Source organism: Archocentrus centrarchus, unplaced genomic scaffold (genome assembly GCF_007364275.1).
Source record: "Archocentrus centrarchus isolate MPI-CPG fArcCen1 unplaced genomic scaffold, fArcCen1 scaffold_48_ctg1, whole genome shotgun sequence".
Classification (NCBI taxonomy): Eukaryota; Metazoa; Chordata; class Actinopteri; order Cichliformes; family Cichlidae; genus Archocentrus; species Archocentrus centrarchus.
This window is the reverse complement of record NW_022060272.1, coordinates 464698-536786: the sequence shown is the minus strand read 5'-3', so window position 1 is coordinate 536786 and position 72089 is coordinate 464698. Positions and strand designations below refer to the sequence as shown.

General features: G+C 42.2%; 2 protein-coding genes across 4 annotated transcripts; one reads left to right on the top strand and one right to left on the bottom strand.

The window, feature by feature from the left end:
* The first annotated feature begins 22930 nt into the window (after positions 1 to 22930).
* Positions 22931 to 58805, top strand: dis3l (DIS3 like exosome 3'-5' exoribonuclease). Of its 2 annotated transcripts, XM_030725184.1 has the most exons (18): positions 22931 to 23166; positions 25316 to 25466; positions 28168 to 28296; positions 30756 to 30891; positions 31900 to 32067; positions 34122 to 34200; positions 34370 to 34549; positions 35181 to 35350; positions 36477 to 36638; positions 40200 to 40447; positions 43353 to 43445; positions 43541 to 43829; positions 46472 to 46707; positions 47035 to 47189; positions 47423 to 47601; positions 47691 to 47836; positions 55672 to 55843; positions 56929 to 58805. In XM_030725184.1, the coding sequence occupies exons 1-18, from the start codon at positions 23037 to 23039 to the stop codon at positions 57244 to 57246; spliced, it is 3141 nt and encodes a 1046-aa protein (XP_030581044.1). In that variant the 5' UTR covers positions 22931 to 23036; the 3' UTR covers positions 57247 to 58805. The 2 variants fall into 2 exon arrangements, with proteins under 2 accessions (XP_030581044.1, XP_030581045.1); XM_030725185.1 differs by lacking the exons at positions 22931 to 23166; positions 25316 to 25466; positions 28168 to 28296; ... (1 more) ...; positions 31900 to 32067; positions 34122 to 34200 and having other exon boundaries at positions 34412 to 34549; positions 36485 to 36638; positions 56929 to 58778.
* tipin (timeless interacting protein) lies at positions 58675 to 68262 on the bottom strand. Of its 2 annotated transcripts, none has more exons than XM_030725186.1 (8): positions 68172 to 68262; positions 66943 to 67090; positions 66321 to 66411; positions 63800 to 63875; positions 61892 to 62014; positions 61728 to 61791; positions 61098 to 61307; positions 58675 to 59192 (listed from the first exon to the last, which is right to left on the bottom strand). In XM_030725186.1, the coding sequence occupies exons 1-8, from the start codon at positions 68256 to 68258 to the stop codon at positions 58933 to 58935; spliced, it is 1059 nt and encodes a 352-aa protein (XP_030581046.1). In that variant the 5' UTR covers positions 68259 to 68262; the 3' UTR covers positions 58675 to 58932. The 2 variants fall into 2 exon arrangements, with proteins under 2 accessions (XP_030581046.1, XP_030581047.1); XM_030725187.1 differs by having other exon boundaries at positions 66943 to 67108; positions 68172 to 68218.
* Between the last annotated feature and the right edge of the window lie 3827 nt (positions 68263 to 72089).

Sequence of the window (72089 nt, the reverse complement as noted above, 5' to 3'; positions counted from 1 at the left end):
TCCAAAATGTGGACATTGGCATCCTCAAAAGAGTGCCCTTTTTCCTTCAGATGCAGATGTACTGCTGAATCTTGTCCTGTCGAGGTGGCTCTTCTATGTTGTGCCATTCGTTTGTGAAGAGGCTGTTTGGTTTCACCAATGTAGAGGTCCGAGCATTCTTCACTGCACTGAACAGCATACACTACATCGCTGATCTTGTGTTTGGCGGGTTTGTCCTTGGGATGAACCAGTTTTTGTCTTAGGGTGTGACTTGGTTTGAAGTATACTGAGATGTCATGCTTGGAGAAAATTCTTCTGAGTTTCTCTGACAAGCCTGACACATATGGGATGACAATGTTGTTCCTCTTGTCCTTCCCATTCTCTGTAGTTTGTGTTTGGCCTTCATTCCTGTGCATCTTAGCTGGCCATCACAGCCCTAAGCAAGGATCAAAACATCACCATACTGCCAGCCGACAAGGGGAAGTGCACGGTTGTGCTGAATTCATTGGATTACCACAACAAAATTACTACACTCCTCAGTGACAACAATACTTATGAGGTCTTGAGACGTGATCCCACAAGCAACTACAAGAAAAAGTTGTTTGCTGCCTGCAACAACTTGAAAAGGAAAAAGCCATTGACCGCCCCACTTACTACCGCCTGTACCCTGGAGAAGCCACTCCATGCATTTATGGACTCCCAAAGATCCACAAAGAAGGAGTCCCACTTCGACCCATTATCAGCAGTATAAACTCGGTCACCTACAACATTTCCAAACACCTCGCCACCATCTTATCACCGCTTGTTGGCATCACACCCCACCACATTGAAAACTCTACAGATTTTACTAACAAGGTCCAGAATCTTGTACTGGATCCAGATGAAACCATGGTGTCCTTTGATGTGGTTTCACTTTTCACTTGCATACCTACAACTGAGGCAGTGGAGACCGTCAGAAGACGACTACAGGAAGACGATTCCTTACTGAACAGAACCAGCTTCACCCCAGATCAGATTTGTGCACTTTTAGATCTCTGCCTTACCACAACATATTTTAAATACAATGATGGATTCTACAGACAGAAGCATGGATGTGCCATGGGCTCCCCAGTGTCTCCCATTGTAGCCAACCTTTACATGGAGGAAGTGGAAAGTAAAGCTCTTGGTTCTTTCAAAGGGATGGCACCTAGCCACTGGTACAGATATGTAGATGACACCTGGGTCAAAATCAAAACCCAAGAAGTAGAAGCCTTCACTCGTCACATTAACTCAGTGGATAAATACATACGTTTTACCAGGGAGGACACCAGAGATAACAAGTTACCATTCCTGGACTGTGCGGTGCTTATCGAGGAAGATGGAAGCCTCAACATTGAAGTTTACCGGAAGCCCACACACACAGACCAGTATCTCCTCTTTGACTCCCACCACCCTCTGGAACACAAACTTGGGGTGATCAGGACCCTACAACACCGTGCGGAAAGTGTTCCCTCTAAGGCAGAAGGGAAGCATAAGGAACACACACACATTAAGAAAGCCCTCAAAACATGCGGTTACCCCAACTGGGCCTTCATCAAATCAGCTAAGATGCACAGGAATGAAGGCCAAACACAAACTACAGAGAATGGGAAGGACAAGAGGAACAACATTGTCATCCCATATGTGTCAGGCTTGTCAGAGAAACTCAGAAGAATTTTCTCCAAGCATGACATCTCAGTATACTTCAAACCAAGTCACACCCTAAGACAAAAACTGGTTCATCCCAAGGACAAACCCGCCAAACACAAGATCAGCGATGTAGTGTATGCTGTTCAGTGCAGTGAAGAGTGCTCGGACCTCTACATTGGTGAAACCAAACAGCCTCTTCACAAACGAATGGCACAACATAGAAGAGCCACCTCGACAGGACAAGATTCAGCAGTACATCTGCATCTGAAGGAAAAAGGGCACTCTTTTGAGGATGCCAATGTCCACATTTTGGACAGGGAAAACAGATGGTTTGAAAGAGGAGTGAAAGAAGCCATCTATGTCCACTGTGAACAACCATCATTGAACAGAGGAGGTGGATTACGTCACCAACTTTCCCCCGCTTACAGTGCTGTCCTGAGCTCCCTTCCCAGACGTCTCAACCCCCATTCACACCTTTGTTCCAGTGACCTCAATAGGCCACAGGAAACAATGGAGCGGAGTCCTAAATTGGTTTCAACTGAAACCACTGATTAAATATGACCCACGCCCCCTTCACACCTGGGCACATGTGTTCAAGCACATGATCAATAGAGGGTCATAACCACCTCCAGGGGACTACGCCCACAGGGGTTTAAATACCTGGGTCTCTCCACCATTTGGTTGAGAACTGAAGAAGCCTTTCGGATGAGAGGTGAAACGTCTTCAAGAAACAAAAAGAAGTCCAGTCGCCTTTTTCAAGCTCCAGAGACCGACATGGTGTAATATGTCACATTTTGTAGTTCATCTGAGGCGACATTTAGCTCATTTTAAGACCTGCTAAGTACTAATTTAGTTTTATTATATCCTGATACATAAAACCTTGACAGAGAGAACTGACTGAGAGTGTACTTTCTTTTTACCGTGCACTTGTGTAAAAATGGCTCCTGGTTGGTGCATCTGGTCAGACTGAAGGAGCCAGAAGGAAGAAGGAGGAAAGCTCAGATGTAAGGACACAAAAAGTCTGGGGGGAAAAAACAAACTAAAGAGTGAAGTTTTGAGGATCTGTTTGTGTTTTTACCGATGTTGTTGGAAGCTTCATAAGCAATCTTAAGAAAGCCAGCCTCAGTCATATAGTTAAGATGAACGTGCTTCATAAAAATCCCAAAAGATACCTGTGATCTGCTTAGAAGCGCAGAAAAGTGTCAGCATACATGGAAATAATCCAAAACACATTAAGGTCCAGGTGCCAAATGAAGATACTTCCCCAAATAAAAGAAAGAAAGGCAGCAGGTATCAGACAGGACTGCTCACTCAGTACACCCTGACTCTCATATCTGCAACTAAAAATACAAAATAAGACAGAAGAATAACTTTTCTTTACATGTGTAGATTAAACAGTGATATTAAATGGAAAAAAGTTGAGACTAAATCAGTGAAAGCCTCGATGTGCTGTATTCCAGATATTAACTTGAAATCTGATTTTTCTATAACACTGATTTTGATATTCAGTTAATAAAATGTAGTTTTGATTTCTCTTTAAAAGCAGAACATGATGCCAGAGCATCTTGTTCTGTTTGGTTAGCAGCTGCCACAGAGTGGTCAGTAACTAACCCCCACAGAGACTGTTGACTGGCAGAAAATGAGGAGGATTGCTTTACAATGAGCAAGTCTCGCTGTGCTCTGCTGGACTTAGTATAATCCACTATAATGCTTCCAGCTCCCTGGGGTCTGTGATGACGGAGGCTGTCAAAGCTGGTTAGCTTGAAGTCGACAACTTCTTCTGAATGCTCAATCCACAGAAAAAGTAACTACACACTAAGATGGAGTGGCTAATAGGCTAAAGAGTACTCTCCACATCTACAGTCAAAATAGTACACGCAGCAGCAGAATTAGAGCCTCCAGTCTCTCTGTACCAGTGGCTATACAGTGTCACAGGGTGAGCTCTGCTAATAATTTGGTTCCACTTGTCTCCCAGAGCAGTCGAGGTCATTACTTATTACCAGGAACATAATGATTCAAACTGTTTGTCTCCAGGCTCTCACGTTTTATAAAAGCAGCAGCAAAATCCACAAAAATATCAGACAAATTCCCAGCAGGTATCATTTCAGGTGTTTTAAAATGTGATGATTTCTGATTGTGACATGATTTCGGTTCAGATGTGCTATTTTCAGTCTCAGTAGTGACAAACACAGCATATTGTATGCATCGCCATAAATCCAGGCAGACTAAATATCAACCACCACCATTAACCACCACCAGACTACTGGACCATTATTTTGGATTGAAAGTAGAAAATATGTTCTGTAATTGCTACATGTGGCTGCCCATCCAAAACCTGTTTCAGCCCATCACGCAGCAGGTTATATCCATTACAATCCACATCACGCCAGCAGGACGACCGCAAGGAGAGAAAAAAGGATGAACGAGTGACAGGAAGCAAACTTGGTGACTGCAGAGAAGTTTCAACTGCAGGAAAACTGCTTTTTTTTTTTTTTTAAACTTCTGAAAGTTGAAGCATTTAAGAAGTGTTGTTGCTGTGTTGTTTATCTGTTCATATTAAAAACATTGATGAACATTTATCTTTAATTGTCACATATTTCTTTATTTTCTTCAGTTTTATTTTTTCTTTGGTCCTTTTTTTTTCATTTTCATGTAGCCCAGTATAATGTCTAAAAATGTATGAATCAAAAATAAATGAATAATTTAAAAAGCAAATGTGAAATACCCTGGGTAAGTCACCAGTCCATCACAGGGCTAAATGTGACAGAAATTTATATTTTTCCATTTCATTTTCTTCTAGCATTTTACTCTTTAAATTAACTATTTACTTTCCCATTTATTTATATTTCAGTGTTATTTATTGATCCCCTTTGGATTTTTCCATCATTTATTTCCTGAACTCATATGTTTCTCTATTTTATTGCTTTCCTGCTTCTCCATGCAAATGACAGAACTCTCTGTGTTTTGGGTGATCAACATGAGAGCGCTGCGCTGAACTATCATGTCTTATTTTTACCCCACGCAGTCAGGATATGAAGGAGAAATGTTTAAAAAGCAGCAGGTAGAGGCAGATCAACCAGGACAAATGGTTAAAGGTTAGAGGAGTCCATGAACACCAGAGTAGCTTCTCCAAGGAGAACTACTAGAGGCCACAGTATTTTTTAAATCTTTTTAATGTTTAGTTGATGTGTTGAGGTTGAAATAGCCTCCTTCAATGTCAACTACATTTAACAGTTGGCCACAAAATAGATTTGCAGTTCTAAGAATTTAACCAAGTAGACATGTCACAGTTTTATAGCCTTTATTGTGAAAACCTTTTTGTGTTGTGGACCAAATGACTAAAACACATTGTGCTGTGTTAACATGTCAGTTTCACAGTATACCAGCGGTGTGCAGTGACTTTTAGAGAAAGCCAGACAGAGATGCAAAACACACACACACACACACACACACACACACACACACACACACACACACACACACACACACACACACACACACACACACACACACACACACACACACACACACATTATTTAACAAGACAAACTGGACCAGATTAAAACATACTGTTTGGTGCTCCCTCTTATTCAGTTATATTGCTGAAAGCCTCGCACAGCTTGCTGTACTCTTTCTGCACTCCTAGCAATAAAACATGATGAAAACACCTCATTATACATAAAATTTTATTAGCTAACTGTACATAAATTATCAAAATTTAAAGTGAGTATTCTGCAGAAAAATGTTCCCCATATTACTGCTGCTGATGTTTGTTGAGATTTAAATACTTTATATTCAGTTTAATCTACAGTAATGTATCATATTTTATAAAATCAAGTGAGAACCACATATTTCTAAATAAACAGCTGTTACTGAGCTCAAACTTGATTTTAAAAAAGTATATTAAATATATTTAGAAAAGACAAAAATCATAGATTAATTAAAAGGCTTGAGCACACTCTGTGACACGCTTAACTGTCAATACCTAATATTAAAAATATTAGTGAAAAGATAGTAATGTGAACATGCTGGTGGAGTCTGGACCGGTTCAGCTTCTCTGTTTTATTAACCCAAACATGGCAGGAGTTACTCTCTCCATCACCAAGGCTTTCTTTGCTAATGAGCTAAAGGAGTTATTAAAAACTTTTTCACACTGCATTCTAACTCCTCTACATAGTACATGTTGCCTAAAGTAATTACCATATTTTTCGGACCATAAGGCGTACTTAAAATCCTTAAATTTTCTCAAAAATCGGTGGTGTGCCTTATAATCTGGTGCACCTTATGTATGAATTCTTGTTGCACTTACTGACCTTGAACCAATTTTATGTGGTACACTGCGCTCAAAAATCTGTCAAAATGTATTAGTGCGACTTTGGTAAGGGACGCTTCACAAATATAGACACTTTCCAGAGCGTACAAAGTGTACGACAGGGGGGAGGGGGGGTTAACACCCAGCGTACGCTTTTCAAATAGTTCAAATAGTTGGAAAATGTCGGTCAGTCTGTGTAATTTAAGCGCTACCGTCTGACCACCGATGGCCAAAGCATCCACACCACTGCACAGCGTGGTCTGCAGCAAACGGTCTGGCGGATCAGTTCAAAGGCCTCATTGAATTCTCTGTAATAGTCCATCATCGATTCACAAAATGAATGTACTGATGATATTAGACAGGAACAAACTGTGAGTGCAGCGCAGCAGGTAAGGAAAGCAGCCAAAGCCGCCGGAGAGAAATTCAACAAGAAGTGGAAGCATTGTTCCAAAAATGGAAACCGTACGCAGTAACCCGCAGAAAATGTTCCTGGTCTGTTTTCATCTATGCTGGCCTGGATATTTGTGCGTAATCTGGTGATCGGCAGCCGGCACTGTTGCCAACTTTTGTGCAACAAAACTTGCTTTAGGTTGTCTCAAAAATTGCTAAAAGTTGCTAATGGACGAATCGATGTCTGGGGATGTGTGTGCTGTCTCCCTCTGTGCCAAAGAGAGGTCCGGGCGACGCCACAGCGTACGAGCAGTACGAGCAGTATGAGTGCTGGATGTACACAAAGCACGGTGACAGTGGAGTTTTCAGGTTTCAGGTGTTGAGTCAAAAAGGGATTTTTTTTTTTTTTATGTTTTTTCTTTGCTTATACTGGTGCACAGGATTTATGAAAGGCTTATATATAAAATGAAGAAATGACTTCCCTCATTAATATATATACATATATATATATATATATATATTGTAGTGTCTGTTAAGACGTTGAAGAAGATGGTGAGAGATTGCCAGCAAAAGTTGCCCTTTTATTAACAATTAAATGGTTGCTGTGTGCCGCAACCACAAAAAAAAAAAACTGTAACAACGAGACTGACTCAGATAATGATGAGAGGGAACTCGGCATGCTTAATGCCAAAATCGCCCAACTGTTCAACTCAGACACTGAAGATGAGGAATTTGATGGATTTGTGGAAGATGAATGATTTAAAATGTGAGGGTATTTTTCTGTATTTGTTACAACTGAACAATAGTTATTGTGAATGAGTAGTTCAACTTACTTGACACTTTTGTTTCGCTCTACGTTTTATCACACGCCTTATAACCCGGTGCGCCTTATGTGTGAAAGTAGACCCGTTCGTTTATATTGCACCTATAATGCGGTGCGCCTTATGGTCCGCAAAATACGGTAATTAGAGGAAACTTTACAATAATTAATCCTAGTGGGCTTGTTAATGTGCTAATGCTAACTCTGTTTCCATACAACATGCAGATAGTAACTTATCTCAGAGCAGTGAAAGCAGAGCCAGCAGCAGCTTGTCTTGTATACTAGTGTCTCCCATCAAAGACCAAATGTTTATCTAACATGCATATTCAAAAACAACTAGAAAAAACTGCTGGCCTCTCAGCTTCACAAGCTCAGGTCACTGTCAATGGGACATGGATATGCCCATGAAATTAAGCAGTATGACAAATTTCCTGAGGAACTGGAGGCCAGCAGCATTAATGCTGCTGCCAGAGCTAATACCCAACTGTGTCCACAAGATGGCAGTAATGTAAAGAAAAGAGGAGAGAGGTTTTATGACAGGATGAAAAACAATACAATGGTTGCTAACAATAATTGTCCACCATCAACTCAAATGTCCATAAAAGTGCGTCAATGTATGCATCCAGCTCAGAAAGCCACACTGAAATATGATTCTTGTAATTTATTTGCACTAATTTTATTTCTCATTTCAGTTCATTTTGAGACTCGGTATTGCTCTTTGCTGTCATTTATGGAAAGGATAGTTTCGCTTTTACCTGCTTTCATATTCTCATACACGACAAGTGAAGTGAGATAACATTAATCAAGTTGATGAAAACTTGTTATGTTACCATAATAATGCAATACAATCTTCCCAACAGGCACAAAACTGAACATAATGATGGAGGATAAGAGGGGGTGCCTAAGTGACTTGGCTCTCCTTGGCATGTTAGCTCTCCCATAAGCATCCTGTGCACTGCTGCTGACACATGGCATAGTAAACACAAGACAGTGTAGAGTTGAATTGAACAGATGGGCCCCTTATCACTGATACCTGAGCCACCTTTTGGAGTCAGCACTGGAGCAATACCTGATCCAAATATCATTGCTAGCAAATAGCAGTGATAGACCAACAACTCATTTGTCCAAACAACAATGCAATGACACATTATTTTCACTCCTTATGAACTTTATGTGTGGGCAAAAACAGCCATTGTTTTTCATTAAGTCCTGTGAAAATTTAGGTACACCCTGTGATTCAGTAGGTTTTAAAACCACCTTTAGCAGCAATAACTTGAAGTACTTGTTTTCCGAATTCGCGGAGGAGGAATTTTGGTACACTCTCTTTTCCAGCGCTGCTTCAGTTCATTGAGGTTTGCGGACATTCGTTTACGCACAGATCTCTTAAGTTCCTGCCACAGCATTTCAAACAGGTTGAGGTCTGGACTTTGACTGGGCCATTGCAACGCCTTGTTGCATGACTCAAGTTACACCAAGCTTTAGCTGTCAGACAGATGGCCTCACTTTTGACTCTAGAATACTTCGGTATACAGAGGAGTTGCCAGTCAACTGAATGACTGTAAGATGCCCAAGTCCTGTGGATCCAAAACAAGCTCAAATCATGACAACTCCTTCCCAGTTTGACTGTTTGACAGTTGGGATGAGGTGTTTGTGCTGATATGTTGTGTTTGGCGTTCACCAAATGTACCACTATGCATTATGGCCAAACACCTCTACTTTGGTCTTGTATGTCCAAAGGGTATTGTTCCAGCAGCCTTCTAGATTGTCCAGATGCATTTGTGCAAACCTAAGCTGTGCTTTTTAGGGAGAAAAGACTTCCTCGTGGCAACTCTTCCAAACAAGCTATACGTGTTCGGCCATTTTCTAATTGAACCGTCAAGGACTTTTACATTTACGATGCTAACTGAGTCCTGCAGAGTCTGATATGTAGTTCTTGGGGTTTTTGCAATTTCTCTGAGCACTGCACAGTTTGACTTCAGGGTGCGTTTTCCATGCCTGGAAAGATTGTGGCATTGTGTTCACACAGACCCAGACTGCCAAACTTTAAGGGTTTTTTTTATCGATGATGAATTAATCGAGTGCAGTTGATTAGCAGGATCTGGCTGTTACTTAAACTCTTTATTCCTACAGAAGCAGTAAGGCTGTACTTAATTTTTTGCATAAGTGTATAAAGTCCTGTAAAAACCTTTTGACAAGACTGGATATACAAACATCTTTGACATCACCAATTGATCAGCTATCTGTCAGGCTCGAGGTTTTTGTTTGTTTGTTTTGCTTTATTTTAAATGTAGTCTTAAAAATATAAATCGGTTTTATTAGTGACTGACTGTCAGCAGACTCCACTTCTACTTTATTTCTTCCAACCATCACTCTAAGATCAGAACCCATAAAGCCAGAACGGTGAAATATCTTGCTATTGTTGCTCCCATCACAAGCTGGTGTAAAGAGCCTCCTCTCCGAGAAAGCCTTAATGTAGCACGCCCTCAGCATACACAAACCACACGTTGGTTCCATTTTTCAAAGCATGTGTCAACTTGCCAGGTCACAGCAACCCCTGAAACCTTAGTGACCTGTCCCATCCTGCACTCTCTCTCTCTTCATGCTAGAGCCCTCCATCTGTTTTGTCTATAATGTGTTACTTATGCATTTGCCCTGAGGACAGAATTCATGATGTTTTATAATGGTCAGCCCCATTGCCCTCCCTCCTGTCCACTCTAAAGTACCCACCAGGCAGAACCACTTAAAAATGCTTCATGTTGCTTTTGTTCCTGCTTGCGCTTCCTTTGTTGCAGGATGAATAAGACGCTGAGAGCCAACGGGCTGCTGGCCTTAATGGTCTCTCCTTTTTACCTCCACCTTATGAGCTATTTGAATTTCATGGCTGATGTTTTGCCATTGCCTCATCCTGAGAGAACAGAGCTCAAAACTCTTTGACAAATTCTCTCCATAATTCATAACTTCCCCCTACACCCGCGCACACACCTTTTAGCAATCAGCAAGTTATTCTAATGCCATATATAACATTACTTGCCATTAAGTTCTTCTGCATCTTATCTGTGATAATGAGGCACAAGAGAATCAGGCCACAAGAGCTGGAACTCCAATATAGCATGTCCTTGAGGAACAACAGCTAGCGTTTTCCCATTTATCAACACTGATTACATGTATTGATCTGACAGAATATGTAGGATTCCCTGGAAAAAAAAACAGCTGCAGCTGCTGTTTCTGCAGAGACAGACATGATGTCTGATGTGAGACGACCAGCAGCAGCTCTGACAGCCAGTGTTTAACAGCATTCTGCTGCCAACTTTATTACCTAGTAAATACACACAGTAATTCAGTGACATGGTGCAGTTATCCAGGTGATTTGTCTGGTCATGTTTGTGAGATAGTCTATAATAATTCTGCCACAGAAAAATCTCAGTACACAAATGAAATTCCTTTCAAAATAAAATAACAGGAGACCGTCTCTCTGCTGGTGTGAAGGAAGAGCACAACGCCGCTTAGTTTTGAATTTTTATAAGACATTTGAGTATAAAATAGAACTTTTTTTTCTGCCTGAACCATTTATCTTTTTCAAATATTGCTTGACGTGCTAGATGATGCAATTTTTTTCTCTCTTTCTCAAAATGAGCATGAATATGAAAAGCATTTTGCACTGAAATAGGAATGGAAATGGAAAGTCTGGTTTAATGTGCTGGTAGACTGACAAACAGTACTTTCAACCCTCGGCACATACATCATTGAATTTCAGGGAGAAAAAACAAAAAAAAGCTTGCACTTGTCCCACAAAAGCCCAGAGGAACAGCACACTGCTTCCTCTGATCTTCCTCCTGTATACTCTGTACCAAATCAGGTATTTAATGGCTTTGTGATTGCAAGGCGCAGTGGGCTATTTGGTTTGTATGCATGGGAGGACATCTGGCCTACAGGAACTATTTTCTGGTGGCGACACACTTCAGTACTCTCAACAGCCTGTTACTCTTTAAACAGTGGAATTATGTTTACCTTTTAGGGGCTGAATTGCAACTGCAGCAGTGTGGAGGGATTATTAAGATGTGGCCCATGGAGCAGTCAAAGTGCTGTTTGATATAGGCTGAAGAACAGATTCTCAATCAATGAATCAATGACTCCTATTAGTGCAGCCACAACTAATCAGCTATCCTGAAGGCTGTCCAAACTATAATTAATCCATACATAATATTCCTTCAAAAGAATGGCTGAGTATTTAGATTTTTATCTGTGATTTTTTATTCCAAAAGCCTCTTCTCACATCATAATGAAATCGCTTCTGCACTTCTCTTTTACTTTTTATACCTCACAATAACAGCGAGAGGATAGTGTGACATCTGTTTTAGGTTAATATCTGCAGTGCTGTGAAAAACTATTTGCCTTTCTCATTTTCTTCCATATTTGTCACACGTAAATGTTTCAGATCATTAAACAAATTTTAATATTAGACAAAGATAACCCGAGTAAATAGGAAAAGCAAGAACTGCAATCAAGCATTTGTGATAACTGGCAGTGAGTCTTTCACATTGCTGTGGAGGAATTCCGGCCTGCTCTTCTTTGCAGAAGTGTTTGAATTTGGCCACACTGGAGGGTCTTCCAGCATCAATAGCCTGTTTAAGGTCACCGCAAAGCATCTCAATAGGGTCTGAATCCACACTTTGACCAGGCCACTCCAAAACCTACTCAGAGGTGGTCCTGCTGATGTGTCTCTGATCATCATCCTGCTGCATAACCCAAGTGAGCTTCAGGGCATGAACTGATGGCCGGACATTCTCCTTCAGGATTTTCTGGTAGAGAGCAGAATTCATGGTTCCAACAGTTACAGCAAGTCGCCCTGAAGCAGCAAAGCAGCCCCAGACCATCACACTGCCTCCACCCTGTAACCTTTCCAGCTGTTTCTTCAGTCTCACTTTGTCAGGCAGGTTCTTTTTAAGTGATTTTAAGACATCTTAATTTGATGGGTCTGGTGTGGGTGTTTCTAGTGAAATTGAACTCAGGTTTCCAAAACGTGGATGCGCTTAATTTAGGATTTAAAAGGGGGGCAAGTACATTTGGATAATTTCCCCTTTAATCATTTAAAATCTGCATTATTAATATATATATATATATATATATATATATATATATATATATATATATATATATATATATATATATATATATATATATATATATATATATATATATATATATTAATGTTTGTTTAATGACCTCAAACATGTAAGTGTAACAAATATGCAAAAAACTAAGAAATCAGTAAGGGGGCAGTATATTGGTCAGGCTCTACTTAAAAAAGGCCTGGTCTGGAAACTCTTCTAGAACCAGAAATGATATTATTCACTGACCACTACCTCTTCATATGTATTTATGCTCAGGCACAGAAAAGCAGAATGGTCATGCAGTTGTTAAATGTATGATTTGGATTTGATACAATGTGAGAAAATATCTAAAATAATTTCGATCACCCAGCATGGGGTAAGCACTCGTTTGGGCAGATGTTACATTTACACTCTGAAAAAGACTGAAGATCTGAATCCTCAAAATCTGTTCGTATCACGTTCTTTGAACTTAAGAACCTCCTTTATTCTGAATAGATAACAGTTTTATAGATACAACTGAGATGCTTTGTGAAAGCACATCAACAAAATTCACTCACTAATCTAAGAAGAGCATCAGAATGTTCACATTCACATTAGTAGATGAATGCTAAAGGTTCACACTTCTAATCAACACAGTTAATGTGGCATTATGTGTAACATCTGCCAAGTTAAACCATTATAAAAGTATCTACCAGAGTCAAAATGTTTCCCAGTATTTGTTGAGTTTGACAGTGTTGACAAATTAAAGGTCAATGGGAACCGTTTCAAAGTAAAGGTTAGTGGATCTGAAGCTGCTTCTAGCTGCTTTGAATCCAGAAGATGAGCAAAATTAAACATTAATGCACCTCAGTTTTTTCTTTTTGTTTGTTTTTTGTTTTGTTTTCTACTGCCTGAAAGCCAATAACATTTTTATGGGGGAAAGTGCGCATGATGAGACAAATGATGTCACACTCTGCACTGAAACACAGAGACAAACAGGGTTGAAAAGGTTTGGGGACCTTTTTTATTTGTGTGTGCAGATCTAACAGAACATCAATGAGAACTGTTTGTTTGTTTGTTTGTTTGTTTGTTTGTTTGTTTGTTTGTTTGTTTGTTTGTTTGTTTGTTTGTTTGTTTGTTTGTTTGTTTGTTTGTTTGGAGTGCTCTTTATCTTTTGAGAATGTGGACCGCCATGTGTTGAATATGATAAGCAGATTGTTCCTGTGGGTTTTTTTTCTATGTTTCTTTTTGTTATTGGGATTTAAAATAATGCATTTTTGGAAAACAAAAACATCTTAAATGTGTATTGTTGCCTTTTGAAATTCAGCTTTGTGGACGCTGATCATCCAAATCTGAATTTTCAAAACAATAATTAACTGGAACATATTTACTGCTGCTCCTCTCAGCTCACTTCAGGCACAGCTGTGTGCTCCTGACACTGAGGTCTGCTCCTCAGAGCATCTGCTGTCACTCTCATTTCCTTTGGCTTTCTCAGATAATTGCAGCCAAAGCGGTGCCAGCAGTTCAGCCCTGACCTGCACGTGGTTCTCGCAACTTATGGTCTAGAACTGAGGGCCCAGCAGCAGCAGCCCCCCCCCCCCCCCCCCCCCCCCCCCCCCCCCCCCCCCCCCCCCCCCCCTCACACAGCATCATCTTAAAAAGTAAAACTCATTTAATTAAAGTAAAAGCTCGGGAGTCGTCAAAAACTGCATTACTATTATTGCAAGGGCATGTTTGTGACAAATGCGACCCGTGACATACTGCACAGCTGCGCAGTAAATGTTCAGGGAGCACACAGAGCAGAAACAAGAACTCGCCCTCTCGTCCTCATACCAGTCTCTCTACTGACTTTGAACTTTACACCGTCACTGAATGTAGATTTTCAATTTATTTCAACCAGTGACAATAATCTTAAAAGAGACGTGACCTCCTCACATCCAGCACCCAACGCGAAACCTCGTGAACCGCCCGGTCTGGGTTTCCGTGTCTTGCTCAAGATCGCCATCTAGTGCCGACAGCTCGTTACTCGTTACTCGTGGAAAGTCTGTGACGCCTCAGGGGGAATCAATGCACACGCTACAGCAGCAATAATCACTCTGACCTCCCCAATTAGCATCCGGACCGTTTCACCGCTGCGAGCTCTGTCTCAGTCCCACCCTTCAGCAGCAGCAGCCTCGCCTCAGTCTTTCAATGAACCGCATCCACATGTTAGAAAGTGGCAGCGTCCTGTCAGGCGACTGGAATAAAAACCAGCCTGCAAACTGCACCGGAAAGTGATGAAATAAAGATGAAGCCTACAGTGACGGGACATCATAAAAATGAGTTATGAAACTAACTTTTTGGGGGAGCCAGCCTCACGCTATGGTCAGAAACACAGTACAGCGTTAAATAAACGGCAGGAGGTCACTGTGCTTTTTCAGCTCTGTAATGAAGCGCTCCTGTTTAAATGCAGGTTAGTTAGAAGATATGAGCACTGCGAGGGTTCATCGTCTTTGGCGGAGCTCCGCATCATAACACCAAAGAGAATGCATGAAGAATACTGTACTCAGTGTATAAATAAGAAAAAAACATCACGATAAACTCTGACAGCTTCTTTCGGATATTGTCATTTTTCGACAGGTACCTTAAATCAACTGTGCGTGTAGAGAAATAATGATAATAATAATTATTATTATTTTAACAATAAAAATAAACATCATCTTTCGCGCTTACCTGCAGCGGGGATGCGTCCTACATGAAGTTCATTCCTGTAGGCTGTTAGAGAAGATGGGAACAAAAAAGCAAAAACTCTGAAGCCTAACGTTGTAAACGATGCCGGTCCAGAAACATGAGTAAAGTCCTCCGCAGCTCTCAACTTGAACGCAGTGGCTGTGCTGGTGCTCTGCTGCAGCGCCTCCACAGCGCAGCCAAAGAGCAGCACAGGCAGCAAGAGCAGCAACCCCCGCCTTGCCTCCTGTTTCCCATCGTTTAACTACCACTTCCTCCACTGCTGAACAGGCACAACGGACCAGATTAAAACATGGCTTTCTATTCTTTCATATAGGATGACGGCCTCCTGCACCTTCCTGCACTCTGCATGGAAGTCTTCACCTTTCTGCACTCCTTCGTGGCTGAAAATTATTACGCCTATAGTTATCAAAATATTTACAATAACAATAACACTATGAAAACACCCCACTACACATAAAACTGTATTACTGGCAAATTGTACATAAATTATCAAAAGTAAAAATCATTATTCTGCAGAAAAATGTTCCCCATCAGTGTTATATGGACCAATATTACTGCTGCAGATGTTGGGAGGCAGCAAGAGGGAAGGAAAGGCAGGAGTGTGGAGGTGAGAGCAGGGACTCTAAGTACAGAGACTAGAAAAGGCAGAGAGCTGGCTGATATGATGGAGAGAATGAAAGTAGATGCAGGAGTGCAGGAGACCAAGAGGAAGGGAAACAAGGCCAGGAGCACTTGAGGTGGTCCAGACGGTCCAGAGCGCATCAGACAGGATCCTGAGTTTGAAGCTGGAAATTGAAGGGGTGATACTGAACGTTGAATTCTGGAGTAAGTTGGATTAAGTGCTAGAGTGTTCCTGGGGTGGGGGGGAGATGGTGATTGGAGCAGACTTCAGTGGACATGTAGGTGAAGGGAACAGAGGTGATGAGGGGGTGTTGGGTAGGTGTTAAGGAGAGAAATGTGGAAGGACAGATGGTGGTGGATTTTTGTGAAAAGGATGGAAATGGCTGTGATGAACATGTAGTTTAAGAAGAGTGAGGAACACAGGGTGTGATGGTTGTTTACAACCACACAACTGAAATCTGCTGGTAATGTTTTTTTTTTTTTTTTAGCCAGCGCGGCTTTTATTAACAGTGGAGAGTGACAGGAAATTGGGAGGAGAGATACGGGGAGGACACGGCAACAGGTGCCAACAGGTGCCACCTGCACCGCTACGTGGCATGTGTAGGTGGTCGCCTGCTCGACCTCTGAGCCACCCCAATGGCCATTTATTATTATTTATTATGTTTATATAAATTAAATAGAGTAAGGTTTTACACTCGCATCTCATTTGTACATTTAGTTTGTAGTTATTGAAGTTGTATAGTAAAGTTAAATTTGGTTAATCCATTATACTGTATTATGACGTCCCACATTAACTTGATTTTGTGTGGTTCATTCATTCATTCATCTGTTTTTGATTCATGTGTGGGTGATGGTAACAAAGGTCTATTAATGTCAATGTCTGTGTGATTTCAGTCAGTGTTTAAGTAAATCCAACAGGACACGAGATGTTTGGGTTAAAACTGGTGCAGTGTTTTCAAAGGTGGGACAGTGATTGTGCTTATGAAATCTGGGCTGATGGTGACTTTATTCATTTTTATTAAGATATGATATTTTTTCCACTGTGCTTGGACTCAGTTGGTTTCTTCTTTTTGGAAATGACCTCCACAGGTTTTGAGAAAACCCTTTCACGTGGTACTGAGGAGACTTGTGAATATTATAATAGTAACACATTTGATTATATATTGGCATATTATGTATAATACCTTACTGGACAGATCAGTTCAAAATGTTGCCATAAAGGGGAAACCCTTCACCTTTAGCAGCTGAATTGAAACCAGCTCCACTGTGTCACAGCTGTGTCACAATTTTGTGGGGATCCATTGCACTTTCATAAATCACACCAACACTTGAACCACTAAGTGAACCAGTGAGGCTTCAGACATCACCAGTGACATCACTCACCCTTAACGAAGCAAGCCTCGACACACGCTTCTGTTCCCTTCACCTACTTACTCCACTAATAAGAGTGGAGTAAGGTGCACACAGGTGGACTACATCTCATGTAGAAGGTGCAATCTGAAAGAGATAAGAGACTGCAAGGTAGTGTCTGCAGGATGGCTTTGAACATCAAGAAGAGGAAGCAAGTAAAGGGAGAGGCAAGGATTAAACGGTGGAAGCAGAAGGAGGAAGAAAGTTGTACAGAGATCAGGGAGGAGTTGAGAGGCTCTGGGTGGTAGGGAAGAGTTACCAGATGACTGGGAGAGTACAGCTGTAGTGCTGAGGTAAACTACCAAGGAGGTGTTTGGTGTTTCCTCTGGACAGAGGAAGGAGACTTGATGGTGTAATGAGGAAGTACAGGAAAAAATATTTAAAGGAAAAGGCAAAGAACAAGTGGGAGAGTCAGGGAGATGAAGCAAAGCTGGGCGAGGCTGGGCGTACACCAAAGAGAGGTGGTAAAAGCAAAGGAAAAAACTTATAGTGAGTTTTAAGTGAGGCTGGACACTAAGGAAGGAGAAAGGACTTGTATCAATTGGCTAGGCTGAAAGATTTACCTGGAAAGGATGGTTAGAGTGATAAAGGCTGGAGATGAAAGTGTATTAACGAGTGAAGGGAGTGTGTTGTGGAGATGGATGGAGTACTTTGAGAATTTGATGAATGTAGAAAATGAGAGGGAGGAAGACAGATGGAAGAAGAAGCTGGTAGGAGTTACAGATGGATCCAAAGCGGGGGTGGGATTACATCAGGGATCAGCTCTTCATTGGGAGTCACCAGGATGGACAGGATTAAAAATTAGTCCAGGGGTCTGGACACAAAGTTAGAGAGGTGAGGCTAAGACGGTTTGGACATGTGCAGAGGAGGGCTAGTGGATAAATTAGACAAAGGATATTGAAGATGGAGCTGCCAGGCAGGAGGAAAGGAGGAAGACCTCAGAGGAGGTTCATGGATGTAGTGAAGGAGGACATGCAGAGGGTTGGTGTGACAGAGGAGGATGCTTTAATAGGGTGAGATGGAGGGAGATGATCCACTGTGGCGACCTTTAAAGAAGAAGAAGACATTTTACTTAATCTCTAGTAATAATGCATTATGTTCTATAAAATCATGTTTTCGGGGCTATCCTATGAGGGGCCATATTAGCCCTAGATAAACAGCTGTTACTGACCTCAGAAACATAAGGCTATCTTAGTCACACGCACATGAAGACTAGGGGTGAAGTGTTAGTTAGTTGTGGTCAGGCAGTTAGTGGGAAAACTCTGTGGCTGTAGTTTGGTCTTGTGTGGGTGGGTAACGCTGTACATTCTGTGGGTGAGTTGTTGCCTTTATTTTAGCTCTATTTCTGTGCTCTAGTCCTTATACTCTGTAGGATCCTGTGCTATGGCTTCAGTCGCAGCTTTTCTTGATAGTCCTCCTTAGAGCTGCTAGAGACGTGTACTAAAGAGCAGCTGTTGAAGCTGTTGAACACTAAGGGATTGATGTTGGCTGTAGCTGTAAGGCTGACATTAAGGCTGTCTTGGGAACAGGATTAGTTATTAAAGAAGTGTTGGCTGAGGAATCTAGCTAGGGTTTTGAACAAGTTTCAGTGGTTACTCCTTTTGGGGCTAATGGGTTTACTTTTGAGCAGTAGAAGGAGTTGCTGCTGTTGCAGTTCCAAACAAACAGATTTGGAAAAGCTGAAAAAAGAACATGAAATGGAGAGGAAGAGGGAGAAAATGAGATTAGGATTAAAAAAAAGTGAAATTAGAGTTTCAGCAGCAAAAGTTGGACCTGGCAAAAACAAAAGGGGGTATTTGTGGAAAATGTTTCACTTGAGGATTATGTTATTTCTTCATAAAGACAGTGTAGACAGGATGAGATGCATCTCAGAAGTAGTTTGCATCTCATTCCTGTGTTTAATGAGAAAGACATAGATACACTATACTGCCAAAAGTATTCACTCGTCTGCCTTCACATGCATATGAACTTGAGTAGCATCCCATTCTTAATCCATACAATTTAATATTATGTTGGCCCACCCTTTGCAGCTGTAACAGCTTCAACTCTTCTGGGAAGGCTTTTCACAAGGTTTAGGTGTGTTTATGTGTTTTTTGACCGTTCTCCCAGAAGCGCATTTGTGAGGTCAAACACTGATGTTGGCCTGGCTCAGAAAACCTTTTACTGTCATCAAACACAGATACTTGATGAAATAGTGACACCTGCCACTGGTCAGTGCATTACAAGCATGCAGTAGGATAAATATGAGAATAAAATATAATAAATAAAGACAAACAAATACAAGGATAAGTAATTCATCCCAAAGGTGTGCTATCAGGCTGAGGTCAGGACTCTGTGCAGGCCAGTCAAGTTCTTCCACACCAAACTCACTCATCCATGTCTTTATGGAGCTGCTTTGTTCACTGGTGTGCAGTCATGTTGGAACAGGAAGGGGCCATCCCCAAACTGTTCCCACAGAGTTGGGAGCATCAAATTGTCCCAAATGTCTTGGTATGCTGAAGCTTTAAGAGTTCCTTTCACTGGAACTAAGGGGCCGAGCCCAACTCCTGAAAAACACTCCCACACCATAATCCCCCCTCCACCAAACTTTACACTTGGCACAGTGCAGTCAGACAAGTACCGTTCTCCTGGGAACCACCAAACCCAGACTCATCCATCAGATTATGTAATTTGTCACTCCAGAGAACACATCTCCACTTGTCTAGAGTCCATTGGCAGTGTGCTTCATACCAACGCTTTTCATTGTGCTTGGTGATGTAAGGCTTGGATCGGCCATGGAAACCCATTCCATGAAGCTCTCTACAACTGTTCTGGAGCTGATCTGAAGGCCACATGAAGTTTGGAGCTCTGTAGTAACTGACTCTGCAGAAGGTTGGTGACCATACCTTCTGGTATGCGTCTCAGCAACCACTGACCACACTCTGTGATTTTACGTGGCCTAACACCTCGTGGCTGAGTTGCTGTCATTCCCAGTCACTTCCACTTTGTTGTAATACCACTAACAGTTGACTGTGGAATATTTAGTAGTTAGGAAATTTCACGACTGCACTTGTTACACAGGTGGCATCCTATCCGCCACGTTGTAATTCACTGAGCTCCTGAGAGCAACTCATTCTTACACAAATGTTTGTAGAACCAGTCTGCATGCTGAGGTGCTTGGTTTATACACCTGTGGCCATGGAAGTGACTGGAACACCTGATTTCAAAGATTTGGATGGTGAGGGAATACTTTTGGCAATATAGTGTATGTCAGTAAATTTTGTTTTTCTTTTTTAGTTTTTTAGAGGACACTATTAGGGTACCTAAACTGAAAAAAATATATTCAGACTATATATGCCATTATTCCTACGGAACCCCGCAAGGGACATGGGGAAAAAAAAAACATGGGAGAAAAAAAAAAGTTGCACTTTTGCGAGATCCCGAGTTATTTTTGCGATATCTCGCAAATGTTTTGCGAGATATCGCAAAACATTTTAACTTTTTTAACTTTTTAATTCGAAGGATGCGGCCCCTGAATTTTTGACATGGTGCGTCGATTTAATCTGTATGCCCGGAACTCATACACTGAGAAACGTTCCATGGTGCAAAGTGCGATTAAAATGCGTTAAAATTTTTAATTCATTATTTTCCCCGTAATTAATTAATCGAAATTAACGCGTTAAAGTCCCACCCCTAATAAATATATTAAAATAAAAAAAGTGAATTAAAACTGGTAATAGGAGGTGGTTGTGATATTATTCATCACTCTGACCTAAATTTACTGCTCTTGTATTGAAGTTTGTGTCCCAGTGGCAAGTGGGTCACACATTGGCATTAGGACTTTACATATATTACTCTCTATTACTGGGTACTGGGTATTACTGAGTATTAGCAATTTGTAGCCAACAGCCTGTGTTGTTTATGTTTTTTTGAATCAAATTTTCAAGGAAATCCATCACTTTCTCTTGTATTTTGATGAGAGTGAAGACAGGCTTCTTTCTGGTTTTTAGAGTGGGCCGCAGGACTCTTGACTTTGGGAACCACTGCCATAGACTATATTCAGACAGTCAAATAATATATTCAGCCCACTGAACTCTGTTAAATTGTTTTATTGAAATTGAAAAATATACCTCAAACATGAGCTATGCAAATGTTTGAATATAATAACCCTTTGTGTTGACCGTCATTAAATTTGTAGTAGACTAAGTCTATGATTGAATTGTTTTTATATTCAGTCTTTCCTCTCGATTGAGTCTGCAGCTGAGAATAAAAACTCAAACTGTCGGGAGCAGGTTATGTTCAGAGTTTCTGTTTCATATCATCTGGAAATGTCACAGTTTCACAGTTTTTTAAATGTATTTTTTAAAGCATGTCTAAAGATGTCTATAGATTCTCTTCTGGGGGAACACGTTTATATGTGCAGCTTGTCTCACTAAAACCTTACTAAAACCCTGAATGAAGCCTAAAGTGCATGTTGCCTTATCAAGGGAATATGCCTGTATTAAAATATTGTTCTACTTGATTCTAATCTGCTGCTGAGTCTGTTTGACACTGCTGTGTCAATGCAGGACATACACCAAGAACACCTGTTAATCAGATGAATTTAACTTTGACCTTCCAAGAAACTAAAGCAATTTCTTTATCAGGCTGTGGAACAGGAAGCTTTAATGTTTAATATTTCTGAGAGTGCACTCATTAATAAAATAATTATCTGTAATAAATTGTTTATTTTACCACCCTGTGCACTGAAATCACCAGATTAACGATTTCCTCTGGCATTAATTGCGTTTCCTTTTTTTTTTTTTTTTTTTTACAGGAGTGTTGTATTTAACTGATATATATTTAATCTTCTTTATGTGATAATGTCTCAGGAGTAGATGGCACTAATAGGGATTATTTTCTGTGAAAGAAGGGTTGTATGACCTGTAAAATGCCCCTTTTAGATGCTGCAACACCACCCCTTTCATGTGAACCTGCAGGACAAACCCTGGGTTAACTTTAGTTGATAACTATTGTTTATCCTGATCACCAGTGTTAGGGTAACTGAATCCAGATAACCAAAAGATACCCTGGGTATGCTGAGCTCTATTCGTAGTATAGGGGCCTGGTCTACAAAAAAATAAAATAAAATAAATAAATTATAGTTTCAAAATACATAAAAAGCTGAAAGGTGTGCATTAGTCTGTTAATTAATTGTTGTCGAAAGTAAAATCAAAGTGATTTAGTGGTCATTAAAATTCAGATTCAGATTTGACAGAGTGATGATGATTCATCTCATAAATCATGACACACTGCTCTCCCCTACATAAGATGCCTTTGTATCGGTATCAGTGTATCCGTATTGGTATTACTGGAAAAACTGGCCCTTTATGTACTTGGTATCGGATTGATACCAAAATTTGCAGTATTGCACACTACTAGCGCGGTCACGTGTTCAAAACAAACTCCAGTCTTCAGAGCTGTGGGGGACGCTCCCTTCGTTCCTCTGACATAGTTCAGCATGGTGATCATCGGTTTTACTCTCACATGTTACCTGACGCAGACATTAGAGTCGCGGTAACATTTACACTGCTTTAGTGCTTGTTACGAAACAACGTCCAATACGCTGCTTGATGGCTTTGTATAGTTTTGTTTAAATTGTAAGGTTTACGATCATTACGTAGTTCTAACACATTCAGTGCCAAGTGAGAGGCCGGTTTTTCGACATGGGAGCAGCCGGAGGTAGCTTTTACTATAATTGCGTAAACAGACATACAATTAAAGGGTCAAACGTTTCTGGATTTGGGTAGATGCCTTACGGCTTGGGAGCACTAACCCTGCCGAGCCGAGTCAGTGCCGAAGTCAACAGAGAGCAAGAACTCCCATTATTGACTGAGCGTCACGAACTTGAATGCAGCAAGCGGCTTGGACGTCATGACGTCAGCAGCTGCAGGCTTCCTGTAGTGTTTCCCTGAAGTTCACCGTGTTTACGGGTACCTGTGTTTTGGCGGAAAGCGAATAATCGCGAGCTTTCTGTCCGGCACTAACAGCGCGGGAGATGATCAAGACGGAGAGAGTGCTGCACCTGCGGGGCTGCCGGGGGCGGAGGGTCCGGGTGGTCCGGGAGCACTACCTGAGAACGCGGGTTCCGTGCTGCAGCTGCCTGTGCCAGGCGGACTGCGAGAACGGTACCGCAGCTACACATACACACACATCCACAAAGAGCGAAACAGAACTTGTTTAAACCATAACTGGCTTTCCTGTGGCGGGAAGCAACCACTCCCACCTGCGTAGAGGTGAGAGGCTGCGGGTGGGTCTGCTGTGGTTATACCGACCTGACAGCAGCGTTAAATCAATACACGTTATTCCTCACTGCGAGGAAGACACTCGTGTGTGTGCAAACAGTGCTCTCCCGGTGTGTAAAGCCGAATGCAGATATCCAAGAACATAAATGCAGTCATTCAGTGTTTACTACTTAACAAAGAGACCGAAACATGTAACGTTTCAAACCTAAAGCACGTGTTGATGTTTTATACTTAATTTATTTCATGTGAGCTTAGTGCGAGTCCACTGATGCTCAGGCCCATCAGTCCCTCTGTGAGTGCACCTCCACAAACGCATGTGATGCGGACTTCATCAGAGATCCAATATTAATCAAGTTGACACAACAAATAATGTTTCCATAAGTACAATAAAGGGCTTCCTTAGCAACTGTTAGACCAGGATGCAAGCGAGGGAGAGAAGCAGACATGTTTCAGTGGTGTTCGCTCTTTCCCACAACCTGCAGCTCACTCAGGAGCTGCTGCAAGCCTACAAAGAAAAGCTGCTGGCAGAGCAGCAGTGAAATAGCTCCAGACTGTCAACTCTTGCTGTTGGCTTCCTTCATGCTGCGCTCTGCTGCTGACCGTGAAGCACCAAACACAGAACTGAACTGAACAGATGAGCCTCTCTAATACAGGACAGCCACTTAAACATGCACAGCTGTGCTGCTGTTTGATGTGTGAGATAAGAATGATCTGACTTACTGAGGGGCAGCATGTCATGTGCACATACCATTAATATGTATAAGTTTAAATCTTTTGACCCTTTTTCCATTAACATTGTCTTAATTCAGATTTTCCTTGTGCATGTAGCAGTCCAAAATCTTAGGAGCTCCTGCAGCACCACCTGCTGAAATCCCCAAACCTTCACAGAGCCTTAACTGTGTTGCATACACGTGGCTCTCCACACCCTCAGTGTTGTACCTCTCCTGGCCTCTTTCATACACAGTGATGAGTGTTTGAACCAAAAACTCGAAATTTTGAATTTCAGTCCAGTTCTTGTCTAATGTGGCAGATCTCAGCCTTTCCTCCCTGTTTCCCTTCCTGAAGAATGGCTTCCTGACAGCCAAGCTTCCACTGAGACCATTTCTGATGAGCCTTCAGTGATCAGTAGATGGATCACTGAGGGTCCAGAAGCATCCCTCAAGTCCTGTGCCAGGTCTTAGATCCTTTTGTAGGCCTCACACTTCTTTTTTTGTCCTCTACTTGTCCTCAGATTTTTTTAGGGACACACTGCACACAGTGCTGAGATATACCAAGTTTTCTGCTAACAGCTCTTTGGGAGTCACCTTGTTGGTGCAAAAATCCTATTTTATGCTGTCAGACTATGTTGCATTTGGCAACTAAAGAAATGGGAACAAATGATGTGTTTTTGTGACAGGCTGTTAGTAACAAAGTGCCTAAAGATACAAATTAAATCAGTTATTTTCTATGGCTTAATTCAGCTAGTGTTGTTGTATATACACAACCCTGATTCATCCCTTGAGTTGAGTGTTTTATTTTAATGCTTGAATGATTCATAGGTTAGTGTTAAGTGGCATGACAAAAAAAAAAAAGAAAAAAAAACTGAAACTGAGTGACAAAGCATCAATTGTCCAAAGAAAAACTTTGAAAGCGTTTCAGAAAGCTGGAGAGCTGCTGCTCAAGACCGCCTTACAAATGGTCTTGAAAGTCTCCTTAGAGGAAAGATATATAGAAATGAAGGGTGGCTCAAGTCTTTTGCACAGTCTTGTAAATATGATGGATTGTGATCAGGTTGCATTATAGTCTGCATAATAGCTTGTGCTGAAGTTTATCAGAGTAACAGTATGTTTACAATCTTCTGCTGTTAAACAGCCTTCTGTACGAAGAAAGGAAGAGCAAGTATTTTACTGGATAAAGACAACAAATTCTTTTTGGTAATTTTGGCAACTATTTAAATAAAATAAGTATTTCTACATTTACATTGACCCCTGTAATCTGTGCAGTAATAAACTAGTTTGTTCAGTTTTGGCTGAAGACTGAACTTCCCAAACAGATGGAAAGCTGTTGCCTGGAGATTTGACCCACTATGTGGTGCCGGATGCTGCTGTGGTGGTTGACTACCTGGAGATCTTGGAGTTCAGAGAGCTGCAGGGCATCATCTTCACCCAGACCGCTTGCCAGGCTCTGCACAGCAAAGGACGCAGGTACGATCACAGCAACAGGCTCAGCATGCAAACAGGTTGTTGTTGGCAGGAAACTTATTGAGAAGCAACCAGACGTCTGGGTCAGCCTTGATGTTCTTTTTTGTTATTTATGGCGAGCTTGGTTACCAGGAAACAAGGAACAGTTTTTAAAAAGTGACTGTTTTTAAAACCGATCCGTTTTAATGCCTTTCAGCTCTTCGTCACATTGTTTTTAAACATTTAGCCTGTACAGAATTGATGTGGCATGACAGGTAATACTGACCACCGTTATCAGTAAATGCTGATCTGCTGACATCAGGCAAAGCAGCAAATACACAGCCGTAGCAGTGTTAGGCTGATGAGCTGGTGCATCAGTAACCTCGCTGCTTGGCAGAGTTTTGCTCTTTACCCCATGTGTCCTGGAAATGAAAAAGGATGAGTTTCACGCAAAGCCAAACACAGTACACCTGGGCACACACTGGGACATGGCTCCAACACCAGCCAACACAAACATTACAGCTTGCAGCTCAATAAAGGAGCTTGAACACATTTTTTTTTTTTTAAAGAAATCTCTTTGGTCTTTTTTTGGATGTGCACAGTGAAGAGCGAGATAGCAACACACCCGCAGCAAAGGGCCACGGGTCAGCCGCAAGCCCGGGCCACCTGCACTGACATACATGCCGCCCACTGAGCCACCCCGGTGCCCCCGCGCGAAACACTCTAAGAGTGTTTTCATCCTTTGCTCTGTTCACTCCGTTTAAATCGAACTCTGGTTCGTTTTCCTCGCGGTGCGGTTTTATTTGTGCAGATGTGAACACAGTAATTGTACTCTGTTGCGTGCCAAAACAACTGCGCCAAGTGAAACATGAACCGCAATTTGATTTAGACATCCTTTGGAGGACGTGGCCTCGGTCCAGACTTACTCCAGAGTTGCTTGTTTATGGCGAGCGTGTAATCCGACCTCGGTCCAACCCTGGTGTACACTGCAGGATTGAGCTAAGCATTCCTGTAGCCAGGTATGTTTTGCATTTTGGGATGTGGCAGAGTAACATACACATGCAGAGTACACAAACTGTAAATTCGATGCAAATTGTCCATGTTGTCAACTAGTCCAGAACACAGCACCTGCTTCCTGTATTTAACTTTGTTGCTTGTCCTCTGACCTCTGACATCAGCGGGGCTTTTTTCCCAGGGAGCCGCCGCTGACGGGATGTTTTCTCCTTTTTTGCACCGTTCTCTGTAAAGCTTACAGGAGGATCCCAGCAGATCAGCAGTTCCTCACCAGCCCATCTGGCATCAATGACTGAACCATATCACTTGAATCACTTTCTTCCTCATTCTGATTCTCTGTTTGACCATGTTTGCATGCCTAAATACACTGAGTAGCTGCCAAGTGATTGGCTGATTAGATTATATTAACAGGCGGCTAAACAGGTGGATGGTGAATGTATGTTGTATGATCAAAATGTGCAAAGAAGGCATGGTCTGCAATTTAATTTGATACCACAGACTTTTGCACCTAAGTTTATTTCATTGGTTTCCCACCAGCACTGACAGACTGAGCCCTAATGGAGCAGGTCTGGTGCAGCTGGGGCGATCTGTTAACATGATCAAATCACATTCATAATCGGGCTGTCAGCTGTTAAGTGCATGTCCAGCTTAGATGGTGACTCAAGGGTCAGGCTCATTATATCAAAGCTCTGCTGACGACGCTAAAAGAGATCCAGCCTGTGACTTGAAAAATGTGTCCAGCATAACCATGAAGGAGAGCTTTGGACAAACTTGATGAGCAGTGTAAATAAGGAGTCCCACATGACCTCTGGTTTCATTCCAGTTTGTTTCTGATTTCTGCTCACACAGCCATTTTAAAATGTTGCATCATTAATGTAATGAGGCTTCACTTTTGATAATGTTAGCTAGAGATCTGCTGGAGCATAGTTGCCATACTGAGTCACTAATTCCTGTTTTCCTTTGACTTTAACACACAGAAGTAACCCTTCATCATGGTCTGTTCCACGTTCCCTGCATTTTATAGCTCTCGACTCTAGTACCTCAACTAGTGATCGGTGCCTTTGTTCAGCTCAGCTGCTGAAGGCAGCGGACCTTTGTTTCTGATTCATCTGCTCAGCCAGTAAAACTGGTCATATATTAGTGTAAAACATCTTTTTCCTGTATTGGCCATGTTAACGTTACAGCATTGTGATGTTAGCACTAACTCAACACTTTAAATGCCTCAAATTAAAAAAAAGCAGCCTGTTGTTTCAGTTGACTGAAAAACCTTCATTTAAAAAAAAAAAAAGGGCTTTTGTTGTAAAACAGAATTAATTAAAGGAGCAAAGAGAAGTGGATCAGAAAAAAATGACTCAAATACTCATTTATTAAACCAAGTTTAAAAGCATATCTTATATTTAGATTTCATGCACATTATGAAAGGCAACACTTTTTTTTGTTTGACAGTGCCAAAATGAAACATGGGCACATTAATTATGTTAAGTCATTAAAATATATTGGTTTGGTTTATTTTTTTCCTCTCGTGGGTTTTAACTGGTGGGGTTCTGTTCACACCCCCTCGTTGCCCTGACTCGCCTCCTCCTACTTCCAGTCCTACTCCTGTTCTTCCCCAAAGTAATGACAGGGTTTCTTGAGTTTAATGTTATCCACGATCTCCACGGCTGTATTAGATATCCTAGTGTCTTATTCAATTTTATGTGCATCTTTGCAGGCATTACAACCGTCTGCGAAACCTCGTCAGAGACCCTCGACACGACTGTGTGCTGTTTGCCAATGAATTTCAAGAGTACTCGTACTGTCCACGAGAGAAGGGCGAGAGCCAGGAAAAATGGCAGACCAGGTCAGTGCTCATTATTTACCACCCTCACTGAAGTGTTCACATTAGCTTGTATTATGGTACAATGAGAGGCTGCAGCACAAGTACACTATATCTATCGCCAAAAGTATTGTCTGCCTTTACACACACATGAATTGAGTGACATCCCATTCTTAATCCAGAGGGTTTAATATGATGTCGGCCCAGCCTTTGCAGGTAGAACAGCTTCAACTCTTCTGCGAAGGCTTTCCACAAGGTTTAGGAGTGTGTTTATGGGAATTTTTGACCGTTCTTCCAGAAGCGCATTTGTGAGGACAAACTGATGTTGGCTCGCAGTCTCCACTCTAATTCATCCCAAAGATGTTCTATCAGGTTGAGGTCAGGCCAGTCAAGTTCTTCCACACCAAACTCACTCATGCTTTGTGCTCTGGTGTGCAGTCATGTTGGAACAGAAAGGGGCCATCCCCAAACTGTTCCTGCAAAGTTGGGAGCATGAAATTGTCCAGCATGTCTTGGTATGCTGAAGCATTAAGAGTTCCTTTCACTGGAACTGAGGGGCTGAGCCCAACTCCTGAAAAACACCCCCACACCATAATCCCCCCTCCACCAAACAATGCAGTCAGACAAATACCGTTCTCCTGGGAACCGCCAAACACAGACTCATCCATCAGATTGCCAGATGGAGAAGTGTCTCCACTGCTTTCCAGTGGGGGCATGTTTGACACCCCTGCATTGAACACTTGGTGCTGTAAGGCTTGGATGCAGCTGCTCGGCCATCGAAACCCATTCCATGAAACTCTCTACACACTGTTCTTGAGCTAATCTGAAGGTCACATGAAGTTTGGAGGTCTGTAGTGACTCTGCAGAAAGTTGGTGACCTCTGTGCCCTTTGTGCCTAAGCATCCACTGACCCCACTCTATGATTTTACGTGGCCTAACACTTCATGGCTGAGTTGCTGTCATTCTCAATTGCTTCCACTTTGTTATAATCCCACTAACAGTTGAATGTGGAATATTTAGTATCGAGGAAATTTCATGACTGGACTTGCTGCACAGGTACCATCCTATCACGGTACCACGCTGGAATTCACTGAGAGCGACCCATTCTTTCACTGATGTTTGTAGAAGCAGTCTGTATGCCTAGGTGCTTGGTTTATACACCTGTGGCCATGAAAGCGAATGAAACACATGAATTCAATGATTTGGGTGAGTGAATGAATACTTTTGGCTTTGTTATGTAGCTCTGCAGCAATGAGCTGATTATTAGATTTGTGAAATTGGAAAATTAATAAAGAACTAGTTTGATCTTTATCCTTTATCCTTTCTTTTTTTTTTTCTTGGTCAAATTGTGAATTTCCAAATTTTACACCTTGACTTTATGGCCTTGATCTTATTGACAGTTTTTTCTTTGTTATACATTTATGACACAGAGCAATACTGCTCAGTGTGTAATTCCAACCACCAGATGAGTAGCTTAGCCTAGCATTCAGAGGGAAGCTGAATGTGGCTGAAGTTTCATCCAAGTGAAACTTCTAAATCTCATAATTAACATGAAAAATGTTCTAATTAAAGATATGCAGAAATCACACTAAAATTCTTTGACTGTACCTACTGACTGCATCTGCTCAGTGACTGTTGTCAGGAAATGACAGCAGTCTTCCTAAAAATCTTTTTTTTAAAATTATTTTGTGAAAGTGATATAAGCTTGTAGGTCACATATGGACAAAGTTCTGAAAATCTGCTCCTTTGGCAGATTTTATGTGAAAGTTTAAAACTTAAACACAGTTCATTTGAACTTTCCTTGAACTTGTGTAGACCGGTGTGGCACTTAAGACTCACCTGCTGGCTGAGATGTCAGTCAGACATTCATAATGGTTTGTCCCAATAGGTATTGAATGGCTAAAGGGGTAATTTCAACATTTCCAAAGACGTTTTTCCTCTACTTCAGGTAGGAAACAAGTGCAGGAACAAAAAAAGCCTGAAGGGGGGGTGGGGGGGGTGTTCTTCAATGGCAACATGGACGTTTATCACAGAAATCCTTCAGAAATCACAGAACAAAGAATGAGTAGAGCATGCGTCACCTGTAGGTTTGATCACAGTAGCTCAGAAATAGAATAAGACGGCAGTAACAGAAGGTTATTAGGCACAGTTAAAGTACTACTGACCACTGTGATTTCTGTGGTAATGGAGATTTTGTCGTAACATTATTTATGATGTGATTCACTATGTGTAGTACCAAAAATTAAAACTGGAAGTGCAATGTGTACTCATGAAATATGTTTACTGCATAGATAAGATGCTCATTTATGTCTGTATTCTTTCTGTGGAAGCACTACTAGTGTTCATTTATAACAACTGCCTACTACAACAGAAGCAAAATTTTAATGAGAGATGTTAAAGATTAGTGCTTTTGCAGTCAGTCTGTCTGCCTGCATCTCGTGCAAGAACTTGCGAGTAAAATTTGTGTGTATGTGTGTGTGTAGGTGTGTGTACTCAGCTGCAGTATGGTACTACAACCACCTGGCAGGAATGATGAATATAGTGATGATCACTGAGGATCCAGAGGCCATAGCTCAGTACAGCAGCCTCACATCTGGGGTGTATGTCATCTCTGTCCAGGTATGTGGCATACTTAACATTACTGCTCACACCACATCAGCTACTTATCTGTAGTCATAGTATAGAGCAGGGATCCTCAAATCCAGGCCTCGAGGGCCCCTGTCCTGCAGGTTTTAGATGTGTCTCTGCTTCAACACACCTGAGTCAAATATAGAAGTCATTAGCAGGACTCTGGAGAACTTGACTGCATACTGAGGAGGTAATTCAGCCATTTGATTCAGGTGTGTTGGATCAGGGACACATCTAAAACCTGCAGGACACCGGACCTCGAGGCCTGGATTTGAGGATCCCTGGTATAGAGATTTAGCATCATGCACCTAAAACTAAACGTCAGCCCCTTGTTACCCTGTAAAGCTCTGTGTTGGAACCTAAAAGATGGAACAGTAAGAAGTTCTGCAGGTGGAAAGCCCACAGTGGGGGGGGGGCAGTTGTAGCATATACCAGACTGCACTTTGCTGGGTGCTGCTCTGTGTAGATTTGTGAAACACGTAGAGCATGTTTGACATCATTTTTAGAACAGCCTCACTTAGAAATGAGTTTAGTGGCTGTTCTGGACCCACAGCTGCAGATAACACTTTGTTGAAACCTAATGCAACATTTGGTTCTTTAAAACAACTGCAGCACAGATTCAATGTCAGTGCATGGTTTCTTCTTCCCAGCACCAGAAGTCACATGAACCTGTCTTTAAAATATTAAATGAAAACTTGGATTTTCAATTGAGCAAAATGCTCTACTTCTCTATTCCCCTCCTTTGCACTCATTGCTTACTCAACTGAATTTGAGTGTAAAATGTCCCTTTTATGCCCTTGTATGGCCATCATTGGAATAAGAAGGCCGATTTAAATTGATTTATTCTAAATCTGAACCCTATGTTACATGCAGATGGTCAGAATACTTCTTAGCTACAGTATGTAATGTAGCATCCTGAACTGTTGGAGCACATTAAAGTACCACTTCTACTTTTAGGTTCCTGGAATTTCTTTACCTGTGTGTTTTTTCCTTTGCCAGGATTATTTGCAAAGCTTCTGGTCAGATCTGCAGGCAGCTCATGAACTGTACAGCTCCATTTCTCAGGCACTGCAAGAGCAGGGGGGTGAGGATGGGGAGAAGGAGTATGCTGAGCATCTGCCTGCTGAAGTTCTAGAGGCTGGTATCAAGTCTGGACGGTACATTCAGGTACAAATCTACCTACCTGCTTTAAGTATACTGAGTGTCTGTTTAAAACACCAGTTAATATATTTTAGATGTCACAGTAGACAGACAGGCTATCCAGTCACCTTTAAAGCTATTTTACATAAGTTTTTAAAAGATACTGCCTGTAGATATCGTCAATCTTATTAATGTCTTATTAATGAGCAAGAATTAAAAATCAAAAGAGAAAAAGCACAGGTCTTTTAAATGAACTGCTCATGCTCAATTGCAGTTTTTAATAGTTTAACTGCAGACAGCATCTGTCAAAACCTTTCAATCTATTTACGTGCCATAATAAAATCATATTTTAAAAAAAATAAAATAGCCTTTACTCTGTGCTCTTGGAAGGCTTTCTTCTTACATCAGTAGAGTTCAGACAGTGTTGTATCTCCTGGATTAGGTCGATTTGGTGTGTGTGTCTGCATGTTTAAGTGTTCCACTGAATGAGTGTGTGTGTGTGTGTGTGGTTGTACGCCTTTAAAGGAGGATGAAGAAAAGTGTTCAGATCAGCATTCTCAGAGCTGAGCTTTGTGATGCAACGTTTCCTGCTGCACAGAACAGACGTTCTGATGGTGTACATGTTCATAATTAATGTTAATAATAATTCAGTGTTTAACCCAGGGGAGTGGCTCAGAGTTTTACTCCTTCAGTCACTGCGTACACAACTGTGGAAATCACTTTCTATAGTTATATATTGTACATTAATGCTCATTTTCTGACATCTCCTAACTAAAAAGATTATGTAGGCAGAAGATGATGAGTTTTTTTGTTTTGTTTTGTTTTTTGAGAAACTGGGGGCTCCATGTGCTTATACTTTTGATTCACACACATGCTCCTAAATACGTTCTGTTTTTAGTCGCAACTCTGGGTGAAACACTCAGGCTTACATGGATTCTCCTGAGCTCTACAGAGTTTAAACAAAGCATCAAAACAAAAGTGTTACTCAAGGAGTCGTTGCAGCCCTAAACAATCAGACTGGTGAACCAAACCGTGAAGATAGGTGAAGGAGTTGTTGAAACTAGATTAAGGAGAGCGGTGATGATGAGTGAGCAGCGGTATGGCTTCATGCTGAGAACGAGCGCCACAGATGAGATGTTTGCTTCCAGAGTGTTGATGGAGAGGTTTAGGAGCTTCACTGTCTTTGTGGATCTAGAGAAAGCAGATGGTAGGGTGTGGGGCTGTATGAGGAAGTCAGGAGTGGTACAGAAGTATGTGAGGGTGGTGCCGAACATGTATGAGGACAGTGAGAGAGTGGTGTGTGGTAGGAGTGACAGATGCATCCAAGGTGGGGGTGGGATTACATCAGGGATCAGCTGTGAGCCCCTTCCTGTTTGTAATGGCGATGGACGGGCTGAGAGATGAGACCAGGTGGGAGTCTCCATGGACTTTGGACTATACAGTGGAGAGAGATGGGGAAAGACATGCGGGATGCGAACCTGCACCACCCGCACCACCATATGGCTTTGTGGCATGTGACATGTTCGCCTGCTCTTCCACTGAGCCACCCGGGTGTCCCATAGATGACACTGATCTATAGTGAGATCAGGGAGCAGGTGGAAGAGAGCCTGGAGAGGTGGAGGTATGCTCTGGAGAGAAGAGGAATGAAAGTCAGTCAATGTGTGTGAATGAGGAAACAGGTGTAATAGAGTAGAGTAGAGGTTGTGAAGGTGGGCCTGTTTAAATACCTGGGGTTAACTATCCAACCCAACAGACAGTGCACAAGAGAGGTGAGAGGCACGGTTGAGATGGTTTAGACATTATGCAGAGGATGGATAGTGGACACACTGGACAAAAAGTGCTGAATATGGAGCTGCCAGGCAGGAGGAAAAGAGGACCATCACAGAGGAGGTTTATGTGTGTAGTGAAGGAGGACGTGCAGAGGGTTGTGTGAGATGGGAGGATACTGGGATAGGTTGAGATGGAGGCAGATGATCTGCTGCGGCAAAAAAAAAAGGAGCAGCCAGAAGAAGAACTACTTAACATCCTACATGAACATTTCTGCTGAACTGAAAATCTGATCCTTCTTTCCTTTTTACTAGGGTACACTGGATGTCAGCAAGCATCGGCCACAGAACGATGCTTTCATCAGGACTAAGAATATCTCGAACAAAAACACAGGTGCAAAACAAGAGAAATGCTTTCCATTTTCCTTTGTGGTGTTTGTTTAGGGCCACCACTGAGCACAGGCAGAATAGGCACAGTCAACTTTTTTTTTTTTTACTGCACATAAACATCTCATTTCTGATCTCTTCTCTTGACCTTAATCTCTTTTCCCGATCCATCTCAGATCTACTGTTGAACGCACTTGTTTACGGTCGAAAGAATCGGAACAGAGCAATGCATGGGGACGAGGTTGTAGTGGAGTTGTTTCCCAAGAACGAGTGGAGAGGGAAGGTCACAGCCCTGACTCAGGGACAGGGGGATGAGAAAAGTGGAGAGGACAGCGAAAGTGCACCCATCCCAACAGGTGGGAATGCTCATACTTCATTAAATCCAATGAGATTATATTTTCTGTCTGATTTGCCTGAAAGCATTCAAGATACTGTGTCTCAAAAATGACTCATGAAAATATTAGAACATTGACCAGAAAAGAAACAAGTTTTTTTTTCTTGAACCTGTGATATTATTTAAAAACAAGGTTCTTTGCATACTACACAGTAAACTGTTGTATGACTGGACAGTTTTTTACCACATTTAAATTACTTTTAATAATCTTCAATCAAAGCAGCCATGTCCACAACTCTTAGAGTTTGTTGCCTTTTATTGTGTTTAATGATTCAAAGGTCAGCGTTAACTTTATAAACAAACAAAAAAAATCCTCAGAAAAAGGTCAGGTACAAGATCTGATTGAAAATGAGTGAAAAAGCAGCCAGTGTCCAAAGAAAATTTTGAAAGACCACCTAAAAGCCTGGAAAACTGTTGCTCAAGATCAATTTAAAGATTATAAGGAAGTCTAGCTCCTTGGAAGAAATATGTATTGACTTTTGCACAGTACTGTACATCAGTTTGTTTCAAAAAAACCAAAATGTATCAAAAATGTTTTATGATCATTCTAACTATAGTCTCTCTGTACTAATATCTGATATTAAACCCCACAGGCCGTGTTGTGGGGATCCTGCAGAGGAACTGGAGAGACTACGTGGTAACTTTCCCACAAAGGGATGGGACTCAGTCCCAGAGTAGGAATTCCCAGCGCATCCTGGCTATACCCTGGGACCATCGTATTCCCAAAATCCGCATCAGTACTCAGCAGGCTGATACTTTGCAGGTCTGACTTTGCTTACATCTAGTGGTTAATTTATCCACTTCATGGCTCAGTAACATCCATCCATCCATTCTCTTCTGCTTATCCTGTACAGGGTTGTGGGGGGCCTGGAGCCTATCCCAGCTATCATAGGGCGAGAGGCAGGGTACACCCTGTACAGATCACCAGCCTGTTGCAGGGCTAACACAGAGAGACAGACAATCATTCACACTCACAATTTAGAATCGCCAATTAACCCAACTCCAGTAACTGCATGTTTTTGGACTGTGGGAGGAAACCCAGGCAGAGATGGGGAGAACATGCAAACGCCACACAGCGAGAGGCCACGGTGGATTTGAACCCAGACATTCTAGCTCTGAGGCAACAGTGCTAACCACCGCACCACCGTGCTGCCATTGGCTCAGTAACACTAGAGTAAAAATGGGATGGCAGCCTCTTTGCAACAAGGAAAACTTGTTGGTTGCCCATTGAATGTTTTTTTTTTTTTTTTTTTTACATTCGGTGACCAATTGCAGGTACTTGTGGGAACCAGCTATGCGACCACTTTTAGTAGCAAGGCGATTGCACAGGTTGCCTGAGCGCAACACATCTCTTTGCAATACGGGACTCGACTTAACTGTTTGCCACCTGATTGTGTTCTGGTTATATTCCTGTGTAGGAGCAAGGCTGCTAATTCCTTTTTTGTAGTTAAATCACCATCCTGCAGCAACTACAGCACTCTCTGTTGAGGAATATCTGTTTAAAATCTATGAATTTCTGGCTGGACTCTGAAAGTAGTTAATGTGAACTTTTGTTTAATATGAATGTACATATGTAGACGGCAACAAATTTTCCATTTTTCCCAGTTTATCAGAGTTAAATACCATATTATCACAAACAGATTGCATATAATTGTGAACGTGACACCTTTCAGTTGCAAACTGATAGCAGACAGACTGCTGCTTATCACTGTTTTATTAGTGTCAACCCAGTTGACAACCCAAACACAGGTTTTGGTCGTGCTCCGTTCTCTGACCAGTGTTTCACCTCATGTCACTGTAGCATTATCCTCTTGTCTCCAAGTGTGACCAGTGTTTGCTAATTTTCAGTGTTGTCCTGTTTCTATCCCTGTCTTCTCATCCTTACTTAGGACCACAGAGTTGTGGTGCGCGTTGATTCATGGGAAAGCACGTCGCTCTATCCCAACGGCCACAGTGTGCGGGTTTTGGGTCGAGCTGGAGAGCTTGAGACAGAGGTCCAAACCGTCCTCATAGAAAACTGCATCCATGTTCTTCCCTTCTCAGACGCACAGGTGAGAGCAGCTACGTCACAGAAAAATTCAAGTTTTCCATCTTTTAACGGCAGAGAATTCCACAAGCTGAAAAGCAGAACTTATCACCTGTTATTTCCTCTATAGTAGTTGTTAGTTAACACATCAGCGATTGGTTTCAAATTAGTCATATTTTTAGCTGCCTGACAAATGTAAGTTCATTTTTTTTAAACTCCAATGTCTTTCCAATCAAAGACTGCAAACATGAATCAAATGCAAACTTTCATTGTGCAACACAAATATGTGTCCACGTGGTTTGAAAATATTTCATCTTCGGTGAGTAATTTGCTTTGTGCTGTGTGGTGAAATTTGTAGGATTCTAGTAAGTTCTGAAAATATGTTGTTACTAAATGTCAGCTACTTGTTTTGCTTTGGAAGTTTCCCCATAGTTCCCCCATTGGCTGTTGGGGATGAATATTTATGGGTTGCAGAATGGTGAATTTTTGAAAGGTCAATAAAGTTCCCTTTTCAATGACAGTTATCATAAATGTGGTCACAAGCTAGTATATTCCTAGTGCCAGTCCTAAGCTCAGATAAGTGGGACGGTTGTGTCCGGAAGTAAATCTCACACAGAATCTTTGCCAAATCAAACATCTGGATCCATGCGATGTGGAAAGGAAGCAGCCCAAAGTATTTTTATCCAATAGCCATCAAGTTACCATTAAGACAGCATCTAGTGGCTATGGCTAATAATACTGTAGGACTTTATAGGGTTAAATAATCTTTTTTTTTTCTTTATTCAAATTGATATTATTTAATTTTTTTAATGATGACCCTTGGAGAGAGAATCTCTTATGGTTGAAAGCACAAATTAAAATGTACCAGTTTTTAAGATTTCCAAGACTGTTTGGTAATTTTTGAAATTTCAGACTCATCTTAAAATGATTTGGCAAAGTAAAAAAGATTTTTGGAGTGTTTTGTTAACTAAAAATAAAAGACTACCATTTATAGTATAATGGAACAGGGAGAGAGGACAAAACACATGCTGTGGAAGAGAGCCAGAGATGAATAAAAACTAATGATTAAATGCAGAGTGGGGTATAAACAGAGTGAAAGAGGTGAATTAAAAGAAACAGTGCATTATGGGAACCCCCCAGCAGCCTAGGCCTATTGCAGCATAAGTAAGGGATGGTTCAGGGTCACCTGATCCAGTCCTAACTATAAGCTTCAAGAATCAAGAATCAAGAATGCCTTTATTAGTCCCACAAATGGGGAAATTGCAGTTAACAGAACATCCATCCAAAACAAAAACATAACACAGACAGGGGGGGACAGATGTCTGAGGTCATGCAACCGTTTCCAACGGCGCTACCTTTAGCAGAGAGACAGAAAGAGATACATTGGGATAGTTAGGTTCAAAAAAATCATCTCATACTGTGTTCATAAAGAACACCTTACGAGGTTCCAAAAAACACCTCAGCAAAAAGCATATTGCACATATAAAGCCGGGATAGCAGTATGGTGGGTAGGGTCAGGGTCAGGAGGGGACGCAGACGGAGACGAGAGGATGGGGGCATTGTGGAGCCCAGATGCCAGCTCCCAGGCAAACAGTTTGCTGATAGTGATGGAAGTTCATCAGCAGCCTTGGTACACCAGATCCAGCTTCACAAATCACAGAGAGGGCTGAGGGGGATAGCGGCCTTCACACATAGTTCTGGAGAGATATGATTGCCAGCCAAGGCCGGCTAGGGAGCCGAATTCTGATAATGCAGGTGTTGTTTTGGAACAGGCTGCTTGTTTTTTCAACCGCCTTCAGTCTCACTGGGAAACCATTCAATAAATCCAATAATCCAAATTCATTAGTTACCGTCCTCACTGAGCAGAACCGTACCTTATCTCCAGATCGAACCCCTCTCACCTGCTACTCCCCAAGTCTACGGCTCAGGTTCATCAGGCTTTGAGTCTGAGTCTGTACCATTCTGGTCAGCCCATCCACCTGGGTCGGCAGCCTCTGCAGATGTCGAACTGCCGTCCAGGTTTTCTTGATTTCACGGTAAATCAGGTATCCTCCAAGCCCAAACAGAAAAGATACCGCTACCAGATAGCCAAATATGTAAGCGTCTTCCACGTCTTCCACCTCTAGGGCCGAGAAGCACACAGGTCTCCACGAGCTCCAAGAGTCGATGACGTATCCAACCGGGTCTGTTCCACTCGGACACGCAGGCTCCCCTTTCCCAGATCTCATAGTGGAAAAAATTCGATCAGTGGTCTTGAAGGCCCAGTTTGCCAAATCCATATTGCTCTCAATCTTATTCTTATTCGAACAGTGTGCAAGAGACGCTCTCACAGCAAGCAGCAAGCAGGAAAGATAGGGAGGGCAGGGAGAGAGAGATAGAATGCGACCGTCCCCGTCAGAGGCTGGAGCAAGAAAAGCTTGATCAAGAAGGAAAGTTTTAAGCCTAATCTTAAAAATAGAGAGGGTGTCTGTCTCCTGAATCCAAGCTGGGAGCTGGTTCCACAGAAGAGGGGCCTGAAAGCTGAAGGCTCTGCCTCCCATTCTACTCTTAAGTATCCTAGGAACCACAAGTAAGCCAGCAGTCTGAGAGTGAAGTGCTCTGTTGGGGTGATATGGGACTATGAGGTCTTTGAGATAAGATGGGGCCTGATTATTCAAGACCTTGTATGTGAGAAGAAGGATTTTAAATTCTATTCTAGATTTAACAGGGAGCCAATGAAGAGAAGCCAATATGGGAGAAATCTGCTCTCTCTTTCTAGTCCCTGTCAGTACTCTAGCTGCAGCATTTTGGATCAGCTGAAGGCTTTTCAGGGAGCTTTTAGGACAGCCTGATAATAATGAATTACAATAGTCCAGCCTAGAAGTAATAAATGCATGAATTAGCTTTTCAGCATCACTCTGAGAAAGGATGTTTCTAATTTTAGAAATACAAATACAAAAAAGCAGTCCTACATATTTGTTTAATATGTGCATTGAAGGACATATCCTGGTCAAAAATGACTCCAAGATTTCTCACAGTGTTACTGGAGGCCAAAGTAATGCCATCCAGAGTAAGTATCTGGTTAGACACCATGTTTCTAAGATTTGTGGGGCCGAGTACAATTAGTAATTTTGTGTTCTAGAGCTTGTGCTTTCAGGGCATTAGTGCCACCTAAAGATTCTGCTGCCAGGAGTCTGAGGGGAGCGCTGAACAGTATTTTCATTAATTTACCGTGGCTCCAAAATGTAGTGTTTTACACATTTGTTTGGCAGGCAAAAGGTCGCCTGTTCGATTTCAGCTGGAGACACAAAATCCTTTTGGGGTTGCATCAGGCAGGGCACAACTCAGCCACATCAACACATGCAAAGCTACCTGCTACCAAACACTGTTTTACTTTGTCACTGTGGAATATTTACTGTTTTATTGTAGGGTCTTTGCCTTACAATATAAAGCACCTTCAGGCGACTGTTATGATTTGGTGCTATATAAATTGACTTGAATTGAAAATATATTGTGTAGAATCATAAGAAAATGTGGAAAACCTGAAAGCTCTAAAAACTGCGCCGCATGCGACGGTTTAGCTGTGACTGTGCCTGTCCATCCACAGCTGAGAGAGATGCCAGTGAACTCTCCGGAGAAGCCGTGGAGTGTTGACCCCTCTGAGGTGGCACAGCGGCGGGACCTCAGGGAGAGTCACCTGGTGTTCAGCATCGACCCACGCGGCTGCGAGGACGTAGACGACACTCTGTCTGTGCGCAGCCTCGCCAACGGGAGACTGGAGCTGGGAGTTCACATTGCTGATGTCACTCACTTTGTCAAAGAGGGCTCGCTCACAGACTTAGAGGCACGGTTGAGGTAAGCTTGTAGTTGAGTAGATGCAATATAAAAGGATAAAAGAAAAACTACCTTACAGCATCGTGCACAAGATTTCAAAAGAATTTTCAGAAGTACAAGAAGGCCAGGAAGTTGCTGCCTGAATTAATGTTGCATCAGTAATGCACTGCTTGAATTTCTGTAAGATGAAGTTGTAATCATAAATTACACCGAGGGCCACATTAAATAAGGCTTTTCGTGTCTATTTTGAGTTACAGATGTGACGCATTCTGCCCTAAATGCATGTGATTCAAGCAAGTGTACAAAGGCTTTTTGTGTGTAACCTCAGCGTCAGGCATTTACGCCCACGATGGCTGCTGTGGCTTAGAACGTAGCACTGATTGTCCACTAGTCAGAAGTTTGGTGATTGAGTCTCCGGCTCCCCCAGGCTGCGTTTTGAAAGCTTCTTGCAGAAGAATGTCCCCCGATGCATCCTGCAGAGTGTGAGTGCGAGTGTGTGTGTGTGACAGAAAGGTGTGAATGGGTGAGTTGGTTGCAATGAAAAGCGCTTTGAATGCTCAGAGTATAAAAATGCCATCTAAGCAGTGGCCCGTTTATCATATCAGAGTGATGTTATGGAGATCTTGTGGTCATTTTGGATATGATGCCAGAAACAGAACAAGGTGTTTTTAAATGGAGCAGCACAGGAAGGTCCAAGAACCAGTGGGGGAGGGTTCATTTCATTGAGTTCTATTGACTTTTTAACCACAACTGATTAGTTTTATTCTGCTGAGTAAAGAACAGTGTGTCACACATCCTTTGTTTAAGATCACCTTTACCAAGTTAAGGCTGTTGGGAAACCACTGGGAGGCATGTGAGGGTGGGAGCGAGGGAGTCTGCTTTTACCAACCTTGTCTAACTTTCAGTGGTTCATCTACCATTACAGAGTTATATTTCTAATGAACCCCTTGTTCCCTGCATAATTTACGCTTGCGGTTGCACTGATATGACAACATAATTTGGGATGCCCTCCCTCTTTTAGTGACACCCCCACTAAGGATTGTGTGGTAAAGTTTTTCAGGATTCCTGCATAGATCTCTGACATAAAGACGCTGCACAGCAGTCACCAGTCTGTGTTTGCTGGAGGCTGACGAATCTCTGTGCAGGCAAACTGGTGGCTTAATTACATCCTAGTTATTTTGAAATTCAGGTCAGTAGTCTTTTCATTGTTTTGGACGTGTTGTTTTTGTTGTTTTATCACTCGTGGTAGGACACTGGTAGCATTATTCTGATTGTCCATCATTTTGATGGACAAGGTCGTATAAAATTCTCTCATAATGTAATTTTACCTGTGGTTTTAAATGTTATTTTTAATGATGACAGATATTTAATAGCGTAACTTTTTCAAAAATCATAATCATCATAAATAGTAAGAAACAGAAACCGAGTGTGCGCTCACTCCTCATGTCAGCACGATTTATTTTTATCTGCAGTTCCAGCACTCATCGCGCATAAACAGTCAAAACGAAGTAAATGAGGAACTTGCCAGGTGGAAAAGTAGCTCCCTTTAAACCAATTAAAAGCAGCTCTTGAAGACATTAAAGTCAGAAACTTTGTCAAACTTGATGAAAGAAGACCAAAAGAATTTAATAAGTAAAGATGGAGACAAGAAGGAGACTGCAGATATTGGATATGTGATCACAGAGAAGGCAATCACGCCTGTGAATCCACCCAACACTGAGGGCCAAGATTAGTTAATGGTGGCAAAATATGACAAGAGCACACAGAAGCAGCTGAGGACAACAGAAGGCTCTGGCTAGGCTGGAGGATTATGAATATGAATATGAAGAAACCAGTGGTGAGAACGGCTTTGCTGGAGCAACAGTGGCAAACATGGAAGAAAGGCTGGGATAACTGGACGACAGGACAACACATCTGGAAAGAGCTGCGACCTTTTTACTTTACTGACAGGCTAAAGGTGATGATTCAGAGTCAAAGTGAAGCTGTAATAATGTTTGAGTACACGGTGTCCTACAGGGATCTGAGATTTATGGTTATTTGCTTGTCACTGCAAATTCATGACATTACAACTACTGAAAGCGCGCAGCACCTCTCGCAGGTGAATAAACCCCAAAGACAGCAAAGCTCCACCACATGCAATTACACTATGTAACACAAACAAGTGTTGTTTTCTCACTCTTTCATTATAAAACAATAGAAAACGTCCATTATTCCTGTCAAACTTTGCTTTTATGGGTTTTTGAATTATTCTTTTTTGCCCCAAGTTTTGGAATCAAAAATATATATTTTTACATGTATAGAACTCTGAAAAACACTTTTTAAACCCAAAGACACACACACACACACACACATATATATATATATATATATATATATATATATATATATATATGTGTGTGTGTGTGTGTCTTTGATGCATGCACATCTTGGTTGAATGTAATGAAGGGAGGTTACTGCAGAGGTGTCTGTATTTTATTTTGTGCTTTTTTTTAATGCACTTTTATTCCTCTGCTTTCTCTTTGATTTACTTTAAAATTCATTTTTTCTTTTCTCTGTATTGCATTTTATAAACCGTCACTAAGCACCCTGCACACATCACCCACCCGTCGGACTCACCTGTGTCAGTTTCACACTTGAGAGTCATGATTGTTTATAGAAATAAATGAAAACTGTATGAATGTGGTTTTAAACCTTAAAGTCTGTCAGAATGTGGAATATGATGAACATTTATTAAATCATAAACTATTTTAATTATTTATTTTACTTATTTATTTCATAGCTCCTGACTTATTAATAAACAGACTAATAAAGACAGTGATGAAGATGACAAAGATGGAACAGACTGAATATTTAGTCACTGATGTCTCAGAAAGAAGACGATGAAGCTGCTGCTTTGATCTTGTTGCTTTTTCTGTTCCAATTAAAGGGCTACGACCTACTACCTGGCAGACCGCAGGTACGACATGCTGCCTGCTGTGCTCAGCGCAGACCTCTGCTCACTGCTGCAGGGTGTTGACAGGTCAGTGGACTTCCGATCATATTTTCAAAGATGTCAAAGACGGCATATTTTCCTGTGCTTAAAAACCCATGCTGTTTGTGTAACTGTAAATGCAGGTATGCAATGAGCGTGCTTTGGGAGCTCGATGCACAATCCCTCGAAGTCCAAGAGGTCTGGTATGGTCGTACGCTCATCCGCTCCTCCTATCAGCTCCACTATGAGCTGGCCCAAGCGCTCCTCAATGGGGAACAGGCTGAGGTACCAGAGCTGACCAACCTTGGCCTCAAGGAAAAGGATGCTAAGCTAGCTCAGCTTACCCAAGCACTCGAGATGCTCACGCATATAGCCAGACACCTTCGAGCAAAGAGGGACAGAGGAGGAGCGCTGGAGCTAGAAGGAGTGGAGGTAGGATTGATTTTTTTTTTTTTTTTTTTTGCATGTAAAGATTATAGACATTCGAGATTGACATTCATGATATGAGTGTGAATGCATCGTACCTGAGGCTGTCTTACCTGTTACATCATTATTACTGATGTCGAGAAGGTAACAAATAATGCTTAAATAAATCTTCAGCTTACCTGCCTTGAGAGGAGAGGAATGCATCGTGCATGTGGATGGCCTTGTTACTACTCTGGCAGCACTCAGCTGCAGAACATGTTCCCTTCTAACTCTGTCTGGGTGATACTTTTATTTGCAAATATAGGCAGAATTACAACACATCCATTTTTTTTTTTGTCTTTGGTGATTTTGTCAGATGACATCATGGTTAGAAAAGCCTAAATGGCCACATAGCACAGGTAATTACAACTGCTGCTATATTTTAGGGCCTGACAGTCAAGACAAGTTTATGTTTATATAAATATATGTTCCATTTTTATTATTGTTATCTACAGAATTAGGTGTCAAAGTCTTAAAACACAGAGATACCAGATGCTTCTTTTCCTTGGTGATGAATTATAATAGTCTATATATTGCAGGCATCCGTGCTGAACAGCTTCCCCAGCAGAAATCATTTTATCTTCCACTGCATCAGAAAGTCATTTCAGTGAGAATATTGGAATGAAGCTTGTGCAGAAACGGAGCACTCCACTGTGAAACCACTGACGGTGTTCACATTAGATCAGAGCGATTCATTTACGGTGGCTGGTGGGACATCCGTTAAAACCTCATATAAACAATTCCTGTTGTCCTAAAAGATCTATAAGATGCTCGCTAATAAAATGTCTTACCTTTATTTATTTATTGTTTATTCAATTGCATTCCTTGTATAGCTGTACCCATAAAATATATATTATGAATTAAAAATGATTCTGCAAAGCTGCTTTTTAGATAGTGGACAAAACAAATTGTTTCCAAAAGTGTATTTAATGGTAGAGCTGTCATCCAAAAATACATTTTGTTACCTTGACAGAGCTGCAGTATTGACCACTGATGAAACATCTGTTGTCCTAATGGATAAGGACAATAGATGTTTCATCAGTGGTCAGTCTCGTATCCTCAATCTGTGAAAATGTGTCCTTTTGGTTCCTGCTGAAGATAAAATTGATTGATCATTTTCAGCTCCATGTTTTTGTTCATTGACTCTTCTAAAGTAGATTTGGGTCTTGGTGCGGCCCCTCAGTTAATCTTCTGTCAGAAACAAGTTTTAGCTCTTCTCTGTGCCAGGACCAATTTTATTTACATTATACATGCTTCCCTTAGGCACTATTAGAAAGCATAGCATACATTTTCGTTGTTATGCAGATGATATCCATGAAGCCAGATGACACACACCAATTAGTTAAACTACAGGAATGACTTAAAGACATTAAGGCCTGGATGACCTCTAATTTTCTGCTTCTTAATTTAGATAAAACTGAAGTTCTTGTACTCTGCCCCACAAATCTCAGAAACATGGTGTCAAACCAGATACTTACTCTGGATGGCATTACTTTGGCCTCCAGTAACACTGTGAGAAATCTTGGAGTCATTTTTGACCAGGATATGTCCTTCAATGCACATATTAAACAAATATGTAGGACGTCATTTTTGCATTTGCGCAATATTTCTAAAATTAGAAACATCCTTTCTCAAAGTGATGCTGAAAAGCTAATTCATGCATTTATTACTTCTAGGCTGGATTATTGTAATTCATTATTATCAGGCTGTCCTAAAAGCTCCCTGAAAAGCCTTCAGCTGATCCAAAATGCTGCAGCTAGAGTACTGACAGGGACTAGAAAGAGAGAGCAGATTTCTCCCATATTGGCTTCTCTTCATTGGCTCCCTGTTAAATCTAGAATAGAATTTAAAATCCTTCTCCTCACCTACAAGGTCTTGAATAATCAGGCACCATCTCATCTCAAAGACCTCATAGTACCATATCACCCCAACAGAGCACTTCACTCTCAGACTGCTGGCTTACTTGTGGTTCCTAGGATACTTAAGAGTAGAATGGGAGGCAGAGCCTTCAGCTTTCAGGCCCCTCTTCTGTGGAACCAGCTTCCAGCTTGGATTCAGGAGACAGACACCCTCTCTATTATTAAGATTATGCTTAAAACTTTCCTTTATGATCAAGCTTATAGTTAGGGCTGGATCAGGTGACCCTATGCTGCTATAAGCCTAGGCTGCTGGGGGATTCCCATGAGTTTCTTTCTTTCTTCTGAGTTTCTTCCCTCACTCTGTTTATACCCCACTCTGCATTTAATCATTAGTTATTATTAATCTCTGGCTCTCTTCCACAGTGTGTATTTTTCTTCTCCCCTCACCCTCACCTGGTTGTGGCAGATGACTGCCCCTCCCTGAGTCTGGTTCTGCTGGAGGTTTCTTCCTGTTAAAATTAGTTTTTCCTTCCCACTGTCGCCAGGTGCTGCTCATAGGGGGTCGTTTGATTGTTGGTTTTTCTCTCTGTTATTGTAGGCTATTTATTTTACAATATAATGTGACTTGAGGTGACTGCTGTGATTTGGTGCTATATGATAAAATTGAATTGAACTGTTTTGTCTTCATTGCAGGAATGTGGTTTAATGATGCAATTACAATGTTTTTAAGTAATTACTTTCTTTCCTCAGGTACGTGCCCAGCTGGATGAGGAGAGGAACATTACAGCCCTGGTCCCCCGTCAGCCCCTGGAGGTCCACGAGACCGTGGCAGAGTGCATGATTTATGCCAACCATTGGGTGGCCCGCAAGATCCAAGAAGCTTTCCCTAATCAGGCCCTGTTAAGGCGTCACCCGCCACCACGGGAGGAGCTGTTCAGCCAGCTGGTGGACACTGCAAAGGCCAGAGGTTTCACTATTTGTACAAGGCAAGTGATTTTTGACTGCCTGGTATAGAAACTGAAGAAATTAAAATTGTGTCAGGTGCAGGTGGAGTGTTGAGCCTATTGTGCAAATAGCTGCTTGTTGCAGTCCGAGGCACATCAGAAAAGTTTCTGGTGTCAGATTGGCACTCAGGTAAGATGATAAATTTAAATGACAAATGCTGCATCAGTCAACCCTGTTTAGATCTTAACTCCACTTTGATGCAGGTATCACACCATTTAGCTAATTTTGACAGGGGTAATGATATGGAGGCTTCCGAGGACAATGCTGAGATGAAACACCTCAAGTCTCATTTATGCCTGTTTCTTCAGGACCAACAAGACTTTAGCTAACTCACTGGACCGAGCTGTGGATCCACAGGACCCCTTGGTGAACAGGTTGCTCAGAATGATGGCCACAGTTGCTATGTCACAGGCTCTGTACTTCTCCACTGGTACTCAACCCCAAGATCAGTACTACCATTATGGTATGATGCCTCTTCTTAGCTTTTATTGGCTTCTCCACTGAAACTGCTTTTGCATGTAACTAGAGTTTCAGTGTGTGGATAGTTAGTTAATCTCTTATACTATAAGCATATGAAAATGTCTCATGTCTGTTGTTGGTGAAAAATTATCTGAATAGTAAGAATAAGGACTAAAAAAATGTTCAGCTGACATTGATAGCAGATGATCTGTGCTGATATCTGCTTTGCTGTCTTAGGTCTGGCTCTGGACTACTACACACACTTCACCTCACCCATCCGTCGTTACGCAGACATTATGGTGCACCGCCTTCTTACCGCAGCCCTGGACATAGAGAGGGGGGTGGTATCCAGTAAAGCATTAGCCAGTAACAAAGAAGTGGAGGAAATGGCTGAACACATCAACAGCAAGAACAGGGTCAGAGCTGTTGGTTGTTTTCATACTTCAATGATTCACATCTTACTAAATGAACAGAAACTGTGCTGACCTTTGTGTGACCTTTCCAGGCAGCACAGAAAGCCCAGCTCCTGTCTACAACACTGTTTCAGTGTCTCTTTTTCAAAGAAAGAGACCCTCAGACAGACCAGTGCTGTGTAGCCGACGCTGTCATCTACTCCATCCGAGACAACGGCGTGCTGGTGTTTATCCCAGAGTAAGAAACTACTTCAGTCCTGTATTTTATCCTGCTGTCTACTTTTTTTTTTTGGGAGCTTTGTAATAGATCTTGGCAAGTTACATCACTTGTGAAGTGCCAGTGACAAAGGGTTATACGGCATGTGTCAGACTCAAGGCCCGCGGGCCGCATCCAGCCTGCGATCTAATTTTATATGGCCCATGAGGGGATTTCATAGAGCTATTATTAATAGTCCGTGGGTAAATGGCACTTCCACCACTTATACTGCAAATCCCACAATGCACTGCAACAGCTGCTGCGCAGGCAAAGACCTGTGCGCTAACCTGTTTTCCTTGTTGCCAATGACAGATTGATCAGTGATCAGCGGATAAAAACATCGGTCAGCACTTTTTACAGTAACATTTAAGCTAGCCTGACCCCCCCAAAAACGGCCAAATAAAAAGTGGAAAACGGATTTTCCAAACAGGTGGGAGTCAGAGAACCTGATCGCTCACATCAGAGGTAAACCTGTGTCTCTTTTCCTCGCCTGCGATGTGCGGGGAAAAGAGTGGACTGGTGGGACAGATATGGGAGAAGATGCAGAGGTAGACCTGCACGAAACTGCAAATTTTCATCAGCTTGAAATATTTTAATTTTCCCTGATGTTATTTTTGAAGAAAAATATAATTGTATATTTAATGTGTTGAGGAAAAAGTTACTGTATTCTTGCCATTCAAATTCATATTGCTGATTACAATTATTATTTTTAATCTTGTTCGGCCTGCGACTCAGACTGTGTCTTCAATTTTGGCACGTCCTGTGATTGAGTTTGACACCCCTGGGTTACACCATTAGTAAAATGGTAAATAGACTTTCTAGGCTTTTCTACTGTAGCTGAGCACACATGCTACTTTCCCACCGCTGAGGAGCCGGTTCGCGTGCTAGTGCTTGCGCTGTTCCCAATGAACCGGCGAAAGGCTTAAGAACGGACCTGCATTTCTGTGAACCGCTCCTTTACGTATGAGTGTGGGCGGGTCCTCGACTGGACACGGAAGCCGAAGCGCACAAACGTGGGAGAACACGCTCCCCTTTCTTGTGCTGTAAATACGTTTTATGGTCCAAACCAAACTACTGCAGCATCTGTGTGCAGCACAGAGGGAAACACAGACAGCGATTAGAGCAAGACGACAAGTACGCACTTTGTGTCCTTTTATCTGTGATATGAACTGATACAAAGCAGCAAGTTCAGCCTAAGTGCCCAACCTAATTCACAGCCATGAAAATTGCTTCGCTTTTCTCATGTAATACACATGTAATATGGTAGAAAACTTGATGTTGAGATGGCAGAGTCACGCCCCTCTGCCGCTTTCGTCACGCGTTCTTGGTTCGAGACCAGCTAGTTTGCGGGGCCGGAGTTGAACCTACTTTTTCGGCTGGGCACCGAGTGCTTCCACGGTGGAAAATCCGCCTAACGGTTCAAATAAAGGCACCGGCTCCAGAACCCTGTTGGTGGGAAAGAGGCTTCAGAGTGCTTTATATAGCACATTTGCATTTACCCATTCATACATATTTCTACAGCTAAGTGCTTACTATCTAACATGCACACAGATTCATACTCTGACGGCTGTGTTGGAGAGCAACTTTGGGTTCAGTTTCTTGCCCAAGGATACTTTGGCATGCAGGCTGGAGCAGCCAGGAATCGAACCACATCGAAATACATTCTGAGCCACAGCCATCCAATAGGAATATGAACTTCATCACAAGAGTGACACCTCTCATAGAGCAACAGCTCCATAGCTAACTTTGAAATAGGTCTGTCATTCCTACCATTCGTTTCAATGTCTCACTATGGGAAACCCTCCCTGCATATTCCTCAGAAGTATTTATCTCATTCCGCCAATCCTGATTGGCTTGTGATCGCGATGACTATGTCGGGCAGAGCCACTCACACTTAAGTAGCCTGGGCTACAACATAGTCATTATTCACAAACCTCTTCTCACTTCGGAGCATAACTCATGAGCAAATAGGCTAGCAAGTTGAACTGTCCATAGACAGGAGTGTTAGTTAACTTTTACATCGCCGGGTGCTAGCCACCTTCTTTTGCTCATCTCATCCCGAGTCTTCACCATAGACCAGGGCATCCTACCACTTACCCTCCGGTAAAGCAGTTATTTGTACAGTTTGGCATGCCAGCTAACACCATTCTTTTCTTTTGTTGTAGTTAGTAACCAGCTAACATGCTGTCATCATAGTTAGGATCCCAGCTAACAAAGATGAACCTGTCGTTCCCTCACACCAGAGGAAGCGGAGACTCCGGGGCTCGACTCTGTGTTTGTGGCAACAAAATCTCGAGTAAAGACACACACCAGGTCTGCGCTTGCAGCCTCGGGCTGGAACATACCCAGCTTGCGCTCAAAGCCCCCAGTTCGTGAGTGCACTGTGCCCGATTCACCATGAAGAGTCTCTGGTGATGGCTAGTGCGCCAAACTAGCCTATTGGGAACAGATCCTTAATTGCCCACAACCGGGACTGCGGCAGATGGTGGAGACAAGGAAGGAATCGCGGAAGCCGAAACGTACGCTGGCACCAGCTGGGGCTCACAGCTGGACCTAGCTGCGGTGGCCCCGCCGATGGAAGACATGCTAGAGTTAGATTATGGGGATGACGATGAGGACACCTCAGAGCTCCTCATATCCAATGATGAGGTGGACAAAGATGAAATTTTCATTTCCTTTTCTCATGCTGTCAAGCCTAACACTGTGGCCGCCTCCTGGGGCGAGGAGGACAGCGCACCAGCTTCCTCACGCTCGCAGCATGGATTTGCAGAATGTGTGCAAACGCGCTGTATCCAGGCTGAATATTCCGTGGCCCGACGTCGTAATGGAGACCACCAAATCATGTTACAAGGGGATGAAATTGCCCCAGGCCACCAGGGTGGCAAAGCAGTTACTCCCAGTCTTCCCGGAGCTATTGGGAGAGATAGCGGAATCATGGAAGGACTGCCTGTTCAGCTGCAGAAGCCCAATACAAGGGGCTTCTTCCCCGGATTTTGAGGGCACGGATAAACACGGCTTACTCTGCATGCCCCTATGGAGGTGTTAGTTGCAGCCCACCTCCATCCGTGGTGAGCAGCGTCATCCTCCAGGAACCTCACACTCCCATCAAAGGCGAACCATTCTCAGTCTGCCATGACTAAAAGGGCCTACAAAGAGGCAGCTTTGGCTGTTAGGGAGCTGAATGTTTCCTCTAGACTCACTGCTTACCAAGCAGAGCTGTGCAAAGATATAGCGACTAGGCCCGACCCAAATGTGTGGGAAAAGATCACTGTGATTACGGACTTTTGCCTCCGCGTGCAGCGGGAAATCTATGGGAATGATGGTGTTGCAGGAACATGTCAGATGGCTCAACCTGACAGACCTATCAGAGAGGGAAAAGGAGAACATCTTGGACATGCCGATTGTGCCTGACGGCATTTTAGGGACTGCTCTGGCATGCATGCAGAAGACATGCGAGAAGAGGTGCTTATCTTGAACGACGACTATGTTGTAGCGCAAACTACGTAAGGGTGGGTGGCTCTGCCTGATATGGTCATCGCGATCACCAACTAATCAGAATTGGCAGAATGAGATAAATGCTTGTGAGGAATTCGCAGGGAGGCACATTCCCATAGTGAGACATCTCACTCATGCTACTCTGAGAACTGGGGTTACGCACGTAACCTAATGTTTTTTTCTTAATTTCACTGTCTATTGTAACATTTTCCCTGGCTGGTGGGAGGGCCACTGTTATTGGCCCATTTTTACAAGATAAAGGGAAAAAGCTAATTCTGATTATTTTATATACTGCTAGATAACATAATCTAAAATAATGTAGCATTAAAGTATATAAAGCTTTAGAATACATGTAGTGGAGTAAATGCTGCATCCACCTTTAGCAGGTGTCACAGTGACAGAAAGAGGAAAGCTGCGGTCAGCCTGCAGCAAAGTTTGCACAGTGAATAAAAAACTCAATCCAACTTTGTTTATGAAGCAGTTTAAATTACCCACAGGGTCCAAAGTGGTGTACAGTGGAAAAATAAAATACATAAAACACCTTAATAAATACATAAAAATACCTAAGTGATACATAATATATAAAAAAAATACACAGAAGATTTAAACAGCTCAAAGACTCAGCATCTTACTTTGTGTTACAAACCAAAGAAAAGAGGTGAGTTTTTAAAAGTGATTTAAAATGAGTGAGTGATGAGGCCCGGCTAACATGCAGTGGCAGATAATTCCACAGATTTGGTACTGCCACAGCAAAAGCCTGGTCCCCTCTGAGTTTAAGCCTAATTTTAGGCACCATCAGGATCAGCTGATCTGCTGACCTGAGAGATCGGGTGGTATATGACTGTAGCAGCTCAGAGAGGTGGGGCAAGTTCATTTAGAGATTTAAAAGCAAATAGAAATTTAAAAAGAATCCTAAAATGAACGGGCAGTGAGTGGAGCGAAGCTAAAATAGGTGAAATGTGCTCGTTTGTGAGCACCAGTTAGAAGATGCGCAGCAGTGTTCTGCATGAGCTGTAGCCAAATAATAGAGGGCCCGCTAAGCCCCATATAAAGTGCATTACATAACAGCTCACTACAGCCTGAGTCTTACACCTTCCTAGCTGTCAGTCCAGCTATCTGCATTGTCACCCTCAACATCGAAGAACTTACCTTTGCAAAAAGGAAGCTGTTCCATATGCATGGAACACAGTCTGTCTGCAAGAAACTGAAGATGTTGCCCCGGCTGGTCACTTAATCATTCAAATTTTGATCCTCCTGCTTTTTTGGCTCATAAAAAACATGTCAGATCTATGAACGTGCATCAAACAGTCACAGACGCTGAAAGAACAGCAAACAGCACTGTTGCATTCTACAGAATAGTTGGTTCTGGGTGTGTGTGGATAACCGTGCAGCAGTGGATAACTGTAGAAAACAAGTCAACATCTTACCACAGGGATTGGTACTGGCTCCTGTTCTCTGCTATCTATACACAAATGATCTGCCGCCCACCGAAAGCAGGAAATTCATCTACGCAGATGATACCTGCATAACCCATCAATCTGAAGCCCTGTGTTCCTGCTTTTTAAGAGTAGCTCATGCACTTCCCTTGGTCAGTAATACTCATAAGCACTTATTTTAAGAACCTAAAAGACTAGTTTTAAACTAGTCTACAATGTTTTTTCTTTGTACCATTCAGGCTTCATGTTGTGCATAGTTATAGGATTTTAACATATATGGGATGAAAAAATAGAAAATTTTAACCCATTTTTTACCCATTTTTCAAATCTTGCTGGGATCTGCCAGTCACTAAAACAGTGCTTTCTGGGACAGCCTGAGGCCTTTACACAAACGAGGTCGTCTCTCCGCACGACAGTATTTGTGTACAGACAAAATAACACTAGAATTAATGACTATTGATTTGTGATTTAAAGGTTTATTTCCCCAATCAAAAAATGTGTTAGTTATATTTATTTCTATTTGTTTTCTCTGTAATAATGATTTAAATGCCATTATAATAAAGGTTTAAATAATACTTCAGCACAGACCTGCTAATGAGTGCTAAATAACAGACAAAACTTTAGAATTTCACCAGCTGCAGCACAGATTTCTGGGACAGGCTGTACCTCACAGCAGGGCATATTATTTGTCATATAATTCCATTAAAAAGCTCCAAATTGCATCAACAGCACCAATGTGACTCCAGTTTACAGCGAGGAAGCCTATCAAACAGCTAGTCACTACAGCTCTCTGTGTGTTGTACACCCCTAATTTTAAACCTTATCAGTATCAAACATTGTTGAGTTAAAAAATATCTATAGTTGTTATGAAGGGGGAAACTAACCATAGAGAACAAAACTATTTTTTTATACCAGACTGTAGACAAAAGAGAGATTCTGCTGCTGCAGAAAGCCTTGCAGACATAATACGGATGTATTGAGGTTCCACTAAATAGTGAGTATTTTAAATTGCGTATATATATATATATATATATATATATATATATATATATATATATATATAATTTTTTTATTTTTTTTTTTAACTTGATAAAGTAAAACTACTTAGAACAAGTTCAAGCCATCTGAGGGATCTTAATCATAGGCATCATATAAAAGACCCGCTGGTTCTTGAACTATTTGAAGCCCCAATATTGAGGTTTTTGCTGCTACCCTGTAAATTTGAGACAATTAAATTATCAGCTAACGCTAACAAGCTGCATCAATAAACTGTAGGGGTGCCAAGTACAGACACACATCTTCTAATTAATGCTAAAATACTTAATAATTAACTTAATAACTTTAGTCACAAGCAAGGAAGATCAGGTTATGAGAAGTCCTGTTTAGTAACTGTTAACTGGGGTGAGGCCTAGTAGACAGCTGCTGGTTACAGCTGCCTGCACCGTGTTAATTACACAGTTGAAGTTGAAGACAAGAGTCTGTGGGGAGTGAGTCTCCTCAAGTGACCACCAGAGAAACTGTAGTTTCTGGCACTTCTGTTAGCTTCATTTTTTACCTCTGAAGGTTGCTGCTTGTTTATTGCAGGGAAAGTGTACTTTAATAACATCATTGTTCTCCATCCTTCTGGTCCCTGTGCAGGAACCAGGCAACATGAACAGTTTATTAAAATGTAACCTGTAGTCATTTTGAGAAGGCTGTGGACAGGTTATGAATGATATCGGTGTCACTGAGTAAGTAAGGCAGTATTTACCCTCTAGTTTAGAACTCTGATTAAAAATCCCATTTCAGTCATTCAGCAGCTCTGACTGCAGATGAGCTATACTGCCAAAAGTATTTGCTCGTCTGCCTTCACACGCATATGAACTTGATTGACTTCCCATTCTTAATCCATAGGGTTTAATATGATGTCGGCCCACCCTTTGCAGCTGTAACAGCTTCAACTCTTCTGGGAAAGCTTTCCACAAGTTTACGAGTGTTTATGGGAATTTTTGGTGCATTCTTCCAAGTGCATTTGTGAGATGTTGGAGAGAAGGCCTGGCTCACAGTCTCTGCTCTAATTCATCCCAAAGATGTTCTACTAGGTTGAGGTCAGGACTCTGTGCAGGCCAGTCAAGTTCTTCCACACCACACTCACTCATCCATGGCTTTATGGCCTTTTCTTTGTGCACTGGTGTGCAGTCATGTTGGAACAGGAAGGGGCCATCCCCAAACTGTTCCCACAAAGTTGGGAGCATCAAATTGTCCCAAATGTCTTGGTATGCTGAAGCATTAAGAGTTCCTTTCACTGGAACTAAGGGACTGAGCCCAACTCCTGAAAAACACCCCCACACCATAACCCCCCACCACCACCACCACCACCACCACCACCAAACTTTACACTTGGCACAATGCAGTTAGACAAGTACCATTCTCCTGGCAACTGCCAAAGCCAGACTTGTCCATTGGACTGCAGATGGAGAAGTGTGATTCATCACTCCAGAGAAGACGTCTCCACTGCTCTAGAGTCCAGTGGCAGTGTGCTTTACACCACTGCATCCAGCGCTTTGCATTGTGTTTGGTGCTGTAAGGATGCAGCTGCTCGACCATGGAAACCCATTCCATGAAGCTCTCTACACACTGTTCTTAAGCTAATCTGAAGTTTGGAGGTCTGTAGCAAATGACTGGGCTGGGCTTGTTGCACAGGTATTATCCTATCACAGTACCACGCTGGAATTCACTGAGCTCCTGAGAGCGACCCATTCTTTCACAGATGTTTGTAGAAGCAGTCTGCATGCCTAGGTGCTTGGTTTATACACCTGTGGACATGGAAGTGACTGGAACAGTTGAATTCAATGATTTGGATGGGTGACAGAATACTTTTGGCAATATATTATATATTGTTCACAGGTATGGTGTGAAGGGTGCTGTGTATCTCAAGAACAAAGAGGGCCTGGTGGTGGCAGCAGGACAGGACGGCAGCTGTGAGTGGCAGAGCGGCACTGTGCGAAAATACCCCGACCACATCACCACCACCTCCAGCTGCGGCACGTCAACGTTCAGACTCTTTGACCACATCACTGTAAGTCACACTCCGCATACTCTGTATGAATATCAATTATGAGTTCATCCAACCATTGAATCCTTTGTGGTCCAACATAAAGATGCTTCTCTGTTTCTCAAACAGTCCGACATCAGGAAGGCTGTGAGCCGGTGTTGTTTTGTCTTTAGAGTTTTGTTGCTAGTTTGTTAACTGATCTTATGGTAGCAAAGCTTCAGCAAGATTAATGAGATAAAAATGATTCCTAAAAATCAGGAAATGAATGATTTGAAATTAGTCAGTTTATTGTTTTTAAATGTAACAAACAGTGAAAACTCCTATGGAAAACATGGGTGTAGGTTTGATTGCACTGTGAAGGAAAGCATCAAGTGTGGATCTGGGAGCTCTCCTCCAGCATCAGACACTGCACTTCTGTACTTTGCTGAAATTTAATGCATCCAATTTGTGCCTTTTCTACACTGACTTTCATATACAGGAAAACATGAAATGGAAGTGAGGAATTCTGGATTGTTTCCACGTGTTTACTTCCTGTTTATGCACTCAGGCTGTCTGTGGGGTGGGATAATTATTAGGAATCAGTACATCTGATTAAAGTAGAATCAAAACACAAAGGGCAGGTAACTGAGGCCAGTTAACAAAAGATAACAGTGTTCACAAGGTTCTTGGTTTTGAGACATTGGAAAAATGCCGGTGCTGCTGTTAACATCTTTATCCCTTATTTTTTCTTTGATGCGTTTATCTGGGATAACGAATGTTAAGGGGCAGATACAAAACTAAAAACTTAGCTTATTGTTGCATGCTGCAGTCCAGATGGATGACAACATTGGGCCAAATCAGGATCATTTCAGAAAGACAAGAACGTACTGAACCCTTGCATTAATTGGAATTGTCAGAACAAACAGCAGAAAAATGCATTGTGTGCTCGCGCCTCCCTCAGCTGGAAACAGCTGGCCTGACTGTATAATCTGATCTTTGTAAAGCTATGACCATATTAGACCCAAAGATTGTGATAATGAAACAAAAACTTGAAGCATCAAGACGTCTTCATTGGGGGCTGTTACTGTAACTAAAGAATCCTGACTTTGGACCTTCTCTGCTCTCTTCAGGTCCGTATTTCAGTCCACTCTTCAACTTGCCACGGTGACTGTCTAAACCTCGAGGTCATCAGCAACAAGCCTCACCGCAGTGCCGCGTCCCAGCAGCCCAGCTCTCGGGGCCACAGGCAGCTGGTCCAAGAGGTTGTGCGCCAGAATGAAGAGGCACTGGCTCTGGAGAAGACAGCGCAGCGGCCCAAACTCTCCAAAGAGGAGAGAGAGTTCCGCCAGAGCAGGACTCCCAGTCTGTACTCTGTACTGGAAGAGATCAGAGAGCTGGCTCTGATGGACCTCGAAATGGTTTCACCCCTCTCTGCATCAACAGCATAGAAAAGCTGCAGCACAGCTTCAGCTCTGAGTCAAGCACTCAGAACTAAGCACTGTAGAAAAGTCACCACTGCTGTGCCTAATTTGTGCCGCTACAAATTCACAGAAAGTCCTGATTGTGTGTGTGTGCAGAAAGGGTTCCGGCTTTCTCGCGAACGGCTCTTCCAAACTGCACGAACACAGGACACAAAATTAAGTTAAAGCATCTCTCGCTATATTTTTGGAAACTATCAGTGTGATTAAATGTTGGAAAAGTTTTTCACATCACACTGAAAACCTGTTTGAGGGTTAAGACTTGATTTTAGCATTAAAGTTAGAAAAGTTACTTGTTTCATGTTAGGGTCACCTTAAGGTTCGGCAGTTAGTTATCACAGTTAAACTTAGTCGTAGGAGATTTGGGAACGTATTAATCACAAAGTGCTCACTACCTGAGTGTGGCCCACACTGCAGGGAACACGCTGGAAACAAAGAAGAACTTTTAGCCAAACTGTGAGAACCGTTCTTCAAAACTGAGCAGTCCAGCAGCACACAGGCCACTTCTGTCGCCTAAATAAGTTACTACCTACAAATAAGTACTAACATTAATTAGTGTACAGTAGATGACAATTCTGTCTCAAGACCAAGGCAGCAGATTAGTTTTTATTATCTGTATAGTTTCTAAGTCAAAAAAGCTGAGACATTTTATCAGAGCTGGAGACATCCACTGAAAATAATGAATGATACATGAATTAGGAACAGTTATGTATCGCCTAATATTGGACTGACTCAACATCACACGAACCCTTTAAATCTGGTTATTGTGCTACATTAATTCACTGGCTCATTGTTTATGCACCCTGGTTAATTGACCTGCGGTTCCCAATCAAACAGCTTAAATAAAGAAGTCTGCTAACATTTGGCTGCGTTCTGTGAGCAGCCGTGTTCTGCATGAATGTGATCAGCAAGGCTTAGTGAAAGATTTCAAACAGACCTGCTGTTAGAAAATGCTAAAAATGAAATACTTTTATAAATTTAGAACCATCTTTGGTGGGTCCACAGACACTGCATTCACCCACTAAAGCCCAGCCTGACATAACAGAGCACTACTGTGGAAATGTTGTTACGGCTGATAGAACGTCTGTCCCTCCATTTCTTCCACTTATCCGATTCAGAAGCCGGAACTTCTTCCAGCCGTCAAAGGGAGAGACAGGCTACACCCCGGGGAGGTCACCAGATAAAACTTCATTTATAAATACTGCAGTACTTTTTGCAGTCACCATGTTACCTCACTCAGCCTTAGCTGGTGACTCAGACATGAGTGAGTGTTGTAACAGAATCTTTGTAAAAAGCTCAGGTGCATCAGCTGTATCATGGAGATGTAAATCATGTCTAAACTATGATGATCTTATAGTGTGTATGCCAACGCAGATTGTACAGAAGACACCAAGAATGTAACATTTTAAGGACATTTTTATTGATATTGTTTGGACTTAAAAGAAAAAAAAGGTAAAGAACTCAACTATTTCTTGGTATATCAATTAAAAAATTTTTCTAGACCTTTCCTTGGCCCAGTGTGTAGGACTGTGTGTGTTTATGATATTAACTAAATAAATTCACATCACTGCCCATAAAGAGTTGGCACAGGAACCTTTAAATCTGCTCTTTACAGTTCATATACTGGACAAAGCTTCACTTTAGTACTGCTGTACTTTAATCTCCCTCCGTGCTGTCATTGCTGGGTTGATGCTCGGGGCTGGGGCTGCTTTCTTGCTCACCCTCAGAGTCTTTGGGGGGAAGCTGACTGGATTGCTGCATGATGATGATGGTGGTGGCGGCGTTGCTGCTGGCCGGCTCCAGGTCAGAATTCTCTACTTTTTCATCTCCATCAGAGGAACTGTTGATGACATTTGGTGAGGGAGCAGCTGGAGGCGTGGCTCCTAACGCGTCAACAGTCTGAGGGCCTGAAGAGCCTGGAAGGGTTGAGAATTATAGACACACTGGTTTTAATCAACATAGAAGAGTATCTGCTTAATTTAATCACACCCAAACAGTAAAAAGAAGAGCAGCTGCCACATGGCTGTCGTTTTACTGATAAACTGCATAACTGACCTCAGATCGTCTTTATTTTTCTTGTTTTGAGGAGCAAACTGTCAAAACTTGGCACACTATCATTTATCAGACGAGCAAATCCTCACATCTGAGAAGCTGAGCCAACATAAGATCAAACATTAAATCTGTTATTATAATAAAATGTCTGTTGCTTTACTAAAAAATGAACTGCAGGCTCCTGCAGGTCTACATCTCATTTGAAAGGAGTTAGGATACATTTTTTAATACGGGATTTCTAAACATAAACAAAAGTAGATGATTTAAGTTGGTTATTCTTCAGAGGAAACATGCCAAACAATTTCTGAATCTGCCGCCTCAGTGAGGATCTGCTTTTCTCCCATCATGTGAAGTGGATACTTGACATTCAAAGGGAATCCGTGTGGGTCAGAGCGCCGCAGCTCATTAAACACCACCTAACAAGTTTTCTACACCATGAATTTCAATCGTTAGTTTCTGTATAAGGAGAAAAATGGAAAGAATGGGTTGAAAAATATAACGTTTCACCTTTAGAGAGAATTGGTGGATTCGCTGTCCTGATTAAGAACTGAAATTTGAAAGGTTAAAAGTCAAAGGGCAAATTATGACTTAGACCCCAGGTATTAAAATTGAAAGGGGTCACATAGCACCATCTAGTGTTGTAAAATTGTTATCACAGAACAAGAGACCTGCTGGCCTGTAGAACTCTGCTTGTTTTACTTGTACAGGATGTGACATACTGGAACAGGAAGGAATCTGGCTGCAGGTTTGATCACCTTTAGAGAGAATTGGTGGATTTCTTAAAATTTCTGAATTAAAAAAAAAAGCTGAAAGTTAAACAGTGCAACATTTTTTTTGAGCTTTGACATGAATACGCGTACCAAGCTTCAGAGTGAAAAATCAGAAATTCATCTGCAGCATTTTTGTAAAGATTTGCTCGTTGGATACACGTAGCAAGTTTCAAAAGATTCAGCCAATCAATAAGAGAGGAGGAGTATTGAAGTAAAATATCAATGTCCTGATTATCTTCAAAAATTGGTAAAAATGTGTAAAGAATTTTGTTGAGCTTTGCACACTGAAAACTCACACCAAGTTTCAAAAGAGTCGGCATAGAGAGGAGTCGGGATTAAAGGTAAGCAATTACAGTATTTCTGGAAAATTAGGTCACATGAAACAAAGGAGTGAAGTCCTAAATTGATTTCATCTGAAACTACCGATTGTAATGACCCACGCCTCCTTTCACACCTTGGCACATACGATTAAGCACATGAACAATAGAGGGTCATAACCACCTCCAGGGGATTAAATACTGGGTCTCTCCACCTTTGGTTTGAGAACTGAAGAAGCCTTTCAGATGAGAGGAGAAACAAACAAAAAGAAATCCAGTCGCCCTTTTTTCAGACTCCAGAGACTACTATGACCTGGATGACTGAGAACCTACACAGACATAAAGCTAATTAAAAAGTAACCAGAAGCATAATCATATGCAGATTTCAGAGGTCGTAATAGGAGGAGCAGTTCACAGATTGCTGCGTTTGATAATATGATTGCCAGGTGAAGTACTTGAATCTTAAATAGGATACATGAGTAATATTTTTTGTTCTTTTCTTTTTTTATAATTAACAATCTTAATATCACAACTGTATTTTTAAATAAAGTTACAACAACAAAAAAGTTAAATGACTTTCTGGTGAATTTTTTATGAACTGGACCTTTTTAGTGAGGGTCTGCAACATTTGTAGCTGCTGTTGTGCTGTGTCCCCACTGTGTGATACATTTTTGTCACTCACTGATCTGCTGCTGCTGGCGTGCGAGCCTCTTCTCCAGGGCTCGCTGTCTGTTCAGCTCCATGCGTCTACGCTGCTCCTCGGTCAGAGAGGGTGTAGGTGGAGGAGCGAAGGCTGGAGTGGACTGGATCTGCCCTTGTAGCTCATTAACGCTGAATGGATCAGGATCCCCAAATATCTGCACTTCGGCTGCTGCCTCTTCCTCACCAGTGCCTGAACACAATTTCACACAGTACTGAAAACACGAATCCTGCTCAGCATCCTAACAATTTACTTTCTGTGGCACTAAACTTAGATCCATCCTGGCTTTTCACTCCCTGACGTTTCTGATTTGGACACAGTTCCAGGTTCACAGTCAAGTCCACCACCAACTCAGTAAAACCTTTTTTAAACAGTCTGCACAGTATGCCACAACACGGGAATGACAAGATGTCACCTGCTGCTGGGGTGGGTGTCCACTCATTAGCTCTGAAAACTGACTTGACAGGATGAAAGCAAGAAAACCGAATGTCAGCATGCCAAAGGTTCGACCTGTACAGCATGAGAAGTACAGTTTATCTGCAACTGCACAGGTTATTGCTTGTATCCCGATCATAACACACCGCTCATCAATAATGCGCTTTTATTTCTTACCATCTGCACCTGTGAAATCTTCATGCGTCAGCGGCATGTCCAGTCGTATCCGTTTAAGACATGTCTGCAAAGAAAAAAAAAAAAACAAACAGGCAAACAATTACACATTCGGACCCGTAAGAATCGTGCACACTTGAAGGAAATATTCTGCAGCTTCAGCCCACCTGCACTTCTTTTTTGCTGCCGAGCTTTTCCACTTTGTCGATAAAATCTTCAAATTGCAACTTGGGGTACAGCCTGTGGGCCCAGTTCTCCATCTTCTGCATCAGCATGCGCAGGTCAGCAGCCTAATGTCAAAATCAACATCACAGAGTACTGATATGAAAAAGGACGGTGTCTGACATGCTTGTTCTTCCAACCTGGAAAACACACGCTGAAAAGATGACTTCGACACTACGACACTACAACAATGTTGAGATTCGGTTAAAAACTAAAAAGCCAAAAAGACATCTTGAAAAAGACATTAAATTTTCATCTAAGCTTAAAAGTGAAAGGACATCCCTTCATCCTGAACTCCTCTACAGCTTCCTCAGATACCAGCAACCTCAGAAGCAGCAGTGCCAACCCAGCATGGACCGTCCAGAGGTTTGTACAAATGATCTCACGATCCAGCACACGGTGCTATACAGTACTGTGCAAAAGTCTTGAGTCACTCTTCCTTTCTTTATATTTTGCTTGGGAATCTGCAGCAATTTACTGAAATATTTGCAAACAAACAAAGATTATATAAGGCAAAAACAGAGTTTGTATAATTCTAACGATACGACCACCTTTATTCTTCAACACAGCCCGAACTCTCTGAAGCACCTTCCTGTCATTTCTTACAGCAAGCTTCAGGAACAGTTCTCCAGGCTTCTTGAAAGATGTTCAAAGCTCTTCTTTGGATGTTTCTGCCTTTTGTTCCATTCTCTGATGATCCCACACTGCTTCAATAATACTGAAGTCTGAGCTCTGTGGAGGCCAATCCATGACCAATAGTGTTCCACTGTGTGTTTTATCTATACAGGTACGCTTTTAATGCATTGGCAGTGTGTGTTTGGAATCACTGTCTTGCTTGCACTTCTTTTATCTAGAGCACTAACAGGGACTAGAAAGAGAGAACATATTTCTCCCATACTGGCTTCTCTTCGTTGGGAGGCAGAGCCTTCAGCTTTCAGGCCCCTCTTCTGTGCAACCAGCTCCCAGTTTGGATTCGGGAGACAGACACCCTCTCTATTTTTAAGATTAGGCTTAAACTTTCCTTTATGATCAAGCTTATAGTTAGGGCTGGATCAGGTGACCCTGAACCCTGCCTTAGTTATGCTGCAATAGGCCTAGGCCACTGGGGGGCTCCCATGATGCAATCTCTGACTCTCTTCCACAGCATGTCTTCTAGCCAGTGCGTGTGTGTTGGGGACTGGGGGCTAATTAGCATTAGCTTGCTAATTCAGTGACCTGAGCAGCTGGATAATATTATGTATGTAATATTCTGTGATAATGGTTGGTCCTACGAGTCATTGAAAGCACCTGAATCTGATTGGACCACGTGACTTGATGACCACAGGGAGTGTGGATCCCTCGAGTCTGTGCTACAATGCTCTGAAAATAAGATGCACATTTACCTGCAGCTATTGTTAATAACATTCCTTAAGCAACACGTCAGTGCGTTACCCTCGTGAGTCTACGACAAGAAACAAGACGAGCTCCTGGGATTTTAAATGCGTAAATGGCACAAACATGTTAGCATTAGTTAGCATTAGTCTGTGCTGCTGCTGTGGATGTGTGATCACGACCATTTCAAAACCAAACAGAATATCAGTCAAATAATGCACTGAAAAAACATCCACTGACCTTTCCCTTTTCAACCAAATGTAAGCCGTTACCCTGTTATGCAACACTAAGAATAATTTCAGACCTCAAATCAACAGAAAAGTGTGTAAGAATGAATTCATGACTGAAAATGTTCTATTAATTTTAACTGCCTGAAAGGACAACTTTTCTCCTTTCACTTTTCAACCAACAAGCAAATTTAGCCCAGAAATCGATGTCCATGGGCATCAGGTGATTGATGGACAGAATTTATGAGATCCTACCTCATGTCCTTTGCCTTTAAAGTGGATCTTGTCAAACAGAGTTTTCAGAGCTGGAAGTCCTTTTTCTGATATCAGCCTGAAGAGAAAAAATGTGTCACATGTTAGCACCAAATTAAACCACAATAATGGATTAAGATTAGATAAGCAGAATTAGCAGTATGCTAGAAAACCATTCCCTGTTTATATATCCAGTAAACAAGACAAAGCAGCATTAGCATCTATTTAGACCCGTTGAACTTTCTACATGATGAATGTAAGACCATATTTAATATTCTCTTTTTGGTTTCCATCTGTGCCTTTAGCTGTACTGCGGTGGAATATGATGCTGCGACCGGTGCTCACAGCAACCTCTCCTAGGAACTTAGCAGTGTGTGTGGCTGAATGTACTGGTATGTGTGGTTTAAACTATGTGAAGTGAAGCTAAGTGTGCAAGTGCAAAATGTTGCTGCAAAGCACTTCAGCCAACCCTCCTCCATCAGCTGAACAAGCTAGGTCTACTACAGGGATCCTCAAATCCAGGCCACGAGGTCCGGTGTCCTGCAGGTTTTAGATGTGTCTCTGATCCAACACACCTGAATCAAATGGCTGAATTACCTCCTCAGTATGCAGTCAAGTTCTCCAGAGTCCTGCTAATGACTTCTATATTTGACTCAGGTGTGTTGAAGCAGAGACACATCTAAAACCTGCAGGACACTGGCCCTCGAGGCCTGGATTTGAGGATCCCTGGTCTACTACATCGATCAGGCCCTGAGACACCGCTGCCCATGGCAACACCCAGCAGGAGGCATCAGAAGCGTTGTGAAAGGATGCAGAAATGTGGCAACCGCAGAGGAGTTCGTGCATGGCTAACAGCTAACCCACACAAGCGGGCAGTTCCAACAGTCCTCCCGGCTAACATCTGTTCACTAAACAGCAAAATGGATTAGAGCCTCCCAGCGCAGTATGAGGGATTGCTGTGTTTCCAAGAAATGGCTCGGCTGAAACATAATAGACACTGCAGTGGAGCTAAAGGGGCTAATGCTGCACAGAGCCGACAGAGTGACTGCGCTGCCTGGCAAGCATAGAGGAGGAGGACCGGCAGTTTACACCAACAATTCATGGTGTCTGGATGCCGATGTGGTTTCAAAGGTCTGCATAACAGACACGGAGCCGCTGACGGCGAGATGTCGTCCTGTGTACCGGCCATGAGAGTTTACAGCAGTCATCATCATGATTGTGCATGTACCGCCGAGGGCCAATGCAAAGGAGGCTATGGAGGAGCTGTACAAAAACACCAGCCCTTCAGACGGCTCATTCAGGTGTTTTCTTGATAGTAGCAGGAGATTTTAATCAGGCAAGTCTCAAATCTGTCCTGCCAAAATTCTACCAACATGTGGACTTTGCAACAAGGGGAGCAACTCAATAGACCTGGTGTACACAAATATTAGAGACTCATACAAAGCCACCCCCTCTCTCATGTTGGCAACTGACCATCTAACAGTCCTGCTCACGCCCATGTACAGACCCATGGTGAAACAACAGAGACCTGCCATTAGGAAAGCCAGAGTCTGGTCACAACATGCTATTCCCACACTGCAGGACTGTTTTGAGACAACACATTGGGGCACCTTCAAGGAGGCGGCCACAAATGACAGGGGACGTGACCTGGAGGCATACAGTCCAACATGTACTGACAATGTGACAACGGTCTACACCTAAAGTGTCACAACAATGACAAACCCTGGATGCGTGCTGAAGTGTGTGCACTGCTGAAGGCCAGAAACACAGCATTTATGGCAGGAGATGCAGCAGCATACAGACTGGCTAGGAGGAACCTGTCACGTAGCATAAGGGAGCCAAAGAGACGGTATGAACAGAGACTTTACAGCCACGTCACTAACACAGGGGACACCCAGTGGCTGTAGCAAGGCTTCCACTCTCTGATTACAAGCCCTGCCCACAGATATGCCTCAACAACCCCACGCTGCCTGATGCACTCAACCATTTCTTTGCTGCTCTGATGCAAACAACACCATCCAGGCACGAAGGCTCCCCTTTTCAACCGGCAATCAGATCCAGTGAAGAAGATCCTCGCTAGGATTAACCCATGGAATGCTGCAGGGCCCAGCAATGTCCCCGGGTGGGTCCTGAAGTGCTGTGCTGACCAACTAAGAAATGTGGTCACAAACATCTTCAGCACCTCTCTGAGCCAGCTGGTGGTACCCACGTGCCTCAAAAGAATTACCATCGTCCCTGTGCACAACTCAGTTGACTGCAATCTGCAATCTACTGTCATCTAGTGGTAAAATTTTCCACACTGTACCCTTAAGCTTATACAATAACCATAATATCAATTTAAATGAATGCTAAAAATTAAAATCAATATAATAACTTACAATTATGTACCACCTGATTTAAAGTGTACCCTTGATGACTGCAGCATCCTTGTGTCCCAACATCCTCACACAAGCTGACATCTAATTCACTTTTAAATCCTCATTTTAATGTATTTCAATTATCTATCATAATAAGTTTGAGCTACCTCTGGGAGTCGAGCTTGGGTTGGGGCCTCTTCACGCCTCTCCTTTTAGCAGCAGGAACATCTGCCAGCCGTGATACCTCGCCTTCATCTCCTGTAGTGAACACACCGCATGACAACAGGACAAGTTTAAAGCTCACTTTGCTGGCAGCGTGGCACACTTCAAGCTTGCCTTTCAAATGCAGACAGCAAATCATGGAGTGGAGGTGTTAAAGGAAATGTGATAGTTGGTATCTATCCAATAGATTCAATGCATTCATGTAAACAAGCAAACACAAAAGTTAGTCATGGAGCTCCACAGTGTTCTGTGCTATACTTTTCATTCAGTAATATTATGAGATACCCAATTATATTTATCTATGATGCTGCACAGATGAACTGTTTTAAAGACCCAGAAGATGCACATTGTTTACGTCTAGATTCCGAGCTGTTCCAAAAAGCTCCATGTCATCCAAAATGTGACTGCTGCACAGACTAGGATGAGGTCATATTTCTCCCATATTAGGCTCTTTTTACTAAATCTGTTACTCTTCATTAAATCCTGAATTTGAAAACCTTGAATAATCAGGCCACATTCCTTCTTGAAGACCTCACAGTATCCCAAAAGAGCACAGCAGCTTCTGACCTTCTGCAAATGGGTCTTCCTCCTCCTGGCCTCCCCGACCTGGGGAGTGTGGAGGTGGGAGTGGCGGGAAAGCTTCATCTTCTATGCCGTCATAGTCAGGAATATCCTTCAGGCCATTTTCCTGTGGGTCAAGCATGGCGAGTCTGTCCTGAGGGTGAAGTAAAAGCTGCGTGAGCCGCAGTCGGCATTCAGTTTACATTCAGTTAACTGCAATACGGCTCACTACAAAATGATTTACTTTGATACAATGATAAAAACATCAGCAGATAAAAACTGACATTCTGATTCTTAAGTGACCAGGAGCAGCCGCACCGATAACCACACTTTTACACCCAGCTGCATTTTTTTCTACCATTTCTGAAACTTTATATTTAACAGCTGCAATGAATATATTATTTATAGATTTACATATATTTAGTCTGTTAGGGATGCACTGGTTGTGAATTTCTAGGCTGATAACAAAAGCTTGTTCTGATATGCTTTTAATAATTAAATGTTCATATACTATTTTAGGGTTAGGGGTTACTATAACAGTACAAAACTGATGTGACACACCAAGGTACTTTTTTAATCTTCCATGTTTTTTTTCTGTTCACACCAATTTTACTGACAGACCTCCTCAGATCCTCACTGCAGTCTGGGTCCTGATTTGTTTTACTCTTTTTGCTGTATATTACATCATGTTGCTGTTGTGTGACACTGGTCTCGATGTATACATAAATACTGAGAAAATGATGGTTGTAGCTGACAGCACCGCATCAATGAATCAAACTATGAACGGAAGAATGAGTTTCTGGGACGGTGGATTGTATCCTTCTATAAGGAGACACAAACCAGCGAGAACGTCTCACAGCCCGGTTCATTACTGTTAGTGAATTTGGACTTTTAGTCTAAAACAGTGAGTGAGAATATCGACCAGATATCAGCCATCGGTGAAGCAGAGATCAGCCCACAGAAGGCCAAAATCCAGAGTGCATCCCTGCACTGCTCTCTCCAGTTTCAGTGTCACTCTGTGAGCAGCAGGAACAGCAGAAGCAACAGAAACAGTACAAACAGGCAGACGGCTGGCTCAGCAGCTAACGTTAGCAGAAAGCACTGAGAGGCTGTGGGTAAGTTAGCAAATATGTAACCAGCTGCCGTCGGCTCAGAGAGCCGCTCTAAAGCGGGAAAACATGACAGGACAGAAAACACCGCCTGGATTTACAGTGAAAGCACCTTTATTACCGTACCTGTCCGCGCGCAGCCCTACAATCAGCTGATTTTAACAGCGCGCCTCCGTCTTCTTCAGGCGAAGGGCAAACAGCGGAATGGTGCATTACCGCCACCAGCTGGTGTGGAGTGGACCGAACTGTTGCTAAAAGAAAAACTCATCCTACCAAACACACGTGTGTCTGAAAAACGGAATATTCCCCCTTAGCGTTCTCTTCTCGGGCTCTTTTGAAGTAAACAGGTCCATTTTCACTTTCATGTTGCTGAGGTTTTGGGTGATTCTGTCAGCCTCATGTTTCTGCCACTGCAGTTAAACCTGATCTCCCATTTTCCTGCTGTTACCTGTTATAAACAACGTGTCTGAGTCTGAGCCGTGATAACGTCTCCTCTCCTCTCCTCTGCCATGGCTTTGCCACATCTCCTTCATGTTCTGCCTCATGAAGCCCTTCATCTCTGTCCTACTGAAACCAACAACCAGACCCACTCAGACTCTGCAGCCCTACCTGCCATTTCATCTCCTCTAAGGTGTCAGCTAGAGGAGAAACTGCTTATGTCTTCCTACAGGACCACCACTGAGTCAGTACTAACACGGCACAGGAGACAGAAACGCTCTGCAGGGAGTAACCAGGATGGCAGAAAGGTTCATTGGTAGCCCTCTGCCCACTCTGGAAGACATTTCCAGCTCCTGCTTTGCCGGGCCAGGAAAATGTCCACAGACATTACTCACCCTGTTTAACCTCCTGCCATCAGGCATGCAGTTCAGGTCCCAGAAATGCAGAACACACAGACTGAAATACAGATTTTGTCTGTGGGCTATCAGACTACTACACTTCACAATAACACGCCTGCTCCTTCATTACATAAGATAACTGCAGGGCTGTAAAAATCCAGCTGCACAATACTGTATTTCACAGCAGTGCAATACTGTATCTGGTAATAGTATTTTATTTGAGCGCAATACCACATTTCTGCACTACTTTAAATCCATGTGTAATACTCATCACATTATCTATTATTTATTAGGTATATAAACTTTTTGATGTGAGAATGTGTGAATGCTGGTTTTTCTCTTGTATTTATATTCCCGTATTTTAGACAAATTCACTAATTCACATACACACACATATCCCTGTATTTATTTATTTTTTAGTTATATTTGATTCTTGTGTTTATCTTTCTGCATGTTTGAAATGCACTGACCAGCAACAGCTGTCACAATAATGACAGTAAAGGCTTTCTGATTCTGATAATGTGCAGCTATCCATTAAAAAGGTGACCATGAGCCCATCATACTGACTCTGTGCAGCGTTTGCTGGATCTCTATCAGGACGTTTGCTCTTCTGTCTGAATGACTGCAAACTGACCATAACTGACCCAGCTGTCTTAGCTAATTATAGGCCAATCTCCAACTTTCTTTTCTCTCAAAAATTTGTGAAGGAGTAGTTTTAAAACAGCGAACTGATCATCTGCAGAGGAATGGATTCAGAATTCGTCACAGTACAGAAACAGCATTAGGACAGATAAAACTGAAGTTCTTGTTCTCGGCCCCACAAATCTCAGAAACATGGTGTCAAACCAGATACTTACTCTGGATGGCATTACTTTGGCCTCCAGTAACACTGTGAGAAATCTTGGAGTCATTTTTGACCAGGATATGTCCTTCAATGCACATATTAAACAAATATGTAGGAACGCTTTTTTGCATTTGCGCAATATTTCTAAAATGAGAAACATCCTTTCTCAGAGTGATGCTGAAAAGCTAATTCATGCATTTATTACTTCTAGGCTGGACTATTGTAATTCATTATTATCAGGCTGTCCTAAAAGCTCCCTGAAAAGCCTTCAGCTGATCCAAAATGCTGCAGCTAGAGTACTGACAGGGACTAGAAAGAGAGAGCATATTTCTCCCATATTGGCTTCTCTTCATTGGCTCCCTGTTAAATCTACAATAGAAGTTAAAATCCTTCTCCTCACCTACAAGGTCTTGAATAATCAGGCCCCATCTTATCTCAAAGACCTCATAGTCCCATATCACCCCAACAGAGCACTTCACTCTCAGACTGCTGGCTTACTTGTGGTTCCTTGGATACTTAAGAGTAGAATGGGAGGCAGAGCCTTCAGCTTTCAGGCGCCTCTTCTGTGGAACCAGCTCCCAGCTTGGATTCAGAAACAGACACCCTCTCTATTTTTAAGATTAGGCTTAAAAACTTTCCTTTTTGATCAAGCTTATAGTTAGGGCTGGATCAGGTGACCCTGAATCCTCCCTTAGTTATGCTGCTATAGGCCTAGGCTGCTGGGTTCCTATGATGCACTGAATGTTTCTTTTCACTCACCTCTTTTTACTCTGCTTATACTCCACTCTGCATTTAATCATTAGTTATTATTAATCTCTGGCTCTCTTCCACAGCATGTCTTTTGTCCTGTCTCTCTCCCCTCACCCCAACCGGTCACAGCAGATGACTGCCCCTTCCTGAGTCTGGATCTGCCGGAGGTCTCTTCCTGTTAAAAGGGAGTTTTTTGTCACAAAGTGCTTGGTCATATGGGGTTGTTTCAACTGCTGGGTGTTCTCTGTTACTATTGCAGGGTCTTTACCTTACAATATAAAGTGCCTTGAGGCAACTGGCAAAATAAAATTGAATTGAAATATTTCTCTAGATCAAAAGTCAAACGCATGGCATCTAGCTGAGTAAACATGTCTGTAATAGGTTGATAAACAAAATTTCAATTGCATTGTTTTTTCCATGCCTCATGAGGAATAAAGCCACTCAGGAAAAAAAAAATCTGGACTGAGGTTTTCATGATTCGTACATGAAAGGGTAAATCCAGTGATGATGTGCTTCACACCACTGCATCTGATGCTTTGCATTGCTCATGGTGATGTAAAGAATTGGCTGCAGCTGCTTGGCTGCATCCAAGTTTATTCAAACTCACCTGATGCTCCCGGAGGACACCGTGGACAGCATCGCCTTGTATCGTGTTCACTGCCTGGGAGGGAAGTAACCTGGAGGACGCAGACCAATCGTGGTCAAATTCGAACACTTCAAGCAAAAAGAGCCACGGCCAGGAGCTGAGAGGGACGGACTTAGCATCAATTAGTTAAGCTTCAGCCACGTTATATTTGAACAAAAATGCCTTGGTCCTAGAAGAGGATATCACTGCTCTGATATGGGTAATGAAAAAAAAACACATATTGATCACAAATCTCTCTCTGTATAAATAACCACATCTGTATGAGGACCAGCTTGAGGAGACTAATATCTCTGACCTTGCTGAGAATTAGAGGTTATCCAACTAGTCACATTTATGATTCCCATCAGCTGTAAATTATATAAGCTCTCCTTGTTGCTATAGAAGCACCCGCTATACTTTGATGTGATGTGTACAGAGATCATGAGCTTTTAACAAATAAAATGATGAACCACCTCTACAGTAACTCATCCATTTTTAACTGGGCTCAGTCCTCCTGAGAGGAGAACAATCATTTCAAAGTGTATTTTCCTTGTGAAAATGATACGATGAGAGCATTACTCACATGTTTGTTTGAGGCTATTATACCTCTCAGAATTTCTAAAATAGAATAGGAGCGTCATACCGGCCAATGGAAATCAGATTGAGTCAGCTGCAATGTTTTGTTCTGTGATATGTGATCCGAAAGGAAATGTGGCAAATACATGTGAAAATCTAGATTTTATTAACTACAGCTCAAAGGTTTGGGGTCATGTTGAAGTGTCTGTGTTTTTGAAAGAAAATGCCTCCCCAGGTTTGGTCAGTGATGGTTACAAGTAGCATAACATTCTAAAACACTGCGAGGAATCTTGGAGTAATTCCTACTCACGGTACCATGTCACACCAATAGAGCATGCTGGGGTGATATGGTGCTTTCAGATTGCTGGCTTACTTGTGGTTTCTTGGGTGGGAGGCAGAGTCTTCAGCTGTTC

Coding starts and splice junctions, on each gene's coding strand:
- dis3l (XM_030725184.1), top strand. CDS start 23,037: ATGATCAAGACGGAGAGAGTGCTGCACCTGCGGGGCTGCCGGGGGCGG. Junction 30,892..31,899: donor TGTATGTCATCTCTGTCCAG/GTATGTGGCATA, acceptor TTCCTTTGCCAG/GATTATTTGCAAAGCTTCTG. Junction 47,190..47,422: donor AGATCAGTACTACCATTATG/GTATGATGCCTC, acceptor TTGCTGTCTTAG/GTCTGGCTCTGGACTACTAC.
- tipin (XM_030725186.1), bottom strand. CDS start 68,258: ATGCACCATTCCGCTGTTTGCCCTTCGCCTGAAGAAGACGGAGGCGCG. Junction 63,876..66,320: donor CCCAAGCTCGACTCCCAGAG/GTAGCTCAAACT, acceptor TTTTCTCTTCAG/GCTGATATCAGAAAAAGGAC. Junction 59,193..61,097: donor ACGCCAGCAGCAGCAGATCA/GTGAGTGACAAA, acceptor CAACCCTTCCAG/GCTCTTCAGGCCCTCAGACT.